Consider the following 71133-nt stretch of genomic DNA (forward strand, 5'->3'; position numbering starts at 1 on the left):
AGCGGGAGAGGGAGGAGGTGGATGGGCTCGGACTGGCGGCGCGGAGAGGGAAGGTGGATGGACTAGGGTTGCGAGACTCCGGCTGGGTTAAATAGGCGGATTTTCCCTCGGGCAGCGAGCCAGAGCGGCACCACACGGTGTTCACACCACATCGATAGTGGAGGCGTCCGTCGGACCGCCGGGTTTCCGGGCGAGTCCGCATGGGACCCCTTCACCAGTCCTAAGTGGCGGGCGTGCCCGGGCGCCCCTATATCCTCCCCATATTTGGGCTGGATATGAGGGGTGCCGGACAGCCCGGGCATTTTAGGCCCATTTGATCGGGGCCATCTGGGTCAGAAAATTATGACCGGTCAGTGACCGGGCGGCCCGCCCGGGCATATGAGACGGGTTTGGGGCGCCCGGCTGTAGATGCTCTAATACGAGGGTCCCTTTTTTCCAACAAAAGATGAATTTTATGAACTCAAAATAAAGCCATCACTAATCATGTCGTCCAAGAGTAAGTAAATGCTTCTGCCATGAAGAAACCTTTAAACGATATGTTCCCCATCAAACTTCACCAGTTGCATGTTTAGATATTCCACCGAAACCAATGCCTCTACGCCATAGTCGCCATGATAACAGAGCTCTATCGCTATTGAGGAGCTGGAGTTCGAGAAAAGGCTATGCCGTGATCTTCGGATCGCACGATTCGACTTTAACTTAGTCAATCTCAACATTGCAAATGGTCAGTAATAATGAGCAAAATTTGTCGGGAGAACTAGTCAAAAACTAAGGGGTACTAACCTATATGGCCCGCAGTCCATGGGCCGGGCTTATGGCCCGCCGATCACTAAATTAAGGACTACCGAAACTATGAACCTCTGCGTGATAAACATGGAAACCTCCGAAGACTTGTCGTATACTTCAAGAATTGCTCTGTAGCCGGTGCATGGACAACCAACCATGTGTGTAACCAAGGTTCCCCGGTGCATATATAAGCCGAGGGGTTAGGTCCTTAGAGGCACGATTACCAGCCTTAGGGTTTGGAACACAATCATATGATCTGGAGATAGATCATCTTGTACTCTGTACTTCATCCCATCAACATAATAAGAGCAAGACGTATGGTTTTACCTCTTCGAGAGGGCCCGAACCTGGGTAAACATTGTCTCCCAATCGTCCCATGTTACCATTGTTTCTAGACCTACAGTTAGGAACCCCCTACTCGAGATCCGCCAGTTGTAGCACCGCAATATGGATACTAATTTGGCACATTTATTCAGATTCATCAAGCACAGTACATGAACACAAACTTCATAAATATATGACTGCATACAAGCATCATAAGAGGCCTCACATTATAATAATTTTGATAGCAGACTACATCATTCCAGCACCAAAGAACATCGGAGTGTCACCATATTTATATCCACCAGTAAAATAAACTGCATATACTGTTCTGACTTCATATTTTTCGCATCTTATTATTATTTGCTTGGCCTTGCGGGAAAAGAATGCCGTGGTTCTCATAGTACTGAGTTGCAGTACACATCCTGGGAGAGAAAATAACTAGTCAAAACAAGATAACTAGAAAGCTAAACTTGATTGAAACTGAGAAAAAGATATTATGCATGATAGGTCAAACTTAATATGTCTGTTTGAGATTGCTTTTACCATGAAACTCCTCGCCATTTCATTTCCTCCCTGAGCTTGATTGGTTTCAGCTGCCTTCCATCTTCGGCCGGTTCCAAATTTCATGGATCGAGCTCCTTCAGACAGTCTTCAACGGTGTGCCGTGATCGAGCTCATTCTACGTGAACTTCCTTCACCGTCCAAGGTGGGGATAGCATTGAACGTTCCATAAGACCGTGTTGATTTGAACACATTTGTGGTCTCAGTTGAATTGTGACTTTCCTATAGTTCAACGACGCAGACGAGACATGGAGTGGCGCAACCTTGACGTATGTGATAACTATATTGTTCGCCGGATGTCTTGTAGAGGCTGGACAGTGTAAGCACATAGTCGTTATTGTATGCGTACTCTTGCCGCTTGTTTTGTGACACATATATACACATATGTATTTTAGTTGAAAACTAACAACACAAACACACATTGCATGCAAGGTCTCGAGGCCAGAAGAAGCCACCGAGATGATGGTGTAGAGTGTAGACACAAGTGCTAATGCTACTAGCATGGATCAAACTTAGATGGAAGTTAGGGCGTGTTCTGATCTCCTCCCGCTCCACACTTCACAATTTCCTGGAGCAGATAAGAGCCAAACGAAATAACCTCCAGAAGCTGGCTTCGCAAAGCTGTGGTCGATCCTAGTGAAAAAATCTGGAGCGAGGAAGGCCCAGCTCCACCGATTGGAAAAGCTGGAGTTCACCCTATTTATAACATCCCTCGCCTCGCTGTGCACCTAACGGCCCTAATTGGGCTGCTTCCAGCCGGCCCAGTCTGAACCGTACAAGGCCACAGCCCTCCTAGCCGGGCCGCAGCGCTTGAGAAGCTGCAGATGCAGCAGAACGCATCCCAGATCGCACTGATAGACTGGTCGAGCTCTATCATCGGGAAGAGATTCTTTGGAGGCAACGAGCTCGCCTAGAGTGGTTAGCTCACGGGGATAAAAATATGTATTTTTTTCACCTAAGAGCAAGCAGGAGACGAAGGAAGAATCAAATTAAATCCCTTCAGCTACCTCATGGCCGGGTCACAGAGGACAAATATGAGTTGGAGGAAGCTGCAACAACTTTTTATTCTGACTTATAAAGCTCGGAGGGTGTACAAAACATGGAGCAGGTTATTGATACAGTACCCCGTAGAGTGACTGATGATATGAACGCCATCTTGAATGCCCCATACACACAGGACGAGGTTAAAACTGCGTTGTTCCAAATGTTTCCTCTAAAGGCACCGGGCCCTGACGGCTTTCCAACACACTTTTTTCAGCGGCACTGGGAAGTATGTAGTGACGAGGTAACAAAAGCAGTACTCAGAATTGTGTCTGGAACAGAGTCTGCAGAAAGTATCAATGATATTGTGTTGGTCCTTATCCCAAAGGTAAAGAACCCAACGTTATTAACTCAGTTTCGCCCGATCAGCTTATGTAATGTGTTGTACAAGATTGCTTCCAAGGTTATCTCTAATCGTTTGAAGCTAGTCCTGCCGGATATAATCTCAGAGGAGCAGTCAGCCTTTGTACCTGGGAGATTAATCACAGACAACATTATCACGGCATATGAGTGCCTTCACTTCATGAAACGGAACAAAGCTAAGAAGAACCAACACTGCGCTTTGAAGCTAGATATGATGAAGGCCTATGATAGGGTGGAGTGGTCTTATCTTCAGGCTATTATGACAAAACTTGGCTTCACAGAAGGCTGGGTGAACATTGTGATGAACATGGTCATGTCGGTAAAATTTTCCGTTTTCACTACAACAAAAACTGCCAGTAGAGACGTCGAATTTCATACCTAGAGACGTGTTATTTCACCTCTAGGCAACTATAGAGTCGTTTTAGAAAAGCGTCTTTGGAGGTCTTCCCATGGACCGTCTCAAACCATATAGACACGCTTGTTGAGCGTCTTTACATGACATGGGACGTTATATAGGAACGTTCAACATCGTGTCTACACAGGTAGAGACGTTATGTTAGACACGCTCATATCACGTCTCTACTCACATAGACGCGTTTCATTTGCGTCTCAAGACCATTGAGGCGCGTCTCAAGACCATTGAGGCGCTTCTGTAAATTCATTCATCATAGGCCCAGTACTTTATACATGTCGTGTAGAGACGTTATATTTATCTTTAAATATACATAAGCGACTCGGTACAAATAGAATATTCTACTTTAAATATGGATTGATTTATTTTGAATTTGTATTTCATCATTTCAAATTCGATCATTTTCTCATGACATGGCCGCACATGCAGATTAATCCAATAATATCATTATATGAAGGCACCATTCCACGTCATAGATTGCATTTGCAAGCATCACATTATAAAAATTGGCAAGCTGAGTAGAATAATTAGCCCGAACAGATACTTACACCAAAGTTCACAACTGAATAATAAAAGACATTCATACAGAACATACAAATAAATAATGATGTTCTTTGATAAATTAGAAGTGTATCATACAAATGCTTCCTTGGGGTGGTCAGCTTAGTTTCCTTACCCTAAAACCACAAAGATTTTTTATAACTAAAATATATTAAATGTGGATATTGGAGCATACTCGATGCTTGTACGGAAACATACTTACATGTGAGCAAGGCCAAGCAATAACATAACCAGTGCTCCTACTATTTGAAACTTTTCATATGGTCTAACCAGTTCTCATCTCCTAGATTTAGCCACGGATTGCAACATATTGCTCTTCAAGCATGTTTCCTTCAACCACATATGTTCAATCTTTACTCCCTAAAATTCCATTGACCACCTAGCTTGACTGCATTGCTATTTTCAGTATGAGCATTCTGCAGTTAAATAGGAGAGGTATGAATGGAGAGACATAATCAGCTAAAGAATGATAATTTCCAAGAGTTCCAATATCATGTACTAGGAATGCACTAAGTAGCCCTATTCTACACATACCTTCGGTCTTCTTAGATTAAGGTTTTGTTACAACATAATTATTTATTTTGAAAGCTAAACATGCATGCATGATGCCAACAAATGAAGTACTCGTCATGTAAACTAGAAGTGTATGCGTGTTTTGCTGTGCTAGCCTATAGTGTTGACTGATCTTGCGATGTTGTTTCCATCATATATTCATTGTACTGTAACGTAAACCAATGCTAACATGCCAGGCCCGGAACAATTTAAGTTCATTTATGTGATTATAATTATCAAATGTAACCGTGTTCGTAAATCAATGGATTATGACATGTTTAATCATAGTATATCAATTGCTAGCCAACATTTGGAAGTTAAAAAAATAACCATTAATCATGAGCCAAATAAATATGGAAGTGGACTTCATGAATTTTGTCATCAAAATGCATCAGCAAAGTACCTTGCCATCTGACCTTACACCTCCAGTCCATGCTTCCTTTGAAATGTTCTCCCCTGAAATGGACAAAGAGATTGTAAATAATTTGCATGCTTTAGCAAAGGTAACACCTATTGGGCATGAAAAACATGACCATTTTTCACTGCCAGGAATGGCAACATTGTTAGACATTTATGTTTCTCCTTAGAGATAGCAAGGCCAGTAGGCCGTTGAAGTAGCTAAATAATGGACGGTGAATGAAATCAAATCCTTCGTTATAGGCAGAATTAAACTAAGAGATAATATCATCAATGGGAAATGATAGCCATTATCAGATAAGAACTGCCAGATAGCAGAAAAAAGAAAATCCTCTTTGAAAACAGGAGAAGCAGAGCCAAATCACCAGAGTAACACCTATATATCCACACAAAAAAGAGTAACACCTACATAACTCTATTATACTTCTGAATATATATATATATATAGCAAACATTTCACTGAGCAAATAATTACCATACTCGTATATTATCACTGAAATAGTTGGTTTCAAACAATCATATATTTTCTCTCGATCCATTTTTTTGCTGAACTAGATGTAATTCATGCTCATAACAAAAGATACGTTATTGTTCTATTCTCTAATCAACTAAGGTGATGAATAAAATTTAAGTAAAATATGTTTTGTGATCTTTTTTTTCCCGGGTGAAACATAACATGTTGTGTGATTGTTGAATTACACGGATGCAATCAAAACATGGATGCGCCATTTTTGTGTCCCCTGTCTATCGGATTTTACTTGGTTGTGTGATGTGACAATTTTCTACTAACTTCGAATCTTAATTCCATTTGTTTGACAATGCAAGGGGACAGGTGCGGCTGTGGGCTGTGGTAGACCAATTGGTACTACTTGCTAGAAAGCAGCAACTACAAACAGACACTGAGACAAGGGAGGAGGCTAGACAAACCTTGGGATCAAGTGGAGTGAGTCCAATAAATAGCACTCGGGCATAAAACAATCAGAGGTCAAATTGCGTGCTGGTAGCTCCAAGGCAACAACGTCGATGGTCACCAATCCCGGCGCAACGTCTAGAGTTTTGCCACGACAGCCGTGCGCAAGGACGGATGGCAAAACAACAAGAAGGAGCGGAGCCAAACAAAGGTGGTCTCCGGCGCCCGGCGCCAACACCGCCGTCCGCCGCCCCGCAAAGCCGTCAGTGCAATGCAACAGGTTGTACGCCAGACACGACGAGCATTGTCCAGGCTGGTAGCTTTTCACCTCTCCCCCTAGGATCTATAAACAACACGCAACCCAACTGAGAAGCAATCAAACCGAGCAAACTGTATGTACGCCCAATGTTCAGAAGACTTTTTCATTGATGTGAATATCTACTCTACTCCTACCACGGAGCAGAGCAGCTGCAGTTTGCAGAGTCGAACACCAAAAATTACAGCGATTAAGCAGGAAATCAATTTACTACATAAGTTTGAGAATCTAGAAGGATTTGAGGATTTTCCGTACCAGTTTGAGCGAACAGATCGCAATGGGCAGGGGCACGACGAATCTGGGGTGGCTACCCTAGGTGGCACGAATGTACTTCCGTGCTTGCTCTGCATATTCCACCTGTAGGTTGAAGATGAAGATGTTTGTCGCAGCAGATGCTTCCTCTGACCTGCCCGCCCAATCGCCACCGCCGCCACCGAGGCACCCGCCGGCCGGTCTCTGTCCCCCAATCTCCGCCGCATCCAATCGCTCGCCGCCCACCGAGTCTCCCTAAGTCTGCCACCAAACAAATCGATCGACGCTCCTCTGTGGAGGCGATGCACATCACCGGCCAGGCGGCCAGGGAGGGATCCCATTAGATGGATTAGGAGGTTGAAGGAGATAAGTGGGGAGATGGCGGCGTGGGTGAGAGAAACTATATACGAGGAGTTATTTTCTGGCGGCAAAAGAGAAATAGGAGCGCCAAGGGCCAAAAATAATTTCCTCCAAACAAAATTCAGGAAAATTTAATTTTTATCATTTAGGGAAATGATAATTTATTTCTGTTATTATAGATAAAACAACTAGAAAAGAGGCCAGCGATCCTACACTTGCTCTGTTACTATTACTTTTTGCATGTATGCCATTAAGAAGCACACATTAGGCCCATGTCGCTCCACACAAGTGACATGGGCGATGAACCTAGCCACCATCGACAGCTGCCTCCCCCCTCGCAGCCACCATGTGCGCTGCCGAGGGAAAGCCCATGTGGCAGCGGCAGCGTCAGGTCTTCTTCAGGGAGCGGGCGTCCTCGTGGCAGGCTCGTGTGGTGTTGGCGAGTGGACGTCGCGTGCTCTGTGTTGGCGGGCTGAAGGTCCTCTCCTCGGGCGAAGAGGCAGATCCGAGGCCCTCGCGCTCGAATCTGGTGTGCGGGCGGCAGTCAGCCAGCAGGGGTGGCCCTGGCGGCGTGGGGTGGTGGCCGGTGCTCTGGTCATGGCTAGGGCGCAGTGAGTCTGCACGTGAAGGTGCGGCACAAGCGGTTCTGCGATGAGGTTCTGCCACCGTAAGGTCACTCGACGGCGTGGTGAGGGGCCGTTGCCCGGGGGGCGTGGTGGAGCGCTCGCAATGATGGAGCAGCAGCGGACGGGCGGCTGTTGGATCTTCTGCGTTCTCCGACGGATGCGCATGGGAGCCTGGTCACGGCTAGGAACGAAGGTGCTTCGTGGTCTCGGACGACATATCTCTGGTACATGGCGGCGTGGTCATCGGTATATAAGGATTGGTTTGTGCTGCATCCGATGAACAACTGTCGATCGGTGGTTGGTGGATCTAGCGGTTGTTGTTGGTCGACGGCCTCCGCAAGGTGCGGTTGGCTGCTCCGATGATGAGTTTCTTCGATTGCGAGCTGGCTCCGTGGTGGTGCTAGGTGGTGCTGTTTGTGAGATGATGTGCAGATGAGGCGGTGTGGGGAGCTTGGGTGAAAACCTTGTCTCGGTTGTAGGCGTGACCAGCGATGGCGACGGTCGTGGTCATCGTTTACCTTCTTGGAGGCATCGATGTATTGTTGCCACACCGCTCCCGCTCTCGCATGGATCGCTGCAGCTCCGGGGGGGACACTTGATTTGGTTTGATCAAACGATGGCGGCGCCTTCGTGTCGTATCCCTCCTCCCATGGGAGCTTCGTCTTTGGAGTTGGGTATTGGCGAGCTGGATCAGTGGACGACTGTGGTGTTGGCGTCGAGGCTTTTGGGGCAACGATGATGAGGAGAGCAATATCGGAGAATTGGATATGGTTGAGGCGCAGTCGGCTCTTCTCCGATGCCTTGTTTGTTGATGTGAAGTTGAAGCTGTGGTGGTGGGGTCTCGATTGGCATACGATGACGGAAGCAGCTGGTTCGTTCAATGATCGTCTGCGACACCCGCCGTGCCTAGTTCTCCTTCGTGATTCTCCGCCAGAGTCGGAGTGGCATTGTCTGCTCGTAGGAGCTGAGTTCTGGTGCGGATCTTCATACATCTCCACACGCCGTGTATAGTGTGGGTTGGGTCGATGATCGCCTACGGTGAAGTCGAAGTCGTTGGCTCGTGTTTTAGGGATGGTGAGGACGCCTGTAGGGAGGAGTGATAAGGATGACACATGTGTGCTGGTTCGATGAGGCTCTCATTGGAGTAGTGTGAGGTATCTTATGTGTGCCGCTCAGTGGTTGTGTTGGTTTTTCTCCGACACTTCATAATTAATTGGACAATTTGGTTTTCGCTCGGCACTCGGCTTTTCCCAATTAACTAAGCAACTCTTTTTATTCTTAATGAATGCAGGAATCTTATAATTTTGAGAAAAATATTATTTATTGCACATATATTGTGAAGTGATTGTTTTTTAGAGAAAAATGATAATTATATCAAATTATTTATAATGTTTCGATGTACAATGTCGACCATAAGGAAGAAGGGCATGGTGGCATAATGAGCTCACTGAAATTGACGTCGACCCGGTGTGAACGCCGTGATGAACATGAGACAAGTGGCTACACGGAATAAAGTTTTGTTTCTTCTTTTAGTCTCATTTTCTCAATTTAATTTTTTCCACTTCTTTTTACAAGTTCAAAAACTTCAAATACTTTTTTTCAAGCCCTCCAAAGCTGTTCTGAAAGTCAATTTTTTTGTCATGATTTCCAACACAAAATCATTTAAAGGAATGCTAATTTTTTTTTTGAATTTCATTTTTTCCACAATATTTAATAAATGTGTGAAAATACAAAAAATGTTCGGAATTTTAATTTTTTTACATGTTTTCAAACGAATTTCCCTTTTGAAATAAATGTTCACGTTTAAATAAAATAGTCATTTTCAAAATTGCTCTTGCGTTTCAAGAAATGTTCGGAATTTTCAAAAATGTATTTGCACGTTAAAAAATGTTTGGGGGTTTCAGTATTTATTCATGGTTTAAAAAATTTATTCAGAATTCCAGAAATTTTTACATTTTATTTTTTTTTTGAATTTTAAATGTAGTTTGATTTTTTTTTAATTTGGCATTTCAATTTTGTTGGCAGTTTTCAGAAATAATCGGAAATGTTTCCGAATCTCGGCGCTGCAGTGGGTTAATAAATATTTTGCGCTTCGGAACGATCACATACAGTGATCTTTTCCATTGGCTTGCAACGTTAGTTAATCAGCGCCAGGTCCCGAGTTCAAGTTCCCAGGTTTCTCAGTTTTTGGGATTTTTATGTCGCATGTTAAAGAAACAGCTCGCATTGCGGTCCGGTGAGCCAGCCCAGTCGTCTGGACCACATGCGTCGCACTCCTATATGACACAAGGCCCGTGAGGTGGTGAGAATTCTGTTCCGTGTGTCACCCAAAAAAACTGAGTCTCGTCAAGAGATTTCTTTTTCGTTTGTGGGCAGATGGGCAGGTCTTTTCTGATCCGTGTTTTGTGCATTTTATTAGCTTGATTTTATTTACAACCTACGATTACAAAATTATATGATTTCTCTTAGAAAAGATTATAGATTATTGTTGAACTCTTTTCTAAGCCCTAGCGTCGTATTCTAAAACGTCTCAAAAATCGTCCCTACTTATTTACACATGAAAATAATAATGAATATGATGCACCTGTAAAAATAAAATTTGTGACGCTATGCATATCGTCCTAAAAAGCGTCTCTACATAATAGGTACTTCCTAATGTAGAGACGAATATAGAAGTGTCTTAGAAAAAGCGTACCTACTGACATATTTTGTTGTAGTGTTTGTTCAATGGTAAGAAACTTCACCAGTTTACACCTACACGTGGAATCCGACAGGGGGACCCAATCTCCCCTTATTTGTTTTTGATAGCAGCAGAGGGCCTTTCGTGCCTTATAAAATCCAGAGAAGAGTCATCTAACCACAATGGCATACAAGTGGCTCCAACAGCGCCACCAGTTAGCCATCTGTTATTTGCAGATGATAGCCTGCTGTTTTTCAAGGCAAATGGAGAGGGAGCATTGGGTGTGCTTCAGATGCTGGATACTTATTGCCACACCACACGTCAGAGGATCAACTATGACAAGTCATCAATTTTCTTCAGTAAGGGAGTTCCGAATAGTGTGAGGGCAGAAGTTAAGGGATTGCTCAATGTCCCTAATGAAACCCTCAGTGAAAAATACTTGGGTATGCCATCGGATGTAGGTTCTTCAAAAAATGGTGCTTTCAAATATCTCAAAGACCGCTTATGGAGTAAAGTGCAGGGATGGATAGAAAAGACTATGGCAACGGCAGGGAAGGAGGTTCTTGTCAAGGCGGTGGCTCAGGCAGTTCCGGTCTTTTCTATGTCATGTTTTAAGCTCCCTAGAGGCTTGTGTGAACATCTCAACATGCTGATTCGCAAATTTTGGTGGGTAAGTCGGGATGGTAAGAGGAAACCTGCATGGGTGGCCTGGGAGGACATGACCAAACCAAAGGACATGGGAGGTCTTGGGTTTAAGGATTTCGAGCTATTTAACCTTTCATTACTTGCAAGGCAGGCGTGGAGGATATTACAGTCGCCAGTCTCATTGAGTGCACGTGTTCTCAGGGCTGTTTATTTTCCAAATACATCTATCCTGGAGGCAGCACTCGGAAACCACCCAAGCCAAATTTGGAGAGCCATAGTAGAAGGGAGAGACATACTCAAGATTGGCCTAATTCGTAGAATTGGGGACGGCGCTACCACAAGCATTTGGGCCGACAATTGGCTCCCTAGGGAGGAGATGATGAGACCATATGGTTGCAAGGTACTAAATCCGCCCCAATATGTATCCGAGCTCATCGACCCAACTACAGCCAGCTGGAACATGGAACGCCTGCAGCAAGTTATGCTCCCTATTGACATACCAATCATAACTAGCATCCCGCTTTGCACCAGAATAACTGCAGATTTTTGGGCTTGGAATCATGAAAGGAATGGCCTGTTCTCGGTTAGATCGGCATACAAAATGCTTGTGTACACAAAAGAGCGCCGGGAAGCGTGGCTAGAGGGAGCTGCAGGACCGTCCAACACCGCACGTGAACGCAGTTCTTGGAGGTCATTATGGGGCACTAAGGTACCGGGGAAGATAAGGATGTTTCTTTGGAGGCTTGCTAGGCATTCGCTGCCAACGGAGGATGTCAGAGAACATCGACACATGTCTTCGACAAGCTCATGCGCACTATGTGGCGCTCCAGACTCGTGGCGGCATTCTCTGCTAGAGTGCACAATGTCACGATGCATTTGGGCGTTAGTTGATGGAGAGCTGGCGGAGCAAATGAGGTTAACATCTGAACCAGCCGCAAAATCTTGGTTGTTCTCTATGATCCAAGCACTCTCGCACGAAGCTTTTCTCAGGCTTGCAGTTACTCTTTGGGCGATCTAGGCCATGTTCGGCAGCTCTCCAGCTCCGTATAATACGGGGAGCGGACAGAGCGCCAGTTTTCCAACTCCAGGAAAATGCACTGCGGGCCGCTCCGCTCCGGCCGCTCCAGGAGCAGAGCCGCGGAGCGGAGGGCTGCCGAACACGGCCCTAGTCTGCAAGAAGGAAAGCCATCCACGAAGGAGATTTCCAGAGTCCAGGAGTCACACATGCATTCATAAACAGGTACATGATGGACTTGGAGATCATCAAGGAGAAGTCCCAAATGGCGCACATTGCAACCGGGAACCAGGGACGAGCTGCTGGAAGAACTCGCCCTAGGGCACCGCCACCGGGACATGCCAAAATACACGTTGATGCTGGCGTATCTATCCATCATAGGAGAGGTGCAGCAGCGGCAGTCTGTCGAGACGAGCATGGCAACTATCTGGGGAGCTCCTCCCTAGTGGTCACGGGAGCTCATGATGCGGCTACACTTAAAGCAATTGCCTGTCGCGAGGCGTATGCTTTGGCTGGGGATCTAGCGCTTCACAGCTTTATTGTGGCATCGGATGCAAAGCAAGTGGTTGCTGACATTCACAGCAATGCTAGAGGACCATATGGCTCCATCATCAATGAGATTAGAGCAAACGCGGTGAATTTCACCAGCAAGATTGTTTTTGAAGGTCGTAGATCAAATATAGATGCTCATAGGTTAGCTAAATTTTCGTTAACTCTAGTACATGGGCGCCATGTGTGGCTTATCAACCCCCATGATTCAAACGGTATCCCACAAACTGTGGTTTTTGATGAATAAAGTTATGTTCATCCCTTAAAAAAAAGATCGCTGCTTGGAGTTAGAAGCCACGAAAAGAAGTTGGATATGTGAAGTTTTGTGAAGCTAGAGGAGATCAGAACACGCCCTTAGTAAGCTTGCCCAAAAATTGATGCCATTACAAATTGCAACACCAAATGTGAGGCTAGAATTCGATGCTATGGCCCAAGAGGAGAATGGGGATTCTACCAAGTACATCTATTTCACTCGCTATTATGAGAACTGCATTGCATTTGATGCCTCGTGCTGTCGGGTGTTCCATGTTGGCATTTCGGTTGAGTGCCAGGCAAATGGCTGCCCCTGCAGCCTCAAGTTCCTGTCTCAATCGGCCAATGAGTTACATGTGTGAAATAACGTTTACTCGAATTTAACTACTGTTCGGTGCAATTTGAGTATAAAAAAATTGAGGCACACTTATTTTGTTCCACACACACACACACATACACACACACACACACACACAGAAGAGAGAGAGAGAGAGAGAGAGAGAGAGAGAGAGAGAGAGAGAGAGAGAGAGATACGCCACGACATGGTTTAGGATTTGATGCAAATGCAACTCATCATGTTCCTGGGTGATAGCCATGGCTCACGATTTAACTTGAACTGGGACTTGAGATTTAAGTTTAATTAGGGTACGCCTTTTTTCTTCTACTAAGACCGCTATTTCTCGCGTCTGCATTAGCATTAGCAGTAGCAAAGCCATCACCCATCATGACCTCCAAGAGTAAGTAAACACTTCTACCACGAAGAAACATTTACGTGATGTGTTCCGCATCAAACTTCACCAATTGCATGTTCAGATTTTCCACCGAGACCAATGCGTCAACGCCATAGTCGCCATGATAACGGAGCTCTATCGCTATTGAGGAGATGGAGTTCAAGAGAAGGGTATGCCGAGATCTTCAGATTGCACGATTCGACTTGAACTTAGCCAATCTCAACATCGCAAATGGTCAGTAAGAACCGGTCGAAAACCCAGGTCAGGAGAACTAGACAAAAATCTTGTGGTTAAATTACGTTAGGGGGTTAACTATACCTTAGAAAAATATTAGGAGAATTGTGTCCCAAATTCGATAGTTTGGGGTGTCTAACATACTTATCTGGTAGGTCCAAAATCTGATAGGCCCTCGGTAGCCCCAGCAGCAAACAGTTGGCTGAAGAGTCCCAAAGAACACCCCTAATGGGAGGCTGATCTAAACTAAAGTTAATGCCGAGCAGATTAGAGCATATTTAGAGAAGGGCCCTTTTCCCCGACTTACACTGCTTCCCCATCCACATGTATAGAGCCTCGTGGAACTTAACGAAACTGATGTCGACTGACTAGTACTAGCCCTAGTTAAAGCGGTCGCTAGGTCAACAGAAAATTTACATTGAGTAGGGTAGACATAACATCAAGAGCTCATCCCTTTGTGCTTTTGCCAACGCGAAGCAACAAATAGTTACTGAAAAGAGAAACTCGAGAGGCAAAGCAACAAATAGTTCTTGCAAAAGAGAAACTTGAGATGCATGGTGGCACTTGGTAGCAGAGATGCAATATTTCCAAACCATTATTGGGTAGCACAACATCAACCTCATAAGTTATTTTCCGGGTTTTTTATTTGACTCAAACTCATGGAATGCCCATCCATGATCACTATCTTCAACCTCTCTTTCTCTTGCTACCCCTTTTCCTGACGCTTCTCCTCATCGGTAACGCCAAAATATCCTTTCTCCCGTTGTTGCGCCATTGTTGTAGTCGCTCCCGAGCTCCTCTTCGAACTCAGTCGGAGTCGGAGTCCTCGTCATCCGTCGACATGCCCTTCAGGCCACCCACGCGCTGCAGAATAGCACAAAGCTCAACAAGGTGATCATCCATTTTGGCTACATGCCAAGTCTCTGTCGTGCGAACAGAGAGAAACTGAAAGCCAAAAACACTGAAAGAAAAACGTTCAATGGGTTTGGCTGCGATTCTGGCCCCAAGACGGTACTAGGAAAATTAACTGTCTCCAAGACAAAGTACTTCCTCCGTCCAAATTGTCAGCCCCGCTCGTATCTTAAAACAAATTTTCAATATAGATGTCACTTGCAAAATGTGTGATATACTATAATAATTGTATTTTCAGATTTGTATTTGAAAGAAGTTTCTAATAATATATTTTTTGTTAAACATATAACTCATATTTTGTAAGTTGAATTTATGATGGAAATTTAACTCAAACTCTAATGATAAATTTCTGGAACCAAAAACACTGAAGTCGCGTTATAAATCTCTAGAAATCTAATTACAATGCGAAATTTAGAAATAACATACGCAGTTGGATCTAAACAAATATAATTATAATCCTAACGAGGTGAATCACAATAAAAAATATAATCATCAAGAATAATAAAATCATGATGATGATGTGAAGTGCAAATAGCAGTGGAAAAGCTAGTCAGTACCTTCTCGGACTTCTTCTCCTTGACTTTGTACCTGGTCCTGTTGGCCTGCCAGAGCCACTCCCCTGGGCAGATGTTCTGCACGGACGAACAAATCGTGTCAGTGATACCAAAACGAACGCATGAAACAAAGGAAAAATTAATAATAATAAAAGCTTTGGGCATGCATGCATACGTTGACTTGCTTCTGGACTATCTCGGGGCGCCTGTGGGGGAACCGCGGCAGCTTGGTGCCCGTCATGGCCAGCCAGTCCTCCTCTTTCTCCTCGTGCGTTAGCTGCGTGACGATCCGCGGCACCACCGGCCTCGCCATGGCCGCCTTCTCCTCCTCCTCCTCCTCGACGGGCGGAGGCACCTCTACCATGGGCGCCTTCCCTTTCTGCTCCTCTGTCGCCTTGATCGACTCCTGACGCTGCGGCTGCTGCTGCTTCTTACGCTCCCCTTTGGGCGCTGGCTGCTGCTTCTCCTCCTTCGCCCCTGGCTGCTGCTTCTCCTCCTTCGCCCCTGGCTGCTTCTCGCTAGCGGCGGTGTGAGGTTCCTCCGAAGAACTGGTCAACAACATTTTTGGCATCAGTAGAACGATCGACGACACGACCAGAACTCAAAAAAGTGTATCTCTTACGGCACCGTATTGGCGTTGTTGGGTTGAAAGGGAGGGCCTCGGTGACACGATCAAAACGATCGACCACATGAAATAGAGCAACAGAACTAACGCATGAGGCAGGACTATGTATGTTGTGCGTAGTAGTATCAATCTATTTTGAGCCACATGAAACTATTAATGTGGCATTAGTGCCAGAGTGTTTGTGAACGGATATGCAAGCTCACTGGAAAGATACTCTATATATAATGCTGGAGATTGGCCAGATTATCTATCCTGGGGATAATCTGGTGATGCTTAATGTGACGTTAGTACTCTACAGGTAGTGAAAAAAAACATGATTAAAATAAACTTCCGTTTCTAAAGATGAAAATAGAAGACTACAAAAAGTGTTTACAAAAATTCGAAACAAACGCAAAAAATTTGCCTCATCTTGTCGATAAAGAAGAAGGTTACTAGAGAGGTTCAAAGGAGGAGACCATTACTCCTCCATAAATGGACACAAAAAGCATACTCTCGCGGCATAATGGAACCCAGGTGCCTTGCACTAGTGGGTGGTTACCCAAAGCTTGGCTTCGGCCTTATTGAGCGCGAAGACGATCATCAGCATGTTAGATGGTGAACATGAATCGTTGATTCAGGATCGCTAGGCCCTAACCTTGTCGTCTGCTGGTAATTCGTGTGACCCTTTTGAGGCATGGATTGCGCTTGCGGCCGAATGGGAACATAGATACGCCACCGAGAACAAGGTCCTCGCTATCCTTCACACGGAGGAAGAGTACTCGCGTCGTAGAGGTGGGGTCAAGTGGATTACCAAAGGGGATGCAAACACAGGCTACTTTCATGCATAAGCGAATGGTCGTAGGCGTAAGTGCTCCATCCAGCGTCCGCAATCGGAGCAGGGGCTCATGTTGGCCAGGAGGAAATCAAGAAGCGTATCTATAGTTTCTACATTAGCAGGATGCGCTCGGATGAGCCCAAACTGATTGTGCTGCACTCTAATCTATGGGTTCACTCGCAGTGCATTTCGCATGAGGAAATTGCTAAGCTTATGTGCTCCTTCCTAGCTCAAGAGATCGATGCTGAGCTTCTCTCCATGGAAGTGGATAAGGTGTCCGGTCTAGACGGTTAGTCGTTGTCTTCATCCACATGTTCTTGAATTTTTTGAAGGGACCTTTGCTTTCCATCTGCACTGATTTCACGGTCGATAGGTGGACATATCTAGGTTAAAGTTTGGCGTGCTTCTGTTAATTTTGAAAGTCAAGGGGCCTGATCATTTGCAAATTTCGCCCGATAGCATTGATCAACGTTCCTTTTAAAATCCGTTGTAAAAAGCCTATGCCTCATGTCCCTCTCTGGTGACCCATCGCGTCATAAATAGATGTCGATCCGTGTTTATTAAAGACTGATACATCCTTGAAGGATCAGTGGCGTTGCATGAGATAATGCACGGAGTTAAGAGATGTAGACAATAGGCTACCCTGCTTAAGTTAGATATCAAAAAAGCTTAAGATTGTGTCAGCTGGGTGTTTCTCCGCGAGGGTTTGCTTCGCAATGGTTTTGAGGCTAGGTGGGTTCAACAAGCATGGGTTGATACAAGGCAATCCTCTACTGCTTCCTCTTTAACTTCGTTGTTGAGGCACTCTCGGCAATGCTCGATAGGGATCGAGCTACTGGGCATATGAAGGGGGGTTGTGTCCCACCTTATTCTGACACAATGATGTTGTTCGAACCGAACCAGCTTAGTATTGCCTCGGTAAAACTAATCCTTCTCTATTTCGAGGTAATGTCGGGGATGAAGGTTAATTTCCATAAGTCCAAGGGGATGGATCACTGGGAGGAATATCATGCTCCAAGTTAGGAGACTTCCCAATCTCGTACTTAGAGTTCCCAATTAATAACAAGAACCTTACAATCTCTGATGGCGAGCCGTTGTGTTGTTCGGTAGCTAAGAGGGTTTACCCATGGGATGCAAAGTCATGTCTTCGGGCGCCAAGCTGATCTTAACAAATTTGAGAATCTCCTATCTTACCATATCCACGATGGACTTGTTCTGATGGGGCTCACGCCAAATTGGACACGCCGCGCTCCAAGTTCTTTTGGGAAGGAGCTGGAGCCAAGAGGAAATACCATGAGGTTAAGTGGGTGACAGTTTACCGTCCAAAAAAGTCAGGAGGCTTGGTCATAATAAATTTGAAACTTATGAACATTTCCCTTATATCCAAGTGGGTTTGGAAGCTCTCCCAAAATGCTAGTGTGCTTTGGGCTAAGCTTTTCGAGGCAAAGTATTTCCTGGACTGCTCTTTTGTTTCGAATCTAAGGTTTGTGGCTGCCCATTTTGGAATGGGATCCAAGCAGTTAAGCCGGCTTTCACTTTGGGGGCAAAGTTTTCAACTATGAATGGCAAGCTCATCCGTATTGTTTGACTCTTGGCTGGATTTGCAGCTGCTTTGGATGGAATTATGTGCTTTGTACTCCATAAAAGTGGAGCCAAATATCTCGGTAGCCGAGGTGTTTTTCTTCTCCCCCTAGTTGTAGCCTTTCATCGTCAGCTAACCACTATTGAGAATGCTAGTCGGAACTCTCTTTGGGATAGGCTCCAATACATGCTCATGTCCAGTGGCGAGGACGTGGTTACGAGGCACCTTACTAGCTCTAGCCAGTTCTCGGTAAAATCACTCTATTCACAACTACCAAAACTTCTTCACTTTTTGTCATGTGCCATATTTGGAAGGACACTACCGCTCAAAGTTTAAATATTCCTGTAGCAAATGTTTAGAAACCACCTGCCAATGTCTAACAATATAGTTAAGCGCAATGATCGTTTGGACGCCCGTTGTGCTTTGTGTGCGGTGTGGAAGGACGCCAACCACGTCTTCTTTAGATATCCTTTTTCACGCTTTTTGTGGACTGCAGTCCGTGAAGCTTCGGGGCTGCATTGGGATCTAGCCTCTGGTGCGGAGTTGATCATGCTATTGAACTCGTGACGTGGCATGTCCAAACGCGTATGTGGCCATGTGTAGAGCCACTGTTATGGGCCATTCGGCAAAATGACAACAAAATTACGATTGAGGTTGCCCTCCCTCACCCCGCTGACTGCTTTTTCCAATGCAATGTTATGCTGCTCGAGAACCGAAGCGACGTTGATAGCATAGTGTTGGCGATCAGCATGCTATGACGGGTCTACTCGATGGCTTGTTTGTCTCCGCCAGCGTGTTAGGTTCGTGGTGTCCTTTTGGATCCTCCCCGAGCCTGCGGGCTCTGGCTTGGTTTGATGCCCTAGTGATTTATCTCATACTCGGGAAACCAAGTTTCCTCTATGTGTTGGGACTTGTTTGTATATTGCCGGTGTGTAGGCTTTATTAAGTTTAAGACGAACACATTTTTTATCTTCACTCTAAAAAGAACCTCGCATTCCTCTTATTCCAAAGTTCCCACACAAGAAGCATGATGGTGGAGGCTACCTCTTTCCTACTTTGGCCACGACCGAGAGTACCATGGTAATCCACTCCATTGAGTGATGTTCAACTCCAGGGAGGCAAGCCATGCCTTTAAAACCTCGGAAAGATAGATGGAGGGTTTGCACTTGAACAAAATGTGTGTAGCGGACTCAAGCTTCCTCCTAAAAAGTTGACTGAAGCTAGGGTTTGGACATCCTCTCCTCTCTAGACTCGGTAGTCGAAAATCATATTCTTGATGACAAGTCATGAAAAAAACTTGCACTTGGGGGCACCCACTTATAAAACGTTGCATGCTTAATCACAATGGTGATGAACCCCTCAATTTGACCCTTATAAGCGGAAGCAGCGGAGTAGATGCCATTTGCCGCAAGCTTCCAAACGATGGCGGTCTCTTGCTGAAGATGAACATGATCAAGCATAGCCCAAAAGGTGCAAACTTGCTTGATGTGATAAACTATGAGTCTCGTGGACATGTCAATTCTCCTCAGCCAAGCATTATCGTGGAGAGTGTGATGAGGACCGAACCACAAGGCAAGATCCGATCTATCGTCACAACCCTATCTTTCACGGCCGTCCATCTTTAGTGCAGTAGCATCTTGCCCCCACACGTGGTGTACATGAAGTAGAGGTTTTGAACCTTGCGGTTGAACACAATATAACCAATCTAGAAGATGGAAACTCATGCGCAAGATAATTTCTATGCAAAAATCACAATATAGAGGTCTTCAAAGATTCCTCCAAAACATAGGATTTTCAGACAGCTTCCCTCAAAACTCGATATGGGTATTTTTCTGCAATATATGTCTATTTCCTAAAAATAACTTGTCGTTACATGGCACACAACATAGGCTTTAATACATGACCCAACTAACTTAGCTTGGAAAGCAAGCTGATTGCCCAACTAAATCTCCTGTACATGCTAAAAAAATTACCTAAAATCTACAAACTATTAGATTTCTTAGTTTATAGGTTAGCGAGAAATTCTTTACAAACCAAACCAAGCACCTTAGATTTCTAGCGTAAATATATACAACTTCTTTTAAATTGGTGCATCACTGTGGTATACTATGCATGGTAGACCCCAACTACAAGTCTTCCAACACAATATATTCCATGCATGTGAACCTCTCAGCCAAATCTCCCCTTGATTGGAATGAATAAAAATAGCAAGTTCATGCACCTTTCTCTTTATACCGCGGCCCTTAAATAATCCGGCCATCTCTTCTTCAAAGTAGGAAGCCAATCTCTTTGTTTTTGTCACACACACCTTTCTCTGTCTACCATGTCCCGTAAATAATTCGACCATCTCTTCTTCAATGTAGGAAACTAATCTCTCTGTTGTCATATCCAACTCTGAAATTATAACTAAGTTGTTGGTTTCCTTTTACTCATATGATTGATACGGTGGCTGTGAAATGACAAAATAGAAGCATGGACTTTCCTTCTCCTCGGCTCGCCCACATGCATCAATAGCTGGTTTCTTCTTGCTCCCGATTGAAGTTACTTTTGTCCAGTCCGGGATAAACACATTATTTCTCATGTTCAACCCATGCAAAGTAGATGTATGGCTACGACTTATGTACGATGTGCTTTGGCGCTTTATCATCACAGACCGGAATAACACTAAGAATATCATGAACATGTATGGTAGTATCAGCCTCTAGACCTTGAGACGAAACCGACCTCGGTTTTGAGCAAGTCCCTTCAGAGATATTTAATTTGTACATTGATCAGAGACCACCGAAATTTCAATAGCTTTGACCATCTTCTTTTCTGCTTCTTTGTGCTCTTTTATCTTCTCAAGGTGTTCTTTCCTCCAAGCAATAAAAGACTCATCATGCACGTGCACGAAGCCATATTTCCGACCCTCATTAATGTGATATGTGTTGGCGCGACTATTATATTTAGCACGGTGCTCCTAGTACTATGTATCTCCCAACAACAAGTGACATGAAACCATATATATAGGGAACACGTCACACATGACTTCTCAAAAGAATTTTTTCAACAAAATTGATACCTTTGTTCAACAAATATGGTTGAGACCCTCGGCCTCTGCATCACTGTGATGCACAAAACCATTTATATTAATTGTCAAGCGGAGTACTGAACAAATGCATCTCGGGCCGAAACATTACAGGTTGTGAAAAAACACCTAGGACTAATTCAACTTCTTCCGTGGCAATGCCTTCAATAAGGGATAAACGTCCTCGCTTGTCGTCGCCACATCCTGTCAAAGATGGACCAGACAGGATTTGCATCATGGTTGCCGAGACCAGCACCACAACAAGTAGACAACACCTTCAACAAGGTAACGACGCAAGTTCGTCACTGGTAAGCATGATTAATAAAGCCCAATATAAAAAATTCACCATGGATATGATGGAGTGTTTCAGTTAGCATCTTCATCATGTATGAGGCGATATTAGAATCCATTAGTACTCCATGCGAATAAGGTTAATCGTCCTAAAGTTAGCGATGCATTCATCACCATTCTTCTTTGGGAGGATCACAATGTTGGCCAAATTAAGCCGCTTAATGTGCTTAATAAAGAGTCTGGAAAAATTATTGATCATAGCCATGATGCCATGCTTAATCGTAGCACAACAAGCCTGGGAAAAAGCCCCGACAAAGCGATCCGGAGATGGAGACTTATCCTTAGGCATTTGTGCAATGACATCAATCATTTCCTTCTTTGTGAAAGGGTCTCCGACGCCAGAGAGGTCACAGTTGGAGAACTATAGAATTTCCAATTAAATTCTCTTTGACACCCCTTTGCTTTATGCAACATGGTGGAGAAATGGTCTTGCACCACCCTTGCTTTATCATTGTCGAAAGTAAGCTAGCCGGCTCCCCGCAGAATCTTGTCGATGAAGTTATTGTGCCTTCAAGAATTGATGGAGAGGTAAATTTTTTGTATTTGCATCACCCTCCTTATGGTTTGAAATGTTCTTTCCAGATTCGTTAGATCGACGACCCTCCACTTTAGCCTTTATCTCAAATCACTCTCCTCTAGTGAAATCGGTAGGGAATCTATTTCTGTATAGAATCTAAGGATGACCTCAAGCGCCATGTACAACTGAATCTTGGAGGTAGAGAAAACAGTATTGCTCCACCACCGAAGAAGGATGTTGGTGCAATTTAATTTGTCAAAGAGGACCCTACATGGCTCCTTGTGTGGCGAGGGCTTCCTCCAAGCCTCCACAACAAAATTCCAAAACCCTGAAGCTTCACCCAGAAGTTCTTGAACTTGAATGCGCGCACCTATTTCAGACCATGGTCACTAGCAAGAAACAAGGGACGATAATCTGATAGGGAGGACGAGGGGGCAGTGAGCACATGATTTTCAAAATGAAGATCCCAATCGGTGTTTCGGAAATAGCTATCTGGCTTGCATAGGCTCGGATACTGCCGCTCATTACGTGAAGTGAACTTCCTATTCTGCAGGTGGATCTCTTTAACCTCGCATGGATCAAGAGTACCACATAAGCGAGTGACGTGCAAAATATTAGTGTGCCTCCTGTTTTTGCATCGTGCTCTATAACTTTGGTTAAATTCATCACTTGTGACTAACCACATGACACCAAGACAAAGTTTGTGGGCGAGGAGCTCTGCAAAAGAACCATCTTTCCGAAGATAGGTCATGGGTCCATAGGCTGTAGTCAGCTTGATCTCGATCATAGTTGATAGATGGAACACCTCGCTGGTGATGCCAGAAGCGTCGAGCATGTTGTTGTTCCAGAAAAGCAAAATACCACCCCTAGTACCAAGGGCCGGTGTGACTGGAAAGTTCCTCAGCCTGACGTTGCCAAAGTAAATGATAGTAGCAGCGTCAGTCGTTCCCAACTTGGGTTCTTGAATGTGCACGAGTTTATCAGAGGAGGTCACAATCATCTCAAGGAAAATTGGTATTCTATCATGATAGTTTACCCCATGACATTACAACTAATGGTGCTAAGGGTGTGTTCTAACATTGGCAAGAAAGGGTAATCAAGGAGAGCACACAAAGGAACACTTGCACATTAAGAAATAATGGACTACAAACAAGTTCGGACCATCTGTAACCACAACATTATGCTACAAAGAGGAACAACAAGGTTCGGGAGAATGCCCTCCCCTAAAGACTGACAACAAAAGGCTTGCTAGCATCTGGGACTAAAAGAACTCAAGCAACAACTTGTACACAAAGTTAGACCAAAATCGTGGTTTTGATCAATTCATGTATTTACTAGTCGAGGCTCTGCTCGCCCCCATGCAGGATCAAAACATCCTCCATCGTGATAGCCAGGTCGCAGTCCTGCCTAAAGAGCGCATGGAGTGCGCTGACGCGACCGACGACAGCTTCTCCTGGAATAGTTTATCAAACTTGGAGATAGCAAGCTGAGTAACATCCTCGCCTCGACGATAATCTCCATATGCCAGTACGGGATCTTGGCAATCACGCAACTAGGGTGGACTTGATTTTGGATTGGAGGCAAGCGTTGTTGAAAAGAAGTGACACAATGTCGGGCTGCAAAGTCGAGCCTATAGCAATGAAGAGTGTGAAGTAGGGAAGGCTAGTGTCAGATGACGAACAAAGTGGCAGATAGGGTCTCAACATTATGGGGTCTAGGGGTTGCGTTCCCATGCTCGTGCGTGAGATTCGACATGGACTCAACCATCAGTGGCGATGCAAAGGCCACTAGTGGCGGCGGTGTTCCCAAGACCGGAGTAGGTGCAGTAGGGTCATGCATATGTGTGAGTGGTAAGCGCATAATAGCTTCCCATGCAGTGGCGTACCATGCGCCACATAAGAGCTCGTGGCATCAGAGACGCAAGCCCACCGTTGGTGAAGCATTGAGAGTGTCATGCAGTAGCTGAGTGAAACCAGCCCCCACCATGGCCTAGGATGCACCCTTTGACCATAGGGCGTGGGAGGCAGGGCCAAGACAGTCTTGCCCGCTAAGTTGTGCAGGCACGCGAGGGAGGGCTGTCAACTGTTGTCCTAGAAGCCGACGCATGGCCATCATGGGATGAGCGGATGTGCTAGACAAGCACTGCGTGGGGGACTGTCAAATAATGGTTTGAGGGGGTAGTAATAATTCGAGGTAAATGCACGGGCGGTGTTTGAACTTGCCATGCATGTTTTGCTTTAGTTGCTCTAGTTGCAAAATACCAAAACTGATGTAAAAGTTGGCTTTTGCGTGCAATGCAAAGGTCATCACAAGGCATTATTGCTCTCGTGTGGCACTATATTTATGTTTGGAGTTGTCTATTATTCTTACGCGGCACCGAGTGCCTCGTACCTGCCAGTCCATGATTATTTCACTAGGTTGGTCCCACTTGTCTTCTAAGACAATGTTTTTCCGATTGTGTGTCCATGAAATGTGGGTCCCACGTACCTCAACAGAAAAAAAAATGATGGCTGCTACCAATCAACAGACTGATTTCTCAGAAAATCAGTCGACTTCACAATCGTCTGATTGTGCCGTTGATCAGCCCCTCCTCTCATGCAAATCTCATTGGCAGCATCCTCACATTGTATCAGCCGTCACAACAAAAGCTTATCTCCACGCATAGCTTCCCTGCCGCCAGCGAGAACCATGGGTCACAGCACCATGACGCTACACTACACTGCAGCTCCCCGCCACCAGTGAGGTCCACCAGTCGCAGCACCACATGGTGCACTGCAGCTCCGCCGCACTGCCAATGAAGACAGTCCCAACACAATGAACGTTGCACTGGAGCAACCACACCCCTCGCCTGCGAGGTCCACCGGTCGTAGCGCCATTTGTTGCATTCCAGCTCCGTCGTGCTGCCGATGAGACGGCTACAACACCATGAACATTGTATTGCAACTCCTCCCCACCGGTCGCAACACGACAAGATCTGCCGTCCCCGACAAGATCTGCAAGGACGCGACACCATGCGCGCTGCACGGAAGCATCCCTGTACCCGGCGAGATCTGCGATGGTAGCTCCACCACTTGTGTTGTGCTGCAAGCCCCCCACACCCCTCCCCCCGACATGTGCTCCATGGAAGCATCCTCGGACACCGAGGAGAACCAATCGCTCCTCACCTGCAACGCCGGCGGCGTTGCACCAACGTGCTCGGCAACATCGACCATAGCAGCGGCCTACGGCGCCAATGATGCTCGGCAACACAGACGACAACAACAGGCAGCGCAGATGCTGCAAGACAGACGCAGGTGCAGCGGAACGATGGATGCTGGGCTGCCGCACGCCACCTGCGGTTACTCCGGCAAGATCCATAGTGAAAGGTCAGAGAGGCATGCGGAGAAGAAGTGGAAAAATGAGGATCTCGCTCGTGTGTGGAAGAATGAGTGGATCTGAACGCCATCATGATCCTGACTTTGACTTCTCGGGAGCTGTTACCATTGGCCACCATGGCTGGGCCGGAGAAACTCGCGGTTTGGCCTTTCTTAGCCAGGGGCTCAAGGCACGCATCAATATTTGGGAAAAGAGTCTGACCATGGATGCAAGCATCGGTGTGGCATAGTGGAATGGGCTCCTGGAGTTCTGCATGGATAGTGCGTCACATGGAGTACAGATGGAAAAGGTGTCCGGTGGTGAGGACTGAGAAGGAGACTCGCTTTGCCAAGCTTCTACCATGGCATGGTGGGACGTGAAAGAGGACACACGACAGAGAGCGGCTGCGGCGGTGGGAGCCGCGTCAGGTCACGATGTGGCTGAGCTCGCGAAACAGATGCGAAGGACCAAGCGGTGGCTAGCTTGATTCATCACTTCCTCCCATGTGAAAAGAAGGGGTAAGAGGGAGCATGTTGACTTGTTGAGAGAGAGAGAGAGAGAGAGAGAGAGAGAGAGAAATAGGTTCGTGGCTTTCTCTCCCGGGGAAACGATCCCATGCAACCAAACGAGTCCAATGCGGCATTAGTGCCAGTGGAGTGATGGATGGATATTTTTCTTGAGTTTTCATTTGTTGCCGGGTGTATTATATGATGCTTAATGTGACATTGGTACTGCTGGCATATTATGGAAAGGAAACATGTTGTAAATGGGAAGGCTAGGGAAGGTGTATAAATGAGAAAATAAATCCACCACAGTCCCTAAATATGGACCGAGCCTTGACCCCCTAACTCAAACAAACGAGACCACACCAGACGGGAACCCAGATAATAGTAAGAAAGAAAAAAAAGACAAGACCGGCCGTGACCCCCCATGGACCCGCGGCTCAAACCCGACCGAGACGACACCACACAAACAAATGTCAAGTACCATGGACGACCCATGGGCGCTGCATGCGTCTACAGAGAATGTCAAGTACAGTATGATATGTGGACGGGGAGTGCGTACCTGTGGTGCGAGAGGGTGGCAGCATGAGGAGAGATGGTCCAGAGGATGCGACCAAGGGCGCTCGGCGGCGGCATCACCTTCTCCTTCATCCTTGGTTCTTGCTTCTCCTCCTTGAACGTTGGCTGTTGCTCGCCAACGGAGTTGTGAAGCTCCTCCGCGGAGCTGCTCATCATTGTCATCATCTTAGCAACAAATAGTATGACACAACAAGGACGACACGACCAGCTAGAAAAGGTTCTTCTTCATTCAATCCATCAATTACGACGCGTTGGTTAGGTTGAAAGGGAGTATCAACTGATCATTGTCTATGTATATATGTATGTAGACGCCCAGCCAATACATAAATAAGATGGTTACGAGGATCATATTTGTATGTATGTATGTATCTCTCTTTCCTGAGTAGAGTAGTAATTTAGCAGTGATGTCACCGGTTCATCCGTCCAGCGCCGCGTACACACAAACAATGGTAACTATTAATGGCATTGGTGTGAATGGGTCACTAATGCTTTTTTTTCGTTGCGAGATACCTCTATGATGAGTTGATGCTTTAGTGTGATGGATTAAGTGCTACCAGCATGAAAACAAAACATGCTCAATGTGCTGGATGAGTCCAAAAAATTGTAACTGAGTGACACACACTCTCTCTCTCTCTCTCTCTCTCTCTCTCTCTCTCTCTCTCTCTCTCTCCACCTCTTACATGCGGGCCCCATTTAATGTGCTCGATGGGTCCAAAAAAGTTTATCTGACTGAAGTTGTAAAGAAAGATACAACTGCATGCAACACAAACCAGTAGGGAACTGCGACAAACATGCCAGTAATGATGATGAGTATGGACAATATCGCGAGGCGAAGGGATTTGCGTACCTGCGGAGAGAGAGGGTGACATCGGGAGCAGGGAGCGACAGGTCGGAGATGAGGTTGGGCTCGCGGGCGCCCGACGACAGCATCGGCTTCACCGCCTGTGCCTTGGCGGGGGTCAACTCCGGTTTAGGCGCGGGAGTGTGTGCAGGCGCCTCGCGGCGGCTACGCGAGCGCTTCCTTTGGCCCCACTGAAGCATTACATGGGCATTCGGTGAGGCGATGTCGTTGCCGCCACCGCCACTGACGTTGGATCCCTGGGAGGTGTGCATGACGTTGTTCAAGAGAGGGTGGCTCACAGGGGCAATTGGTGAGTACGCCGGTTGGGGCGGGTACGGAGCGTGACCCCACAATTTGTGTTGCTCAAGTGAGGTGTGGACGATGTCGCTGCTACCGCCGCCACCGACGTTGGGTCCCTGGTGTGTGTGCATGCCGACATTATAGATATGGTGGCTTGCGAGGGCAGCGGATGAGGATGTCGGGCACCCACGTGCCATGTGGTGCTCCAGCGAGGTGCGGGGAAAGTACGACACGAGGCATGAGGTGTCAGTGAAGACGACCGGGGTGCGCTCCTCCTTGCTCTGTGTGGGTCCCGGCGCCGGTGCCATTGGGTTACGGATCATGCTGCTACCGCCGCCATCAGCGAGAGGGAGGGAATCTGGGCTGATTCTCGGGTACCTGCACAGAAAACAAAATCAAACAAATGATCGTGACACGATGTTAACAAGCTATTGGATCGCAACAGAACCAAGTCGAACTTTTGGATACAACATGACATGAACATAAAAAACTACTTCCCCTCTTTGCGGGTTACTAGTAACCGAACAATATTTTTGTAAGTATCTACTCCCTCTGTTCCAAAATAGATGACCCAACTTTGTATTAAAGTTAATACAAAGTTGAGTCATCTATTTTGGAACAGAGGGAGTAGCATGCATGCTCCCAGTAGATAGTTGTGAAGATCATATATGTATGTGAACATGTATCTATCTGTTATCCAAAAACAAACATGTATCTATCTCTTTTTTTGCGGGTGAGTGTACATGTATCTGTCTATCCTGAGTAGACACAAACAAGGACAACGAAAACTATTAATGTCATTGTTTAATGTGATGCATGGATGATTAATGTGATGGATGGATGCCAGTGCTAGCATGGAAACAAAACATAGTGCCGGATGAGTCCAAAAAAAGGTGCAATAGAGTGATGCTGTAAAGAAAGATCGAACTGCATGTAACACGAACCAGAGAGAACGGCGACAAAACAGATAGTATAGCCAAGGGGAGAGGCGTGCGTCGTACCCGTGGAGCCAGAGGGTGCCGGCACGAGGAGGGAGCGCCAGGGCCGCGCTGAGGATGGGACCAGGGCTGCCCGGCGGCGGCATCGTCGCTCGCGCCTGCGCCTTCGCCGCCCTGCGGCTCCTGTACTTGAGGGATTTCCGACGGCGCACCTCGGCGGGCGTCAGCTCGGGTTCGGGCACCGGCGCCTCGCGACGGCTGCGCGAGCGCTTCCCGTGGCCCCACCACTGGAGCGGCAAGGGAGAGTCCGACAAGGCGATGCCGCTGCCGCCGCCGCCGCCGAGGTTGGGTCCCTGGGAGTGGGACGTGTGCATGGCGACGTCGTAGCGACGGTGGCTCACGAGGGCGGTGCGGGAGTAGTAGGGCGCAAGGCGTGAGGCGTCAGCGACGGCCGCCAGGGCGCGCTCGTCCTTGCTCGGTTGGCCGGCCGGCGGAGGCGCCTCGGGCTTCCGGCTCGCGCCGCTACCGCCACCATCAGCGAGTGAACCCGGGTTGATTCTCTGGGACCTGCACACATAACAAAATCAAAACAAACGATCCAACATTTGGATGCAGCACGAGACGAACAGCAAAAACTTGTTCCTCTCTTCGGATTCTAAACCAAAATCACTATAGAAGAAAAGAAAAAACACGTTTACACAAAGCAAAACTGAAGTGCGAACCCCGAGCATTCGAAGATCTGTTCGATGGAAATCCGCACAAATTAAAGAGCACACACAGAACTGAAGTGACTGCAGCAACGACATAGAAACAATCGGGCGAAAGAATGAATCCTCGGCAGGAACCAGATCCAATCGGCACTTCGGCAGGCACCAAAAGACACACGCACGCACACCGAAAAGAAAGAAAACATAAATCCGGAGCAGAATCGATCCCTCGGCAGGGAGGAACGAACAACCCACGGAACACGGCACGGGAAGAACACCGAGAGCGAAATCGCGGCGGCGAGAGGGCTACCTGATCATGTGGTTCACGTCCATTTCGGCGGGGCTGGGTTTGGAGGGGCGTCGGGAGCAGCGTCACAGCCTCCTCCTCGTCTCCCTGGCTGCCGATCACCACACACACTCTCCCCTTCCACTCTCTGCCTTGTCCTCGTGCTCTCTAGCCTCTACAGATATGCTGCTAGCTAGGGCCTCCGCTAATGCGCACCCACCATTGTCCCCGTGCGCAATGCTTCTCCTGAGGCGTGAGCGTGACGATCCCCGCGCTCACGTGACCCATCAACACTTGACGTCGCACTGAGTGGATAAGCGCCGTTGGTTTTAGACTAATTAATGCATGCTTATCTATCAGCAAAAAACAAATGCTTATCTATCTATACATGTGCTTCCAGCCAAAGAGGCAAACATGTAATAGCATCTCTAATGTTGGTAGCCATTGAGATTGATTTTTATGCTAAAAGTACCATCGTTCTTACTACATCTAAAATGGATATATATGCCTTTCACTTCTGTATAGGTTCGAATATAGATATGGCGTATCATGCCTAAATTAGAAAATTGATTTTCTTTTTGTGACATGAAATGGAAGGTGTTATGATCTAATGTACTATTGACACTCTTTTCATATGAAAGCAAAAAATGCCTTCCACTTCACTAAACGGTACCATATATTTGGGGCATCTCGCTTGCCCCGGTAAAAAGTTTATTTTTTTGTACTCAAGTGCATGAAAGCTTCGCTTTATAAGCTACAAAAGGATCACCCTTTTTGTTATGAATATGTCAAACAATTATGGTATGATACTACAAGCAAGGATTAATTTCATAACTTAGTAGAGAATATGACAAAAGCACAACAACCTCTTAACTGATTAGATCCATCCAAATGCCTACCAAAATGTTCATTTGTAAGCAAAGGCAAAACAATACAAGAAAACTAGCCAGCTTTAGGAGATACCCACAATGGCACCTCTAGTTTTTCCAGAAAGTAGTTTGCCATTTTGCTAACAGAATTTGGTTGCTCTGGAAAATACCGAATAAACAAGCATGTGGAATAGCTAGTTTCAAACAATTACGTAATCCAAACAATTTAATCTACAATGCACTAGCGCTTTCTCCATGAGGACTTAATGGGTCGTTGCTCTATTGAGCTGCAAACATAAATTCCTAGCACTGTCTGGTACGGTTGAACAATTTTATCTCTTGCAAAGTGGAAAGGCTGGCCTGGAAAATGATGTCCCATTTTTCTTGCTAAATTCTTCCTTGGATGGCCCAAGTTTCTATGCACCAAATAAAAAGAACTAATATATTAGATTATGCGACTCTGATTCGACGAAACATTTTCCAACTCCTATAGCACGAGCGACTCCTCGAGAGTCTAGGGATTTCCTGCCTCCTGTCGGCGCTGGTGCCAATCTGCTTTCACTCTTGTGGGCTTAGGGCCACGGAGGCATGGTGAATCATGGCCTTTGATGGTGGGACGACTCAAGCTTCAGTTTTAGGTATTTTTTAAGTTTGTATAGGGTTTGTGTCCAGCTCAGGAAGTCGAGGCAACAGTGGCTTCCTGAAGATGGAACAAGGTTCGCATTGCCTATACCCAGTCCCGTCAATGCTTCTAGCGTCGTCGAAAAGGCATGTGGAGGTGTGTCTATAGAGGATCTTGCAAGATTCGGTCGGTATTTGTCTTTGGTGGATCTGTTTGGATCCAGTCCTCGTTTAGGCGTGTTAGTGTATCCACAAGTTAGATCCTTCTGATCTACACTTCTCTTCATCGATGACAGGCCGACGGTTGTTGTTCTAGTGCGCTGGTTATTTGGAGCCTTAGCACGACGACTTCCCGACTGTCTACTACAACAAGGTTTGCCCGGCCACGGGGCAGGAGGGCTGATGATAGTGGCGCACCTTCGGCTCACTCCAATGCTTGTAGTCACCGCTAGGTGGTCTAAAGACATGGATGCAAGTTTAATTACTTTTTGTGTTCTTTGTACTTCCATGATGCTTGATGAATAGGTTCGAAGTTTTTCATTCAAAAAAATGTCTTTAGTAGAGAGATGTAACTAAACATGATAGACAACTCTTTACGCATTCGTTGTTTGGTAGGGAGATGTGCTTCAATTCTATAACTGGAGTACAAATGTGTAACTCAACTGAAAAGTAACAGAATAAATGCACAAAGGAAATTGAGGATAAATAAGTTAAAGCTAACATATCTGATGTCCCATTCTTTTTAGAGAAAAGGCCATAGCCCGACTTTATAAATAAAGCCACATGGCAGAGTCAGAAGCCCAAACAACAGCACGGGGACGAAGCCACCAATAGTTCACCAGTTATAATTCTTCCCTTTAGGATATCCCCATTATAATTCTTCTCCAAAATGTGACACCCAAAATAAAAAAACATGTCATTGGTTTTCTGCAATGCCTCCGTCTCACACATACAGAGGGCAAAAGTGTTTCAATATCTTTGATATGTCTGGCAAATTACGAAAAAAATGTCAGATAAAAAATTAGGATACAAGGAACATACGAACTTTAGTCTCAGTCGAGACATGAAGATAGTGTTCAATGATTTAAGGATGAATAACACTGCTATAAAATATATGAACTGTAGAATAGTAGCAAACCTTGTTAGATCGTGAAAAAAATCTAGTACAAAAATGAGAGAAATCGTTTGTCAGCATGATATGTAGATAGTGGAAGAAGTTCAGGCCAAACATGGTGGACCAAACAGAACAATTTTAAGAACTACTCTTGATAGATCATGAACAAAGAGTTTGGTTAAATAAGGAAATAGAAACAAGGTTGTCGTATAAATCTTGTATAAGAGCTCAAATGGATCTAGGAAACCAGAATGTCGGTTTTAATAAAGTTTTGATGTACCACTGTAAGAGACCATGACAAATGGAAGGAAGCCTATATGGGTTTGATCTAGTAGATATTAAAAGAGGTAACCTAATGATTCTTGGTGGACCAGGAAGAGGATTTTTTTTATGGCACCAACAAGAACATACATGGGACAGATCTCAATGTACTGAAAGAAGTTTGCCCTTAATTCTTTATTTCAAGAAGAATGGTTTAACAAAAAATAGTAAAGCAAGTTGAAAACTTTGAGAACTTTTACCAAGAGTGGCAATAAAAACCAGAAAAGATTTTTTTTTTGAAATATGATAACAAATCCAGATCTAAGAAAGTAATGAACTATGGTACCATGTAGAAATATTTCTATGAGGATATAAAGCATACGAATGATCTTGATATGCACGATAGCCATGGATCTTTAAGATCTTCAAGATCCACACATAGATCTTCAAGCAAATGGAAGGCATCGGGGAAAGTACAAATCTCACTAAAGGTGATGCTTTGAGGTTGATCATGGCTGATACAAAGTACTTCACAGTTTCAAATTAATGATGTCACCTATGGTGCTTGTACATGGATCATGAAGTAGAATTAAGTATAGATCTTATATCAACATTAGTAATGATCTTTCAAATGGGTCAGCTATAAAATCTCCTATTTTAGATCTCACTATAATTGGAGAATTTTCAAGGTTATGAAGTAGAACAAAAGAATAGATCCTACCAAAAGAATAGTATTTGTCGTGGAATTGTCACGGCAGATGCCCTAGCATGAGGACTTAGGTGTGGAGCCATCGCGATGTGGTTAGCTTGAAGGGGTTAAAACGGGACAAAGGGACACATAGAGTTTTTACCCAGGTTCGGGCCCCTCACAACGAGGTAAAGGCCTACTCCTGCTTTAGGTTGTATTGCTTGGGTTTCGATTACCAGGGAGCGAATACGCTTGACCTAGTTCTCAACTTGTTGTTTCTTGCCTTAACCCGCCGTCGGGTCACCCCTGTATATACACAGGCTGATGCCCAGTGGCTTACAGAGTCCCGGCCGGCTCATACACAACGTGCCCGGCTCGGTGACAGAACTATACTTTCCTTAACATTCAAGTTAAACATATGGCGGTTTATGCTCGTCGGCCTCAAGTCTCCTCCGGGTCTTGGGCCTTCGGTAAGCTTGCTTCATGAACCGCCATCTTCATCATCTTCTTCGGCCTTCTCATTATGAACCGCCAGTGGTATGACCCGGCCGCTCCTGGGCGGGTCATACCCAATAGTTATATCCCCAACATTAGGCCCCAGGTTGATATGAACTTGTTCATATCAATCTTCAACACTTAGAAAAAAGCCTTCCTCGTCAATCCTTACGAAATCTTATAACCCGCCGTGACGTCAGCTCACAGAATGGTGGTAACCCGCCATGACAACATCTCACATTAATATCACACGAGGCCCAAATCTCAATATGCCTTCACTTTTAATGAATCTCCGAAAATTGAGGCATCTGTGTTGTCACATAACCATTTTTCAGCCTCCTTGATTCCCACGCATGCCATCTATCCACTTCCTTATAAATAGGGATAGGGGTCCTTTTTATTTTATCCCCTTGCCTCCTCGGCTTCTTCCTCTTCCTCACGACGCCTCAAGCGCCCGAGCTCCGCCGCCACCGTCAACCTTCATCCACTACTTCAACCTCAGCCATTGCATCAACCTGAACGCACCAGAGCTCCTCCGCGCGCCTCCACTGTCCAATAGCCCCGGTAAGCTTTCCTCTTTCCTCACCATAGATCCCCATTAGGGTTTGCTCGAGTTATTCTTTGTTCCTCCTTGTTTTCTGTAGTTTTGATCTGAGTTTAGTGCTCATCTTGTGCGGTGTCAGTTTAGCACTCATTCTTGATATTTGAACGCCTCCCCTCCGTGAGAGATCTCATCTGAACACGTGAACTGTTCTGATGCCGCCACTTAGTTTTAGATTTTTCTTCATTATCTGAACTGCTGTAGATCCAAAATTATATCACCGATCTGTGAAAACTGTTTGTCCAACACTTAGCAATTCTTCACTCATATATTTGAAAACGGATAGCCGTGTGGGTGGCTAACTGATAAACCATAACCCGCCAAGTACCATTAGTCCCCTTTTAAACCACCAATAGATTGCTCTGCATACCTCCACACTAACCTCCGGCTTAACATACTGCATGTTTATAATCCTTCCCTTCGAACCAATGACCGGTTTAACCAATATAGTCTTAAGCCGGCAATATTTTCTTTTTAGACATTCATCAACAATGACTAAGACCTTCACCTCATGAAATTGTGTGCCATCCCGGGTTACCGAGGATGGTCTGAACAATTTTTTTCAAACCGACGTTTTAGCCCAGAAAAATGGCATCCATTGGAGGGTCCAGGCACTGAAAATCCTCCTCAACCCAAGGAAGGAGAAGTGATTGTTTTTACTGATCATATGATCCAGGGGTTTACCCCGCCCAGCTCAAAATTCTTTCGAGACGTGCTACAATTCTTCCAACTTCATCCACAAGATATTGGTCCCAATTCTGTCTCCAACATCTGCAACTTCCAAGTCTTTCGTGAAGCTTATCTTCAAGAAGAGCCCACTGTCAAACTGTTCAGGGAATTTTATTATTTTAACCGGCAGACTGAGTTCACCGACCGGCCCAGATTGGAGATGCATTGATGCTTAATGTGATGGATGGATGTCAGGCATGCAAAAAACATGCTTAGTATGTTGGATGAGTCCAAAAAAGTGTAACTGAGGCATAGAACTACATGTGACAAGAACTAGTAGAGAACTACGACAATACACACAGTAATGATCATTACAAATGGTATAGTGAGGAGGAGGGCCTTGCATACCAGTGGAGCAAGAGTGTGGCCATCCTGAGGCTAGGACCACCGGCGCCCGATGTTGACATCATCTTTGCCACCTTTGCCCTCACCACCTTGTGGTCATGTACCTTGGCGAGGGCCAACTTCGGTATGGGAGCGGGAGTGCGCACGGGTGGCTCGCGCTGGTTTTAAGAGTGCTTCCTATGGCCTCGTTGGAGCAGCATGGGTGCGTCCAGCCCCGTGATACCATTGTCGCAACTGCCGATGTTGGGTCCCTGAAAAGTGTGTGTGGCAACGTTGTAGAGCAAGTGACTCACGTGTGCAGAGGGTGAGCACAACTGGCCGGCGGGGGAGGAGTGCGACCCAACGGCTTGAGCTTCTCGAGTGAGGTGTGGGCGATGCCGTCAACTGAGGCATAGGTGGAGAGTGTGAGGGAGTGTGTGTTGACTCGCGTGCGTGATCAAAGTGAAATGGAAGCCAAGAAGGGGGCAAGGAGGAGGGTGCTACACGAAACATTGGTCCGATAAAAGGCTCCTCTCGGTCGGGGCACTCACGGTTGCTGCTCAGGACATCGCGTCTCCCAGCCTCTACAAACCCATCATGGCGGCAATGGACATGAACCGCATGATGAGGTGCCCCCCTCTCGCATGATTTTGCTCTGGGCTTTCTTACTTCTTCCCGTGTTGTGTTATATGCGATTGAGTCAGAATTTTCTTTCTTTCGGTGTGCGTGTTTATTTTGCTACGAGCCGAACGATTGGAGCAGGGCCTATCTGGTACCTAACAACGTCGTCTGATCTGTTCTTATTGTTGGATTTTTTCCAATCTTTGCCAGTTTGGTTGCCCGACCCAAATTGGCAACATTCAGTAAAGAGACCAGTTACTCTGTCAGGAACCTGATAGGCCCTGCCCCAATCGGCTGACTTGCTGCGAAAAATGAACGCACACCAAAGGAAAGAAAACGAAAAGGTAAATCTGGAGTAATCTCAGAGAACACTACACGGGAAGAACTAAGAACACTGAGAGCAAAACCACGCGAGGGAGGGATTTTGGCTACCTCATCATGTGATTCATGTCTATTGCCACCAGGCACGGTATGGAGTGGCTAGGTGACACGATGTCCCAAACAACAATGAAAGTGCATCGACCAAGGAGGAGCCTCGCATGGGATCAGCATCTCTCATGTAGCAGCCTCCTCTTTATCTCCTTCTTCACTGCTGTTTTACTCTGATCATGCAGGTAAGCCAACACACGCTCCCCTCCCACTCTCCCTCCAGGCCTCGCGCTACCAGCATCACCCGCACCTCGCTTGAGCAGCACAAGTCATTGGGTCATGCCCCACACCTGCTATTGGCGGTGTGCTCACCGTCCCCCTCGTGAGCCACCATCTCTACAATGTTGCCATGCACACCTTCCAGGCACCCAACGTCGGCAGTTGCGGCGGCAACAGCATCGCAGGGCTAGACGCACCCGTGCCACTCCAATGGGGCCATAGGAAGCGCTGGCGCGGTCACCGTGAGCCGCTCGCGCATGCACCTGCACCCGAAGCGGAGCTAAACCCTCATCGAGGTGCGCCACCGGTCATCCCTCAATTACTGGAACCGCAAGGCGGCGAGGGTGGAGGCAATAAAGTTGATGCCACCATGGGGCGCCGGTGGTCCCAGCCTTAGCGCAGCCACGCTCTCGCTCCACAGGTACGTATGCTAGTCCGCCTTGCTATACCGTCCATACTCATCATTACTACTATAGACACAACCCACTAGAAATATGTGGGTGTGCGTCTCATACAAGCAGCACGAAAAAATAAAAGGACAAAAACAAGTATGCGTGTTTTTAGGAAGAATAATGTACTACAGTCACCTCTCTAATAAGGTGCTCCAATGTGGAAGTGCCTAAGAGCAAACGTGAACCATAATTCTTGATTAAAGTCTTGAGTCACTATAACAAAGTAATCTTTATGATTGAAACCTTATTTTAAAGTATGTGCATGGTTCTAAACGCATGATATTATATGCCACTAAAATTGTTTACATATATAGGAAAATGCATTTCACTTCCCTAAAATAATGGTGTGTATTTGGGGTACCTCATGTACTCCGGCGAAAGGTAGTGATGTGAATGCGAGCTTGGCTTCATAAGCTAGAGAAGAACCACCCTTTTTGTTATGAATATGTCAAACAAGTATGGTATGATACTACAGGTAAGGACTAATTTCGTGACTTAGTGGAGAATAAGACAAAAGTACAACAAATTGATTAGATCCATCCAAATATCTACCAAAAAATATTAGTAAGCAAAGGCACAATAGTACAGGAAAAATTAGCCAGCTTTAGGAGATACCAACAATCACACCTCTAATTTTGCCAAACAAAATAGTTTGTCATTTTGCTAAGAGAATTTGATGGCCTCATAATGCATCGAATAGATAAGTGTGTTTGTGTGTGTGTGTGTGCGCGCGTGCGCACGTGTGTGTGTGCTTGTGCGTGTGCCCGTGTGCATAATGCATTAGAGCTTTTTTTGTGAGACTTTAATGGTTTATTGCACTGCTAGGGTGAAACATTCATTACTAATACAATCTGGTAGAACAATTTTATCTTTTCCAAAGTGGCCAAGCTAGCCTAGTATAATGGTGTTTCTTTTTTCTAGTTAAAGTCTCACTTGGATAGCCAAGGTTTCGTTGTATCAAATCAAAAAACTAACATGTTAGATTATGTGAGATAACTAAACATGATAAACACCACTTTACGCATTAATTTTTGTTAGAGATTATAAATGTGTAACTCAACTAAAAAGTAATTGAATAAATAAAAAAAGGAAAATGGTGATAAATAAGATAAAGCTAACATATCTGAGGTTCCATTCCTTTTGATGTTAGCCGCACTATATCTTCTTCTTCAACATGTATCACCCAAAATAAAAAATACATGTCATTGCTTTTCTCCAATGCCTCTCTCTCTCATAGAGGGCAAAAATGTTTCTGTTTCCTTCAATGTGTCTAGAAAAATAACAAAATTATTTGTTAGATAAAAAATTAGGATCGAAAAAAGAACAAGAGAACATACAGACTTTAGCCTCAATCGTACACAAAGAAAATATGCAATGATTTATATGGATGAATAAGAATTCCGGTTGGATCATGAAACATTCTTTTGCAAAAATGAGAGAAAATCATTTGTCAACATGACCTGTAGATAGTGGAAGAAGTTTGAGTCAAATATGGTAGACCAAATAGATAAATTGTGACAGCTACTCATGATAGTTCGCGAACAAATAGTTTGATAAAATAAGACAAGATAAACATGGGTTGTTTATAAATCTTGTATAAGAGCTTGACTGGATCTAGGTGGATTGGAAAGTGGGTTTTAAATAAAGTTGTGATGGATCATTGTAAGAGACCTTGACAAATTGAATGTAACATGTAGGGGGTTTTATATGGTAGATCATAAAAGAAGTGAGCTACTGAATTTTGGTGGATCAGGAAGATGATTTTTTATAGTGATAACAAGAATGGACATGGGATATATCTAGAGGTATTGAAAGAAGTATGTCATCGAAATCTTTATCGTAAGAGTAATGATTTTGACCCAAAAATAGTAATGGGAATTGAAATCTTCAAGATACTTCAAAACTTTTATCCATAGTAGCAATAAAAACTAGATAAGAATTTTCTGAAAATATGATAACAAATTCAGATATAAGGAAGTAATGAACTACATAGTATAGTTTAGAAAATTTTCTATGAGGACATAGAACATAAGAATGGATCTTGAGATGGAAAATAATGCATGATGGATCTTCAAGACCACACATAGATCTTCAAGCAAAGTGAAGGTATCATTGAAAGTACAATCTCATTAGAGGCAAAGCTTTGAGATCGATCATGCAAAGGAAAAGTGCATATCTCACTAGAAACAATGCTCTAAGAATTCACAGTTTCTAATTAAAGATGTCACTAATGATGCTTTGACATGGATCGGGAAGTAGAATTAAGTATATATCTTACATCAACACTAGTAGTGATCTTTCAAATGGGTCAATTGTAAAATCTCCTATTTACATCTCGCTATAACAAGTAGTTGGTGAAGGATCATGAAGTAGAACACAAAATTAGATCTCACCAAAGTACCAATATCAGTTCTCTAGACAAATAACTAGATAGGTCTCAAAGTAAAGATCTCTCTATGAGCGATGCTTCCAGCTGGATTATCGCACTCATAAGAGAAAATGGGTATCAACATGGATAGATCCCGAGATACTAAAAGAAGAATGATTTTGCAAAAACTAGTAAAGCAAGTTAGAACAAACCTCGAAATCTGGATAAATTTTATCTGCAATAGAGATAAATTAGAGATAAGCATTTTAAGAAAAATATCATAATAGATCTAGATATAAGGAAGTAAAGACCTACAATATGACCTATCAATATTTCAAGGAGTACATAAAACATAGAAGTAGATTTCAGGATGGAAAATAATGCACAATAACCATAAGTAAGGATCCATAGATCCCCAAGTAAGAGGGGAAGGTATCTCTCAAAGTATAGATATCATGGTAGTGATGCTTTCAGAAGATCATGGCAGAGAGTAAAGTACGGATCTCACCAAAAACAAAGCTATAGGACTTCCGGAGTCAGAGCAAATCTCTCATGGGTCATGCTTTGACATGGATCTTGAAGTAGGACGAAGCGTTGATCTTATGTGAACACCGGTAGCGGCTTCCAAATAGATCGAGAGGTCGAACTCAAATTTTATATCTTATTAGAAGCGTTGGTTTGAGATGGACCATGGAGTAGAACAAGAAATTGATCTTATGGAGAAACTAGCATCGATACTACAAATTGAATAAAGAGGTAGGTGTGGAAGTATAGATCTCGATGTGAGTGATGCTCTGACATGTGCTATCATGGCCAAATAAGAAACTGGGGAATGCTTGAAGATATACCCAAAGAACCAGTATTTTTTGGAATGAAGGCTCATGAAGATCCCGGCTTTGATTTAACAAAGCCATCAACCAGCCAGGAGTTACGTCATACGACCCAGAGAACGATGACCAAACTGATACAAAGGGGAACACTGGGAAGCAGACCAAAACTACAGCCTACAGCCTACACTGGGAAGCCAGTAGTTGTTGGGCCGCCGCGGCACCCTGACGAACAAGCCATTGCCCCTCACGACCGCAAGCCCGTCGATGTTGACAAAGAATGCGGGGTGGCGCTTGCCCACCGGATCGAGTAGCTCCAGCCCGCGCCTGCGTCCACCGCGGAGGCCGAGCCCCACCAGGGACACCCGCCGGCCCGCCCCCGCCTTTCCCAGGGCAGGAGTTGGCGAGTAGCGCGGCGGCAGCACGCAAATAGACTGGCGCGCGGCGGAGCTCGAACCTCAGAAGTAGCCACACGCGCGCCCGCCTCCTCCGCTTCAGCCATCCGGTCCCCCTGGACCTTCCCCTCACCGCCGGGAAGACCACGCAGCTCTCCCTCACCGCCACCCAAGCCGCCATGGGAGAAGGGGATCCACCCGGTGCTCACCACCAACCCGCCCCTCCCCGCCCCTCATGCCTGCCACCGCCCATCTCGCCGGTCACCTACCGGTCAGCACAAAGATACAGATGAGAGGGGATACGAGTAGAGGGGAAGAAGAGGAGGGGCACGGGGCGGTGGGAAGAAACCTGTCTGCGCTCGTCGGCGTTCGCTGGCCACCGGAGGTGTGGGAGAGGCGCCGGGGTCGCTCGGGATTGAGCTCCTGCTCGTGGGGGTGTGGCCGTGTGGGGACTGGGAAATGGATAAGGTGAAGAAGAGAGAGCGGTGGGCGAGCGAGAAAGAAAAGGACGTTCGGGCAACTTCGCGCTGACCGTTGAGAGAAAACCGGCGTGCGGACAAACTCCCTCACACGCCACACACACGAGTTGTTCTACGTGGGACATAAAATCAGCCTTTTCGTGCCAAGATTCGTGCAAAAGGCACTGGACGACGATCGAGGGGTGTGGGCGAGTTGACTAACGCCCACACGTGTGGGCGTTAGTGTTTCCGTATAAATAAGTAGCAGGGCGGTATCGGGTCTCTGGCGACACACAATTAGTTGTTGGCGGTAGAGGCGATCGAGCGTGTAGGAGGAGGAGCTGAGACGTCCGATCGAAGAAGAAGCGAAATCCGGCGATGGCGGCGGCCCTTGGACATGCGTCGAGGAGGCTCGGTGGCTGCGCTCTCCATCGGCTGCAGTCCATCTACACGGCGTCCGCCTCAACGCCGGCTATCGTGCAAGTGGTGGCCCAACGGCGACTTCTCCAAACGGTGGCCAAGCCGCCAACCGGAAACATCACTGTGGTATGCTAAGAAATTAACCTCCCGTGCCAATCAACTCAATCCAGGCCATGCATGCATGCTTTCTCGACATGTCCATATTTAGGGACAATCAACTCAAATTAAAAAAAAAAAAGCGGCACTACTTATCTTCTGGAAATATAGGAACAATGTGTAGTATGTCTGACTTGCTCTATGACTCGTCTCAACAGTTAAGAAAACTAGCCTTCTTCTTTGGTTTGCAAGTATACGGCCACGTGATCCGAGGATGAATGGATGATAGATTCATCAATTGTTTTTACCTAGTAAATACTCCCTCTGTAAAGAAAGAAATATACGAGTGTTTAGATTACTAAAATAGTGATCTAATCGCTCTTATATTTCTTTATGGAGGGAGTACTAAATAGCAACATCTCATGACACTGATGCTGTGAGGATACTGTACATCATCTCTGCTGCTTTTGCTTTGAAAATTGAAACATTCTATCCGCGTTCATAGATCTATCACTTGCTGCATCCATGGGTCATTTATACTTGCTTTTGATGTGTATGATAACAAACTCATCTTGTGTGGCCAGCTTCCTGGTGCAAAATGTGCGGCAGAGCCATCAAAGGAACACCTTGTGCGTTCCCGCCTCGCACAAATACAGACCAAGAAAGAAGAATTGTTCGGTCTGATTTCTGAGCTCGACCCGGCTCACTGTACCAGAGTGAACAGTCACCTCGCCATTGATCTTTCCGCGCAGGTCCAACCCAAACCTAGTGACCCCAAGTGGTATGATCAGATCTCAAACATACGCTCTACTACGTTTCTCTGCTTCCCCTTTTTACGTCAATTTTTCGTATCTTCATCTGATCTGATCTGCAGGCCATGGTATCGACGAATGAAAAGAATGAACAGTTACCTCTTCTATGGCGGCCTTACGTACCTCAGCTCAATGAGCGTGTACTATGGTTTCCAGGTCCCTTCACACTAATGCCCAGAAGCATTGGTGTTGGCGATTGATTATGAAGTCACTCTGAATGGTGTATTCCAAGCTTTGCTAGCCTTGTAAATTAAGACTGAACTGTTTGCCATGTGATGATGTTTCCTACATGTCCTCCGCTAGTAGAAGGGCGATGTGCATTCCGAATCCAAATATTGCGTCCACGTAAGGAAATGATGCATGCAGCTTCTAGCTGACCCGCAAAAGAAAAAAAAAATCTAGCTGGGCAATTTTGCTACGAGGTGAAATTGCATAAGTTTTCAGGGATATAGTGGCAAGCAACAAATGAGATATAATCTTGTTGTATGAGGTTTAGGTACACTTCACCATGGTATTTGGTAGATCTTGTTGACTAAACATGAACTTCTTGTTGAAATGAAATATAAACATATTTTTCAAATAGGTGTGCGTCGGTTTACGTACAACATGGTATCATTCTACAAAACATAAGAATTGGCCCTTTACTTGATGCATAAGTCCAATAAAAGAACGAAAACTATGGTTGAATGGTCAGGAGGATGGTTCTACCCCAGCCCACCAGAGATCAAACCTCATATTTGACATGTGTGTGTCTCATAGAAGCGGAATATTCTTTCAATGAAAGGCGACATTACCGTGTTTCTTGTAAAAAGAAATATATAAGTCCAATAAGAGTCCCCAAGCAAGCTATATATCTGGCCATGTACCTGATCACCCAAGAAAATCAATCAATCCACTCCGAGCACCAAAAGAATCAATTTACTATGCATGCATGAAGAAAATAAACCGCCATCCCCTCCGACCTCTACCTGCATTAAGATTCCTTCTAAAGTTGAGGTTCTTTACACCAACACTAACATTATGGCACATCATGGTCCGGTGACTTTTCAAAAAATATAAGACCAGCCAGGACTAGCCCTTGCCCGGATATGTTTATAGAAGAAGCAACTAAGCACACAGAGCGGAATCTTGGACTCAAACGCTGGTGGGCAGCATGCACACTCGCATAGAAACTACGCCAATGCTCCCTATCGATCACTCTCATTAGTGTATAATCGACCTTTTCTTAGCCACATGTAGGTACTACCCCTACTAAAATTGCTGGTACATATCCAGAGGCTCAAAACATGCTAGGAAAGTACACAATGCTCAGTAAAATAACTCGTTTTTTAAGCATCATTGCTTATTTCTGTAGGAGGGATGCATAGTAAATGTCCGCCCTCTACAACACCGGTCGATGCATAAGGAAATAGATTTAATTTTCTAAGTTATGAGTTCCTCTCTAAACACATTGCGTTTACATGAACAAAGTCAATCGGACAAGCGTTGATCCATTACGCTGTCCGATCATTGACTCGAACTTACTTTGCAAGTTCATGACCCGCAGGATTCTCAGAGCTACTACTGCTAGAAAAAAGAACTTCGCTAACTCCTTGAGTTGTCTAGACGCACTGTTTTCTATGTCTCTTCCGAAGTGTTCCCGCAAGAAAAGGTTTATTTAGAAGTGAGGAGCCTTACCTCTCATTTAAAAAAATCATGATGAACGTTTCTTTATTTCTGGGAAAAAGGAAAGAAAAATAATAATTGAATTTTGGTGTTTCTAAACTCTCATCTGGCCCATAGCCCAGTTGGGCTACACCTCGCTTTTTTTAGGAGTTACACCTAGCTTTATGGGCTAAAAGTAGGAATGATAAGCCTTAGCCCAGCCCACCGGCGCAGCAACGAGGCCCATCCGTGTTCACACACGTATAAGACCTACCACGCCGCCTCCATTCCGAGACCTCTCGCCCGCGCCGCCGCCTCCCTGCCCTCTTTGCCGCCGCCGCCGCCGCCCGTTGTTGCGGACGCCTCCTCCTCGCTGACGAGATGGTACGCTCTCCCCTCACTCCTATCTACGGCGGCTCTGATCCGTGCTCCTCTGGATGCCGAGTTTCAGCCTTCGTGCCTGCGTGTGTGGGGTGTGGGAATCATCTAGGTTTACGGTTGTGCGAGTAGCTTTTACACGGGGATCTAGAAACAAGGATTCGAAATTACTAGTTTTTTCGTGGTTTTGGTCTGTACCGCTGAGAAATCATCCTTGGAGCCGTAACATCTGTCAGATCTGGAGCGAATTTGCCGGCTGCCCTTTTCCTGTTCGATTTGCAGCTAGCTCGAATCATACTGTATTATTATTGCGTGGTCGAAGAGGATGTTAAGATGTTGCTGTAGTTAGTTTTTCCACTTATGGGACCGGTTTTACTAATATGTTATGATCAGTGGTGGAGTAATAATTGCCATAAAATGGAAGTATGAAACCTTGATGCTATCCTTGATTTGTTACAGTTATCTATGAGTATGTATGCAACTTCCACCGTTTGCTACAATATTTACCACTATAAATCTGAGCTTCAACCTTCATTTCTCCAAAGCTTGATTGGTTAGCATGAGGCCTTGGGCAGCACTAGTTCCTTACTCACTATTGGGTGCATTCTATGACATACATTGCTAATTTGCGATCATCTACATCATGCTTGTCATACTACTGATAATACTATCCTGATGTTTTATGTATGACTGGTCATACATTGCTGTTTTGCCTGTATCAATTCGATATGTGAAATTTCTGCTATACTTGTGGAAAAATGTTTTAATTTCTTATGTTTCTGATGTATGTGCAGACGAAGCGCACCAAGAAGGCTGGAATCGTTGGCAAATATGGTAAAAACATTGCAGCTGCCCAGATCATTGTTCAACGATCTCATGGATCTATCTAACTGTTGTGCTCATGTGTCCTAGTTATGTCAATGTTGTGTAGGTACAAGGTACGGTGCCAGTCTGCGTAAGCAGATCAAGAAGATGGAGGTCTCCCAGCACTCCAAGTACTTCTGTGAGTTCTGTGGCAAGGTAAATCTGTCAATGGTTTTATCGATTACAGTACTTGCGTTGATTATAGAATGCTAAACTGTCAGCTGGTGGTTGAACTGTGCATCTATGTTGTATGACAAGTGTTTTTGGCATTTGGCTAGATTGAAATTCGCATCTTATCTTTCTGTGAGTAAAAAAAGCAGCATAATGGTATAGGTTATTTGCTGCATGGTGATGGTTTAAAGGATAACTAAGTTTTTAAGCTGGATTGCTGATTGGCAAAACATAAAGTTAGAGGATAACTACTTAGTTTTAATATACTGAATTACTGATTGGCAAAACATAAAGAATTTATATTGTAGGCTGTTGCAACCCTTTTTCACGAGTTGTTTGGGTTTACTTCCTGTTGTGTCTTTTAACCACTGTAGCCTTCTAGATAGGGAACAAAGAACGACAGCTTTTGATTGTTTTGTATGATGAACATTTATAACTCTCAAATGATTTAGTTTAATATTACCAAATTGCTGATTGGCAGAATATAAAGAATTATTATTTCAGGCTGTTGCAGTCCTTTGCATTGTCATTGGACATGCATATGGATTTTGTAACCCCATAAATTTAATGCTTATTGCTTCTTTTAACAATTGTAGCCTTCTAGATATGGAACAGTGCCCACCAGCTCTTTATTCTAGTCACTTTACACAATTCCAGCCCTATGGAAATGATGATAGCATTGATAACTCAATAGATAGGTCAATAGTGATAACTTGTTAGTCTCCCCGCTTGATTCAATGTTTATTTTATCTCATCACGTTCTTGATTCACAGTTTGCCGTGAAGAGGAAAGCAGTCGGAATCTGGGGATGCAAGGACTGTGGGAAGGTTAAGGCCGGTGGTGCCTATACCATGAAGTACGTGCTGATGCCAATTACACACTGTATATTTTCCAAATAGCTCATTGTCCTGCTCCACCATATGTGCTCATTTTGTTGTTCTGCATTTCCAGCACCGCCAGTGCGGTCACTGTCAGGAGCACGATCCGTCGCCTGAGGGAGCAGACTGAAGCTTGATCGCGGTCAATCTGACAAAGGAGCCTCTGGATTTTGTAGTTCAGACGAGACTCATTCGACGCAATATAGCCTAAATTGACAACATACAATGTTATTTATCGGCTTGTTGGGGTTCTGAATGTATCCAGCTACGTTACAATGTGTGTCTCGTTTATCGTGCTTAGTTGATTGTCTAAGGGTATTCGTTGTGTGTGTCGTTGGTTCTTGAATCTTAATGCTATTGTCATCTGTTCTTAGAAGAACTAGCGGGGCCGCCTGTGCATTTGTGCTTCTATTTGCATTGACTTTAGCTGTTGTTCATATAAATTGAACATGTTTCGAACAGAAAATTTACTTGACTTGACCGTCAGGATTGCCCTCACATAGTTCCTGGCTCTTGAGTTAAAGTTAGTGCTTGTCCAATGCTGCCTAACTGTACAAATTTGCTTTGTCATTTAGTACCATGACTGAGCCATTACTCTCGTAAACTCCCAGATTTCACATTCACATTGCTTCTGGGACAAGTATTAACCTTCTGATACAATTACCCAGTACGTATCACCAAGTTATAGCTGATCTGAATCTTTGATGAAAACATACTTTGCTGATGTGGATAAACTTTGGAGAAAGATCATTGATTTTTAAGTACAAGACCCATGGTCGTGACTTGTTTATCTGCTGGTGCTTCGCCCTTTTGGAAAGGAGTGTCATGGGCTTACGAAAGCAGCTAAATTAGCTCACGAAGGAAGCAAATTAAGTTTTAGGAGGACTAGTGACCATTCAGTTATGTGGCATATATTTGCGAATGAACACAATGTTACTCATGTTCATGTTCCTTTTTGATTGCAAATTAACTATAGTAGATCATGTTTGATTTCATATGTATATCCACATATTTTTAGTTCTAGTTCTCATGTTTAAATTTCAATATTAGTATAATGACATCAATATACTGCAACCAATTCCTGCAGCAAACGTGGCCGTAGGTATCGTGTTGTTTGATAACCCCATAAGCTTGAACTAAAACCACAGAAGTATTTTGGAAGCTAATACCTCTGTCTGGGTTTATTGGTCCCCTTTGTATTTTATGCCCAACTTTGACCGTAGATTTTGTATATCACAAATTTATATTGTTGGATTCATATTTTTTGCGAGAAAACTTTCGGTCTATTCATCAACTATCAAGGTAGTACATAGAACATGAGAAGCAAAATTTACATCCAGGTCCGTAGACCACCTAGCGACGACTATAATCACTGGAGTGAACAGAAGGCGTGCCGCCATCATCGCCTCTCCCTTGTCGGAGTTAGGTAAACATTGTTGTAGTAGACAGTTGAAAAGTCATCGTGCTAAGCCCTCATAGAATCAGCGCACCAGAATAGTAACCGCCACCGATGAAGAGACGCGTAGATCGGAAGGAACTAACCTGCAGTCAAAAAGACATAGATGAACGAAGACCGAATTCAGTCGGATCCACCGAAACAAACGCCGACCGGATCCCATGAGATCCGTCGAAGACAAACCTCCACACGCCTTCCGACAATGCTTGAAACATCACCAGGACGGGGGCTAGACGGGGAGGACCTTATTCCATCTTCAAGAAGCTGCCCCCATCTTGTCTTCTTGAGCATGACACAAACCCTATAAAACCTCAGAAATGCACCTAAAAACGGAGCCCTCCTGCCGGTAAAGACCGGGATCCGCACCTCCATGGTCCAAGAATCATAGAAGAAGAGGCGTACCGGCGGCGGCGCCGGCGAGAGGCAGGGAAACCCTAGATGAGTACGCGGAGAGCAGGAGCGCATCCCTCCCCCACCACCGCCTCCACCTCGCCACCCCGCACAGACACCTCACCAGAACTACTCCCTCCTCTCTTCCCTGAGGTACTCTTCAATCTTTATGTGTGTGTCGTTGGTTATTTAATCTTATTAGTACTAGTTTCGCCGAGATTGCTGATCGAGCTCGGGCTCCATGGAGCCTGGAATTTTGAGAGGTTAAAAAACTAACCTTTTAAGCATATGCTGAAAATAATACACACATGCATAGAGATGTATGTTTCATGTCTGCAATTTTTCATGATGAAATATGTTTTGGCTGAACAAAAGAACAAAAACACGATTTTTTTAGCACATGTTGATCACTAAAAAAGTTGATGATTTTTCCCTAAGAAAACCATGATTTTGATTTTGAGTAAGAAAGTTGCTGACTTTGTCTTTTTATATAGCCCCATGTGCTGTAATAGAGTAGCGCCAGGGAAAAAAAACAACTCAACGGCTCCACTTCCCAACTCCCATCCTCCTGATTCAGTCATCGTCCTGGTCAGACTACACTACTCGCCGGAGCCATCGCCCCACTCCACTCCACTCGGCCACCATGGCTCTCCTCCGGCGGCCACCACTCGCTCGCACCGCCGCCGCCGCATCCCTCCCCCACCACCGCCTCCGCCTCGCCACCCCGCACACACACCTCACCAGACCCCCTCCCTCCACTCCCCGCCTCCGCATCAGCGCGGCCCCCTCGCTCCGCCCCCTCCGCGGCATTCTGTCGAGCAGGTGCCATGCGGCGGCGAGAGATCCGGCGTCGGCGCCCTCTCAGGTACCCGGCGGCGCGCGGGCCGCGCTGGTGCGCGTCGGGGAGGCGCTGTCGCTCGGGTTCCCGCTGTGGGTCGCGTCGGCCTGCGCGCTCGCGCTGTGGCGGCCGGCGAGCTTCCTCTGGGTCACCCCCACCGCCCAGATGGTCGGCCTGTCCTTCACCATGCTCGGTCCGTGCCCTCCGTCCATGGCTCCGTCCCCTGCTTCTCCGTTCCTTCCTTGTCTTTTGCCCGTACATGTTAGTTGAGATGCAGTGATTCAGACTTTCAGAGGCGTCTCGATGGCTGAATTTTTATGATCGAAACATGGTTGTGATCCCTTTATACAGGAATGGGAATGACATTGACGCTTGATGACCTGAGAACCGCGCTGCTGATGCCCAAGGAGTTGGCTGCTGGGTTTCTACTTCAATACACTGTTAGTGCTCCAACTTCTTTGGTGTTTCTTTTGATGATGCAATAATCCTTGTAGCCATACTTTCACTTTTCCATGTCTGTTCTGCTGCAAATCGCTTAGGAATATTTTTTTATCCGGGTGAAATGTTGTCCATTAGGTGAACCATAAAAGTTTCTTAACTGAAATGTTGGACTGGATGGTGCATTGCATGTATACTTCACCATCTCTCAGGCAGAAAAAGAAAAGAAAGCCCCATGATCTCCATAATTTTACCTATGGATTGTTATTTAAGCATTCGCGGTTTACGGCTATTCTATTTGCTCCAAAAATTCAAAGTGGGTGATTTATGTACAGGTGATGCCACTGTCCGGATATCTCATCAGCAAGTTATTGAACCTGCCATCCCATTATGCTGCTGGACTGATTTTGGTTTCCTGTTGCCCTGGAGGTATGCTTGCATTTTCCCTTTCTTTATTTTTATTATAGATTCTCAACTGGTTAAACTGAAAGGAAGCTACTCTCTGCAGGCACAGCGAGCAACATTGTTACCTACTTAGCAAGGTAAGGACAAGAGAATGTAACAACCTGCATACAGTCACGATCGTACTGGAACAAAGTTCTGGGCCTCTAATTGAAACTAATTTGTTCTGAGTCTGTTCATATAGTTTTATATATAGGGATTCCTGAGAGTTATTTCTTCTCAAGATTGTTGAATAACCAAATTTTCAAGCTGGCCTGTCTAGTGTTGACTGCTGGCAGAAGTTGGTTACATGTGACTAAAATCATTAATCCCTTTTTGTGAAGGAATTGTCTGAAGTCTACTAGTAATGTTTTAGTCGGCTTCGACTACAAAACTGTTACTGAAGAAGTGTAGTCTGTGAAGAGTTGAGGATTAGACAGCACTAAAGGGTAGAAGTGAAGCACAGGTAGGGAACGTATGAGGTCACACACTGTTCATTTTATAGAGCCTGAGTCAACCTACTTCTACTTGAGAACCAGCCAACATAAGCCTTACTAGGTCTCCTCTAACTTGTGTGATATAACCTACTTACTCCTCCTTGATCTGCTGGCTGAGCTGGCTTCCTTCTGGACTGCTAAACAAAATACAATTCAAGCTTTGAAATCAGTATCCCATCTCCAACTCAGACTGATACTAGACTGGTACTCCCTCCGTTCCAAAATAGATGACTCAACTTTGTACTACTAACTTTAAAAAAGTTAGTACAAAGTTGAGTCATCTATTTTGGAACGGAGGGAGTACTTGACAAGTAACCGACTCAGCCACCAGATCTCTGTTCATCCGCCAAATCAGCATGTCTTTGTCTCTGCACTCTTATAGTGCTTTCGCCAATAGGAGTCCGCACCACTTAACAAGCCTTTCCCACCTATAGTGGTCCAACCGACTAGGACCATTAAACAGTTTGCTGAAATGAAAACGAAACCACCTGATCCTGACATCCTGTTCATATTTAGTCATGTGAGAGTGGGCATTATGCAAGATTACTGATTAAGTTTACATATCAATTTACACTGTAGTTTTTTTTTGTTAAAACTGCACATTAAGGTGGAAACAGGGTCAGGTTCCATATGGCCATATGCTTGTGCCTGGTTTTATCTTTGATTTCTTTAGAACTTAAAAGCTACTTTTACTGGTCAGTAATGAATGGTCAAGTGACACATTTAGTGCATCACAATATACCGTTATTATTAATTTATCCCAAGCATCCTAATAACATGGTTGAACTGAATACTTACTGATGCAGAAGTATCAACAGAACAAATTGTTTTCTCATTGACTATTATTTTTTTATCTTAGCAAATATCTCTAATTCTTCAGTGGAGATCCCTGTCTGTTATGAAAGTGGATCTGAAACTATATGCATTGCTAACTACATGTATAAATATTAAAGAGAATCCAATTTTATATCTTATTTTTATTAGCATCAGAATGTAGACTAATTTGCATCCTTGTGTTGCAGGGCAAATGTTGCTCTTTCAGTGCTGATGACAGCAGCAAGCACTTTTGCTGCAGCGGTAATGACTCACTTACACCAATTACTATATTCCAGCGGAGCCAAATAACCTTTTTTTTCTTCTCATAATGCAGTTCATGACTCCTCTCTTGACATCAAAACTGGCCGGGCAATACGTCGCAGTAGACCCTATGGGACTGTTTGTGTCGACATCTCAGGTGCTGACAGTTTCTGTATAATAACTGTTCAAGTTCCTTTAGGTCTGGCTAAGGTTGATATTATCTGAATGCAGGTTGTCCTAGCGCCCGTTCTCTTGGGTGCTCTGCTTAATCAGTACATGGGCCGTTTGGTTGAGCTGGTTTCTCCCTTGATGCCGTTCATTGCTGTGGCAACAGTGGCTGTTCTATGCGGCAACGCGATTGCACAGAATGCTTCGGCCATCCTAGCATCTGGCCTACAAGTGGTGCTATCGGTTATCTGCCTGCATGGATGTGGCTTCTTCTTTGGCTATGTGCTTTCAAGGATGCTCGGCATCGATATCGCTTCATCACGAACAATCTCGATCGAGGTTGGCATGCAGGTAATTTTCTGCTGCGCGTTTTGTAAACAGGTTTTTACCATAGGGTGTGGCCCAGATACCCCACATTGCATTTATTTTATTATCAATGCAACCAAGGAAGCATGCAATCGATGCTTCACTCTTTCTCCTGTGCAGTTTCATTCTGTGTAGTAAGTAGTTATTATCTTTTCCTTGTAGAAGTTTCAGTGTTTGTATAATACTGATTTTGTTGTGGATGCAGAACTCGGTGCTGGGTGTGGTTCTCGCGGGCAAGCACTTTGGCAGCCCTCTCGCGGCGGTTCCGTGCGCGGTTTCGAGCATCTGCCACTCGGTCTATGGTAGCCTCATGGCCGGGGTGTGGAGGTCCATGCCCCCGAATGACAAGCAGGGGGCATGATGGGTCAGACAGATAGATACTTTAGTGGTTGCGGGGACTCGAGTTGTTGGGAACTATTTGTGCTTGCGAGAGAAATATTTGACCATGAAAACAAGTCAGGAGCGTGCCTGAGCCTTCTTCATTTCTCTGCCAGCTTTCACTTCCCAAACGGCCAAACACACACGCCCGCCGCGGAGTTACATTAGGAAAGATAGATGATCCACACGAGCGGGCTAAAATATGCGTTGCGACATTATTTTTTTCTTTTTGAAAAACTCCACCATGTATTAATTGACTTAAAACGTTCGTGCAATTCATTACAAAATTTGCCATAGAATTACAAAAATTCAATAGACCTATTATCAAAACAAAACATTGCAATCTCGTGAGCCACTATATTAGCCCTCCTTTTGATCTTGGATATCTGTAACTTCACCGGTAGCTTTGAGACTACCATGGCCTTGATCTTGGGAATCACCGTACCGACTGGAGAACGATTAACCGTCGGAGGGTTAACTCTCTGAATAATGGTTTTCGTTCCACATATGGCTCTCATGGGAAAGTTGGTCTGTCTGAAGGTGTTACGCTCAGTATATTTGGTAAGATAATAAATCAAGACATGTGAAGGAAAAAAGTTGAGTTGCCAAGGACCTTTTTTGTGCAACGTATCTAATCTAAAAGTAACAAAAAAAAACAGAAGAAAAAGTTGAATGTCTAAGCCCAGGTTCGAACTGGGGACCTTTAGTGTGTGAGACTAACGTGATAACCAACTACACCACCCAGACATCATGCTACTGAATGTCGAGCTCGCCTACATATCTGGTGCAAGCACTCGCACGATCTGTACAGGCAAATTTTGGCAAGGTGACCATGTTACAGGACATTTGCAAAAAAAAAAGGACCATGGTATAGGAAATTGACTTCGGTGTCATTAGGTCGGTTGGCCTCACGAACGAGGATTATAATATGGAGTAGGGGTACTAACTATCTGGCCACAACTGAGGCATTCTCCCCGCCCCGGATACACCGCGGAGTAGGTGTGCACTGCCCCTGTACACTAGGGAAGATAGATAACTCGGGCGAACGAGTTATAATATGAGCCACCACATTCGACATACGATAAACATGACTAAAGCTCCTAGAAGAGAAACCGTATGCCATGGCATGGATGTTGGCAATCATCGTAAGAGTGGAGTGGAGAACGATCGACTGCAAAGCCCAAGAGTTAACTTTCTGAATAATTTACAAGCAATTTGAGAGAAAGATGGCCTTCTGAAATGGATAAGAATGTGAGAGGACCTTGTGGCAGAGCGCAAGCGAATGCCTCGGCTAGATCTGGCGTGGTAACCTCACTCATGCGCCCTTGGCAAGCCTGGATGTAACTTTTACTTTTAGTGTTATTCACACTGTCTTGACAGATGATGAATAAATTAGAAGTTTTTTTCTCGCAAAAAAACCTAGGATAGGTAAAAGGTAAGGTAAGGCGCCATGATCGATTTACTGGCCGATCGACAGTTAGACGTTCGAATCCTGGCGCCTGGCCCGACATCGACGCAAAGTAGGGAACCGGGCGCTTGAGTGTTTTTCTCTTCTGCAGTGTGAGATAAAGCGTCAAGGGCGGAGGCAGGTCTTTTTAGAGGCCATCGTTAGCATCTGCGGTTGGAGCAGGAGAAGCTAAGGTGTTTTTTCTTAATTCTACAACATTTATTGTAATCTTTTTGCGAGAAACTTTCAATTTATTTATCTTGAATCATGACAGTGCAAGAATAATAAAGATAATAAAAAGATACAACCATGTCCTTGGACCAACTAGCGACGACTACAAGTACTGCAGCGAGCCGAAGGCATGTCGAAGGCACGCTGCCGTCATCGCCCCTCCCTCACTGTAGCTGACAAACCTTGTCGTAGTAGATCGTCGTGCTAAGTCCTCATAGAACCAGCGCACCAGAGCAGCAATCATCGTTGATGAAGAAAATCGTAGATCAAAAGGATCAAAACTGTAAACACTCAAACGAAGATGAGCGAAGACCAGATGAAACAGATCCACCGAAGGCCAACATCAACCGAATCTCGTAAGATTTGATGGAGACACACCTTCACACGTCCTCCGACGATGCTAGACGCACCGTCGGTATGACAATAGAACGTGGAAGACATTATTTCTACCAAGGAACATCGCCGCCATCACACAACCTCAACCAAAGACGCGGAATCTAACAAGAACGGGAATTAGGTCCCTCTCGCAGGTGGGAGACCGAGATCCTCTGTGCCCCCGTGGCCCAAAGGCTATCGGAGATGGGGCGGACCGGTGGCTTGGCTAAGCGCGTGTAGAAGCGTCCCGTTGAAGAGTTCAAGGTTCAATTCCAGTGAGCCATATGAGTTTGGGTTTATTTTAGACTTTTCTCTCGGTACCGATTTATGATAGTAGTACCCCACCGTGAGGGGTTTAAACACACCATTGATCATGCAGTCCAACTGTTCAGACGGTCCTTGGATGCTGGCGCGCGTGCGTGAATTGGGACGGGAGAGGAAAGGAGTCGGGTGCAGTGGTTCAATGCACGGCAGGAACCGCGCGACGAGGAATCCAGAAGCAGACAGGAGGACCAAGTCATCTCCCTCCCGGTGGGCCCATCGAAGCTCATTCCTTTCCCCCGGTCCAATTCGGCAGCCGGCGACCCCTCCCTCTCCCGAAGATTCCTCCCACTAACACTATTCACGAATTTATTTATTTATTTACATTCATACACCCCGGTGAATGGCGACCGCCCGGCCCCAGATGCCGCCCCCGCCGGCTCGCCTTTACATGCTATGCCGTGAACCCGCAGCGATCCGTCGCCCCTTCGTCTCCCGCACGACACAGAGCTAGCCACTAGGCAGGCGGGCGGGCGGCCATGAGCGCAAAGGACAACCATAAGCAGCAGCAGCAGCGTGCCGTGGCGCGGATGGTGGCGGCGGCCATGTCGACTCCGTGCTCCATCAAGCCCCTGCTCGTCGCCATCCCCCTCGCCCTCGGCTTCGCGCTCGGCATCGTGGCGACCCTGTCCCTGATGGGCTCCACGGCGTCGTCGGCTCTACCAGGTGCCGCCCTCGAGCTCTTCTTCCCGTCGCCCCCCGTCAACGTGTCCACCGAGGTGCGCCGCCGGCAGCCACCGCGGCCGGCGCAAGTGCACCCACAGGCGGCACCGGCCGTCTCGCCGCCGGTGGCTCATGCAGGCATTAGAAGGCATGCGGGTCCGCCGCCAGTACAACGACGACAGGCGGCACCAGCAACCGGTGTCTCGTCTCCGCCGTCGCCGCCGGTGGTTGATGCCGGCAGTGCCAACAAGCGTGCGGCTATGCCTGTGAATGTGACCACTACTAATGAGGGTGGCGAGCGGGCGGTGGTCGACGACGACGACCGGCTGATGGCGCTGGCGGCGGCGGCGCCGAGGACGGTGCGCGCGGCGGCGGGGTGCGCGCCCAAGGTGGCGTTCCTGTTCCTGGCCAAGTGGGACCTGCCGATGGCGCCGCTGTGGGAGCGCTTCTTCGAGGGCCACCGCGGGCTATACTCCGTCTACGTCCACACCGGCCCGGCCTTCAACGCCTCCGCCGCCGCCGCCCCGGACAGCAGCTCCGCCTTCCACCGCCGACACATTCCCAGCAAGGTACGTTACGCATTGTATTAATTGCTTGCTTGTGCATACGTGCACACAATCATGACGATCACACGCCCACTGGATGGCATTTGGCATAGCTAGCTAGCTTATTTTCCAAAGCATTGACGCGACTCTCACATGGCGGGCTTTCAAAAAGCATATGCATGCATGCATGCACAGCTTGACCTTTCAATCGGCAGTCCTGATTTCACACGGAAAGTGGAGCGAGACGTTCGATCGATCGAGTGTCGTCGTTTTCCTTGGAGAAGGATAGGAAAAATGGAAAATCCATCTGAGGCAGCTAGTAGGTGTCAGGGGGCCATGGTTAACTTAAACTGGTCGTACTAGTACTAGTACCACTGTGGATGCTCCGTCCTGTCTTGGCTCCATCGACGCCATCACATGGGAGGCTCGGAGTCCCACACGCGGCGCGGGATCGCGCGGTTCATCCGAAGAAACTGGAAAACAACCAAGAAACTGGAAAACGACGTTTTTTTTTTTAGATCAGAAAACGACGCTTTGGTTTCTGTCCACTCTATGATTTCAAGTTACACGCTGCTTGCCTCCTTGACCTTTTTTTTTCTACTAGAAAACCGGGGTTTTTTTTTTCTATTTTTTTTGAGGGAAAGTTTTTTTTCTACTTGAGGATGGAAAATGCACCTCTTTTTTTTTTGACATGATTGTGTGCACCTCTTGCTTGTGCATACGTGCATACGTGCATACGTGCATACGTGCACACAATCATGATGGTTAATATTCCTAGTATATCTTTCGACAAGTTTCTTTCGCTTGTTCTCTGATGAGAACAATTTTTCTTACGTTTTCAATGTGCACATGTCGCAATGCTACATTGGTTCCACAGTGGCCCATGCAGTACGACTCGATCATTTATGTAAACGAAGCCAACATTTTAGGGAAGTGAGTGGTCGTTGTCCCGGTGCTCTCCATGGAAGTCGAAGCCATACCTTTCTTGCATGGCATGCCTCGTGATCATCGATCAACCCTCCCTATTGCCAACCTCCCCCACCCTCACCCCACTCGGCATGCATCTCCACCACACAGCGCACCGGCTTCCTCACGGCAGTTCACGCTGGCCTTCCGAGTTGTCATCAGGCAAGAGCTCATCAAAGGTGAAACTGGAAGGCGATTGGTCGATCGACAATCTATTTTTTTTGCGGGGAATTAAGGAGCTTTTTATTCATACGATGATCCACCGGCCACATCGGCCATAAGGCTGGTGACCAGGAACCCGGGGGGAGTCCATCCAACACTCTGTCACCTCCAATGTGCATGTAAGTTTTGCACAAAGGTGGGCAGGGACATTGGCATGTCTCCTTACATGAAGAATGTCAAGATAAGTAAACTGAGCAACAAGCTCCTCAATATCTAAAAATAACGGCGCTATTACAGAGCGCGAATTCCGGCGCGATTTCCAAAGGTTGACCACTTTTAAACAATTTGTTTTAATTTCAACCCGCGTAAAACCACGAAGCATTACCACCACCACACCCTCACGCACCGCAGTTGCCTTTGATCGATCGACAATCTAGCTATGTGTGACATACAAACCAGCGCGCGCTATTGCACGCACACACGATAGATTGCGGCCGACGCATGCACGAATCACAATCACAGCGCCAATAGTGAGGCTGCACACATGAGGCAATTGTTTTTTCTTTTCTTAGCTGATGCTATCGTTTGCAGCTAGGTCGTGCGCAAAAGTGTCGTGTGTGAAGCAATTTCGCATACAAAACTTGTAGTTAACATGCAAACCTAGACGCATAGCATGGATCTCGAGAGGAAACATCTTGGGCACTTTACGTATGGGGACAGTGACCATGCATACGTACTACCCTTTTTCGAGTAAATCTTTCCTGAAAGAAAAGAATATCTTGTGCACTTTGCGTATGCATGCATGTCTTGGGCCTTGAGGATCGTCCTAATTAATTACTCTCATCCCCTGTCGCTCACGTATGCATGTGTACACGGCACACGGGGCCTAGAGAATCACCTGAATTTTGTACGATAAATGTTCAAAGGGGTTACAACATAGAACTATGTTGGACCTATACACCGTCCACACTATGAAAAAATTACTTTGTTTTTCACGTGAATGTGCCAGTAAAATCTTTTTAAAATATTACTACAAATATTTTGGTATTGATCTCACATGTTGAAACATGGCAACAAAGTTTGATTGCGTGTATTCTCAGACATCATATAGTAGATACAAATGGTATTTTTTAAAAAGAGCTTCCTCTTCTATTTCTTTTAACTGAAACCACTGCCTTTTTTGTGTGTGACTAACCTGAAACCAATGCCCCCTCCCCCCCGCAAAAAAAGTACATTGCCACACAAAAAACTGTTTGCGTACAGAACCAGAAAAATAGAACCACTAAATTAGCTAAAAATTACAAGAGTCATACATCATACCTTTAAAAAAAGAGTCACACATCATTGAGTGTATGAAGTTATTTTGACTACAGATCATCATCGTATCATGATATATTGTTAAAGAGAGCTTATAGTATTTATAATCATACAATTTCATTAAACATGCTGCCATTGTTACACAAACAGGAGGTAAAATGGGGCCACATAAGCATGGTGGAAGCCGAACGACGTCTCTTGGCGCACGCACTGTTGGACCACTCCAACGCCCGCTTCATCCTCCTATCAGAGTCACACGTCCCACTCTTCGACTTCCCCACCGTCTACTCCTACCTCATCAACTCCACCAAGGTGTACATGGAGTCCTATGATGAGCTGGGCGGGACGGGCCGGGGCCGATACAAGCGTGGCATGGCACCCACTATCATCCCTTGGCAGTGGCGCAAGGGCTCACAGTGGTTCGAGATGGACCGTGCCCTTGCCGTCGACGTCGTTGCTGACGACGTCTACTTCCCGGTCTTCAAAAAGTTTTGCAAGCGCAATTGCTACGCCGACGAGCACTACCTTCCGACGTTCCTCCACATCCGGCACCCTGAGGCGGCCGCCGGACGAACCGTGACGTGGGTTGACTGGTCCCATGGCGGCCCCCACCCGTCGAGGTTCACGAGGATGGAGGTCACGATGGATTTCCTGCAGTGGCTTAGGGGCGGGACGACATGTGAGTACAATGGGAGGACCACCACCGTCTGCTTCTTGTTCGCGAGGAAGTTCCTGCCCAACTCGCTCACCCGCTTCTTGAGATTCGCACCGAAGGTGATGGGCTTTGGCTGAAGGATCGATGCATATACGGGATTAGACAAAGAACAATTCAACTTTTAAATTCTTAGTAGGATACATTATCACACAATTCTTTGACTAATGTTCACGTTTCTGTAAAGCAGCTCTCTATACTATGTATACTTAAGGATATACATTCATTTTCTCTAATCCGTCCTTTTAGAATTCATTTTGTAATAGCCAATGTACATAACCGTCTCCATGAATTTGGGCCCTCGGGCAAAATGTAAAGTGGGCTCTGAAATTTGAAAAAATTCATATGACTATAAATCATACCCTCTTAATAACATAACTTCAAAATGTGTTACTTCATACAATATTTAGCAATATATCAAATATTCATGCTAAATTAGTAAAGGTCAGTACTAAACCAATAAATTGACCTCCTGTTTTACCGGAAAACACAATCCGTCTAGTATTTCTGGAAATGAAATCTTCAATTATAAGTTTATAACTCTGTAATTAATCTTCTCCCACACATCATTTTCACGTGCTATTGTCACCAATCCATTGAGTATTTCTTATAGGTGATTTGTCCCACATACAAACGCGAGACTCAATTGAACAACATATAAATCGTAGTTTTGAAAACATCAAAGGTGTGTCTGCGCTAATAACATGACAGTATTTTTCTCTCGAAATCTTGAGCTTACGCACCTCTGTCCAGTTCGAGGTCTTGGCATGTTTCTTGTGGAGCTATGTTCAGTGTATATTTGCGATTTCAGCAAGAACTAGCAAGAGATCCACTTAAAGGAAAATCTGTTTTGCTTGATGGCCCACTTCCAAAGAAAAGTCAGGCTGGTCATTGACGACTTCGTCAGGTCTCATGACCTGACAAAGTAGTGAATCTTTGTACTTCTGGTGTGATTAATACTCCCTTCGTCCCAAAATAAGTCACTCAACTTTGTACTAACTTTAATACAAAGTTAGTAGAAAGTTGAGTCACTTATTTTCGGACGGAGGGAGTACATTCCAGTCAAAAAAAACAAGACAGTGTTTTTCATTATCTAACAAGAATTACATAATGCAATTTCGTAACAAAACCGACACAAAACCGAAATTGGCAGAGGGTGGACGACAACTAAAACTAACATGAAACAAAAGTTATGGTTCCTTTTGCTGCTCTATCTACAGATTGCTAGGAAGCACCCAGAATGCTCTATCTGACACCGCCGGAGCTTCATCAAGTTTCTGCAACTCTGTGCTTCCATCCTTCACGTTAAAGACCTGCAATGTTTTCCGGTGACGGTCCGGGAAGTAGACGCAATCCTGTCGCAAACCACACCTGCCGTCGCCGGAGAACGAGGCACCAAATTCATAGATGGACAGGAGGAACGTGCAGCCGCCGAGGTCGTCCACTGCGCACCATTGTCGCTTCGAGAAATCCATCCTGTGCACGGTGGCGCCATGGTACGGCTCCGAGGCATTGACGCCCAACAGGCGTACCATATAGAGCTGGTCGCGAGATTCCACCAAGAAAACTTTCGCGTGACACTCACCAATGGTATCCTCGACGGCGATCGAGCCGAATACCGGAGCAGCAAGGCCGCCGCAGAAGTCGATCACGTCGAGACTGGTCGTGTTGCTGTTGAAGTAGAACTTGCCCCGGCACGCCGTGATCGGGCATATCACCACCTTCTCCTCCGGCGGATCCCAGTCCGGAAGAGCCATGGTTCCTATGTCATACTCATACTTCTCCCACTGGCTATCCCCGACGTGACAGAACCATATGAGGGGGGCGTCGGGCTGGGCCAGGAGCACGACGCAGCCGGGAGCCGTGGGCTTGTCGGAGAGCAGGCAGTTGCACTGGATTAGCAGGTCGTCGTCGACGTCGAGTCCCAGGGGCGGGAGCTCGATCTTGAGGCGGGTCTGGGAGCTCCAGAGGAAAGTGGACAGGGAGATGGGGTCCCGGGCCAGCATGAAGCCACGGGCAGTCGGGCAGATGATCATGTTCTCCAGCGCGCCGATGTCGCCGCCGGCGACCATGGGCTTCTTGTCCGACAAGCTGAAGAGCAATCCACGCTGTGGAAGGCGAGGCACGGCAGCGGCATCGGACTGATCGTCGACATCGGCGCGATTCAAAGATGTGTATCGCCCGGTGGGTTAAATAGATCGAGTTTGGAAAATCCCGTACGTGAGAGAGAGGAGGCTGGATACGAATCATGATCGAGATGGAAATAGGAATTCAAGTCGGTCACGCCAATCTCCCTAGCCTCCCAAGCGTGATGATGTGTTTCAGCCGGTACACAATGCATGGCCGGGTCAATTTTGGCCCATGGGCCTAAGCAGGAGCAAGCACACCGTGGACTAAACCACAATAAACGGGCCAATGGCCCACTTCAGCGCTCTCTCTCTCTCTCTCTCTCTCTCGGGAAACTCTTGCTTTCAACCGGCTGATCTCTCTCTCTCCCACAAATCGTTTCCTACGTTTGACACGTGCCACCTAACGACCGAGACGGCACCCCGTTTGCCTTGCTATTGCGGTGGTGGAGGCGGCGAGGCAAGGACACGGTGATGCCAGTTGACGGTCGCTGGCGCGGAGACGCCAGCCGTGGATGCGGAGACTCAGGGCAGGACGCCGGCCATGGGTACAGGAACTCGGAGAGGATGGTGCGGAAGCAGGGGATAGCCGAGGAAGGTGATGTGCAAGGGGAGGATAAGGGATATTTTCGTCAAGAGTGGGGCAAAGAAGCAAACACGCACTACGATTTGGAATTTTGCCAAAAAATTATGCGCATTACATTTCGGAATGGAGGGAATATTACAGTTTCAACCAAAGAACTAACAATAATCTATTACAATTACCATTTCATGGTGTGATGCGATCATGTTAGGCATTGTTGCTTCTTAACATTATTGCACTGTGGTTCCAGGTGTTTGAGATCAATGGATCCCTTTATGTTATTCAAGTAAAAGGGGTCATCTGGAGATTGGTCCCTATACAGATGAGGTTGTTGTGCATCTTCCCTTGTTGAGTCTTTCAAATTAAAATTTTAACATCCCTTTCTTTTCACTCAGAATAGTGAATATATAATATATAATGTATGACATTCTTGCTGCAGGCGTGTCCTGTGTTAAATGATCTTACACTATTTGGGAATATGCAAGAGCGAGCAAGTTTACATGACACCAAACTATTCTAAGAAAAGTCACAAAAAATGGAGAAAAAGAGCAAGCTTAGCAAGAAGAGGCGGTGAGAGGAGACACGTGAGAATGAGAGGAGGAACAAGAGGTTCAAAGCATATAACCATGTTAGAGCTGATGGTAGCAGAGGACGACATAGAGGGGGATTTGTCTCCGTACTATAATTCAATCAAACCATGGTACAAGCATGAGATTTTTTTTCCAGCATGGAAAGCATTAGATATGAGCTCACTTCAATTACTTTTATAATTTGTTCATGCACAAACACTTCCCTTACGAATAGTTTTTTCGTTCGATAACAATGCACATGTAGCTTCAGTGCCTACATATTTTTTCGGTATTCCATGGCAACGTACGGGCATTATAGTAATGGATATAGAATGCAAATCTTCATTTCCTGTTATGTTAGGAAGACCATTCTTAATAACGATTGGTGCTATAATTGACATGAAATAAGGAAATATTGAGTTACAATTCCCAATGAGGAAAGGGGTAGGATTTTCCAATGAGAGAATCAAATTACCTTATGAAACTATTATGAAAGCCACTTACTCCTTGATTGTTTTAGACGAGAAAACTTAAAACTATCCTAAAACCATTCTGCCTAGCTAAAAGGCATTAAATAAAAGCGCTTATGGGAAGCAACACATATTTAGTGAATGGTTATAAAGTCGTAATCATTTAGAAGTCTTTTTTAGTACAAATTTAGCTATGCATATTTTGTGCAACACAGATACCATATTATTTGACTAACTGAGTCCTACACCTTCTTTTTTGAGTTGGAAGGAGTATTATTTTTGCCAAGAAGGCGACACCCATTTTTTCAGCCATGTAGAGATTCCAACATCCAACATAGTAGAAATAGTAGAACACAACAAACATACCTCTAAAAGAAGAGCTGTAACTCATGACATTCTGCAGTGTTTAGTGTTGGCAAATCATGGCTACAACCGTACTACTTAGAAACCCGGAATCGGAGCTTCAACATCCTTTCTATGTGTAGTTAACCTAAAATATATCGGTACCTAATATGCTTTATCGGACACCGGAGCTCCACCATGTCTTCCATGCTTTACATTGAAGACATGCAAGATTTTTTGGGGGGCAGGCGGGGGGGGGGGGGGGGGGGGGGGGGGTTGGGAAATAGAAGTAATTATGTCGCAAACCACACCTGTCGCCGAAAAATCGAGGGGCCAAATCCATACAATAATAAGGGGGGCGTGTAGCTGCCAAGGTCGTCCACTGCACCATGTCACTTTGAGAAATTCATCATGCGAATGGTGGCACCGTGGTACGTTTCCCTCATATATACATCACCTCCATGTCACCACCCTCGTTGACCCCTTCTTTGTTCCCACATACTCTTTCTGAGATAAAAAAACTATCATTTTATCTGTTTCTCAAAGGCAGACAAGGTTATTCGTCCTACATTTTCATCCACATCATGAGTGTTCAAGTGCTCCGAAAGGAGATGCCAAGTCGTAGTGTGTGACGTCTCATGGTTGTGCGACACCTTGGCAACAAGGTACTCTCTAGCACATCCGGATACTACCTATCTGATAGATTCACTTGGACATTATCAAGGGAAGCACATCATGCTCTCCAATTTGTATATTTTTGGGTAACTACCAATATATGATGACAATACATGAAAATGATAGGATATGACAAACCTACATTAATAAAACGCCAACGGAGGTATGTGCATACCAGGGGGCATATCCCCCCCCCCCCCACGGGGCCTTTGTGCATGGTGTGGTAGAAGAGGAGCATAGATCAATTGCTTCATGTAGTTATATGTTCACTGACCTTTGTGTTGTCATGGTTGAACATGAACTCAAAACTATATGGATTGCGTCCGTCACGGTGCTCTTGCTCTGTGTGGGTGCCAGGCAACCTCACAGAGCTAAACATTGATGGAGCACTCATGCTTGAGCCGAGTGCAATAGAATAAAACCGGACAGTAAAATAAACCGCAACATGGCACCCAGTCAACACCAAAATTGGGGAAATACTAAATGGGTAAAATATGGCATACGTTTCCTTAGATGGGGTATAAATTGAGAATGTTCGCTGAATGGGGTAATATCTGTCACAAACGTGGAAATTGAGGGTAAAAATTGGAATGAACTCCAAAAAAGTACATTTATTTTATAATGTTTTTTTTGCATGAATTGACAAATGTACTTGTATATAAAATAAATGTCTACTTAACTCCTGAAAATCATTTCAAACAAAAAAACATTATGTCAGGAGGAAATCATTTTTATATGTTTCACCTCGTTTTGGAATTATTTTTTTATGGAGAAGTATATTATTTATCCATAGAATATGTTCACATTAATCATTAAAAACGTTTTGTACCAAAAAAAACTTCTGCACTGACAAAGATGCTGAATAACTTATTTTATTTCTCATCATTCAAGAGAAATTGGTATAAAAAGAGTTGCATGGACAGGTAAAGAAAAAGAACATCTCTTAATTACATGGATATATCCTTTTCAAAAAATTACATGGATATATTCTTGTAAGATGACAGCAACATAAAACCCGCAAAAGCTAGAAAAGGACAGCAACAAATTATATATTAGAACTAAAAAAGAAATATAAGACGAAAATGGTAGTAAAAAGGAACGGAGAATGTGCACCATTACTTACGCTTTGGGCAAACGTGGCCAGATTAATTAGCGACGCTGGTACTTGCAAGGTACTGTATGTGTGGCAGTATACCCGCTGGCGTGCACATTCGGCACAGGTTCATCATGCACCAGTTCGTTTTCAAAATCGGACATGTCTCCTGCCAGCTCGTTCCACCAGTTCATTCGGTACTGTATGTGTGGCTGATTCGTGGCACCACCCGCCTCGGCTGCGACAACCGCTGGCCTGCCACGCGCGGCGGCGCATTTTCAGGTGTTGGGCCAGCGGAGATCGTTATGGTAGGAAGATGGAATCAATGGATACATTACTCAGACTAGTTTGTGATGGACTGCTTCCATTCATTCAGATGAAGTGGAGATAGTGAAGGATGCCGCCGAGACCGCGGCGGAGGTCGGGGAGGAGGTGGCCGCGGCGGCCGAGAAGGTGTCGTCCAGATGACCGGGCATCTGCCGGAGGATGGCAGGCTGAGACATACCTCCAAGGAAGTCGCGGAGGAGGCTCATCTTGCACGAGACATCACAAGGGAAGGTGGTCGCCTCCAAGGTAGTCCGATTACTTTTGGAGTTCTCTTGCAATCTTAAGCAACTGCACTTTTTTGGTCGATTGGAAGTGAAGTGATAGTTCTGCGTGACTTCAAGCAACAATCCAATGCTGCATTTGTGTTTCTTGCTGCCAGGGTGCTGAACTTAATTCGAATTTTGTGAACTGTTTTTGAAATTTATGAACTTTTTCCAAAAATCAATGATCAAAGGTTAATGTTGTTGGTTTTGATCTGACGGCTTAAACATGCTAGTTAGATCTATTAATTTAACAGAAAAAACAAGAATGATAACATTAATGAAAAGGCCCCACGCACCAACGTACGTGAGGTTTTTATCCCAACTAAGGCGCCCTGATCGGGGGCACCCAAACCAACTTATGGTTTAGGTCCCCTGTCGCCAGCGCTAGATAAAAGGGGGTACGGGAGAGGGTTGGCAGCATGCGCGATCACAATTCTCGTATGGTTTCACTCCCCTCCCGATATTCTCTCACCCCATCCGATCAGGGGGAGCGCTGCAGCGACGGGAAGACCTACTCCAGCCGCCGCTGCTGTGCCAGGCTAGTCCCTGGTGATCTATCTGCATCGACTACTTCATCAAGCCTGCATCAAGCAGGCGACCGATCTGCATCGACCACTTCATCAAGCCTGCATCAAGCCTGCATCAAGCAGGCAACGATGTCGACATCATCCATCTGTAATTGTCTCCTAAACCTTCTCTGTTCATGTTAATTAGATGTTCTAGATGCAATCAGTTCCTGCTTATTGCATCCGAGAGATGCAATTTATCCAACAAATGTCCGGTGTCCTGTGGGCCGCAGGCCATCTAACACGCCCATGAGCAGGCGTTACAAGGGCCGTATAGGAGCTCTCGGGGATTTGGTCTCATGCTATCTTCCAGATCGGCCTAAGAGGCAGCAGGCATTCCCAAACACAAGCTAGAAAGCGAAGTCCACGTGAGATTTAGCCCGGATTTAGGCAGAAAGTGGGGCGACTTATCGCCTCCAGATCCCTGGTTTTCGCCTTCGTTCCTAGAATCAGGGGAGATTGAGGCTGGTTTTATTTGTTTTTCAGGCTCGGCTAATATGATTTATCTGGTATTTAGAAAATGTGTTGTGGTAATATGAAGAGACAATTTGTTATCAAATATGAATTGTATTTATCATGGAAAGAGTATCATGTTCTGAATGGAAACGTAGAACAATTTGTGAGATTTTGTATTCTTATGGAAATAACAGTGTCTTTCAAACAGAAGGACAACAATAATTTGCCAAATTTAGGAATAGTTAAATATTTCACGTGAATGGTCTCCATCATACGGAAATGTAAATGTAGGAATAGTACTCTAAACTAGGTGTATGAAGTTGTGAATCAATCGTTAAATATTCATCTTCACATCAATTGCATTGCATAAGAAAAATGAGTGGACAGCTTTTATAAAAACCCTAACCATATGGACGAGAGGACGGGTATTGTACAAAGATACCATGCGATATACGAAGTTCTGTGGTAGGGTAAGATTGAAGGCGTCTCTGGACGAGGCCGCACAGGCGTTTTGAGTCCTTGCACATTGGGCATTACGAATGAGAACCCTAACATCATAAAAAGAAAAAAAATGCATGCCCCACTATTCCGTGGATCGATCACGAATATGAATACCGCACTGAGCACAAAAGAAGCAGACCACCCTGATTTGATGGAGATTAAGTCAGATACATGCAAATTTACCTGGATCTCATGCCCTGCATTCACCGCATTGGGGGTTTCTTGCCTACAGAGAGTGCAGACGGCAACAACAGACGAACGGCGACAGTAGCTATCATTGATGCCTACTTCCTCGACGGCCTCCTGAAATGGTGAAGGACCATAATCAAGGAGATGAAGGAGTAGAAGAGGCAGAGGAGCATCTATGATTAATAGCAGGACCTAAAAACGCCCACCTTCTCCACCATGGCCGCTTGACGTCCTAACTACGACAACGTTGCCGCGTCGTCCCTCGTGCTCCCCGCTATGATGTCGCCTGCTCATGGTCGCACGCCATGCTCATTTCCTTGACCCATCCCCCGCATGCGCTACTTCACTACTGCAGGGTACGCTGATGGCCTCACGAGAATGCTAGGTTCATCGGCAAGGCGCACACACGGTGATTGTGTTAATGCGTCGGATGAGGCTCACATTTAGTTTGTGCTTCTTTCTTGGACCTGAGACCATACTAAAAATTGTTTGGCCAAATGCCAACAATTATGTCTGATAAATATTGCATATTATGCTGGTCACAATGAGAAGTATCATATACTAGTATCATGCGTACGATACTAGTGTACGATACTATTTTCATAGTGCATAATATTATAGATTTGTATCATAGCGACCTCATTTATTGTCATGCATGACACATGCTAGTATATTATTTAATATGAGACGGAATCATATCATAATACTCAATCCTCACTTTTCTCATTTTATTGTGTGCCACCTTAACAAAAATGTCTAGTTTTTTTTTTTTTGACGAAAAAAAACAAAAATGTCTAGTTAGCATGTATGATACTACCATTGTGACCAACCTTATGATTTTGTTCAAATGTCTGAACACAAATAATTCCATGCAATTTTATGCATATCATTCCCAAATCATAATTACTCTTGCATGTTTAATTTATTTCGGCAATTACAAAGCCGAAACAACATATGTACTCCACTGCCGGGAATTATTTCTAAGCATGGTATTCTTGCAAATTTCAGATAGTTTACATAGTACGTAAATCATCAAGTGGCTGGAGGGAATGGTGTGTGCTCGCAAGGTGCGTGATCCTTTGATCAAATTCTGATTATATGTATGCTGCAAGGAAAATAACCTCTCAAAGGTAGTCTCTTTCTAAGAAAAAGTTCCTAAAAATCTGTGGCAAAAACCCCATTTCCTAGTTCGCTATTTTTTCAACATACTTTAAGGGAAGTAGAAGATTCCCCTGACCGCCACCATGAACATTTCCTAATACATACGAGACTAATCCCTGCGCCCCCCCTAGGCCCTAGCAAAAACTTTGCTTTTCAGGAAATGAATCACCTCATGAAAAATCAAAATACCCCATGTCGTATTTTTCACAAAGGCAGTCCGTTCTATCAATCATTATTTTCTGCCACTTCAGCAGATCTAGTATTAACATTGTTTTTCAAGCTACTATTCACCGGACAAATAGGCCTAAACTAAATTTCTGAATGATAATACAATGCTTATCCAATGTATATACAATATATAGATATAGGAGGTAAATACACTAGGAGTCATAGAACTTGCAGGCGAGGATCAATTTAGTACATAATAAACTTATAAAATACGTGTTTCTGGTCATATAACTTGTCCTTCCGTTCATATACGGTGCTTTCTGTCGTATCCGGCCGCATCTCACGCTCACGTAGCATGCCAAAGTTATGGAGGCCCACTGTCAGTGGCTGAGGTTGTGAGTTATCCGTGAGCACTGTTTTTTTCAGAACCCTTGCAGTTTATTTATTTACGCAGAAAATTCTCAATTAAAAATGATGGTTACTTCTTGGAGATTGACTCCTGCCGGTAAGTGCACACCCTCAGTAGTATCTCTATGGAATGGGATACGAACCACGACCTGCTGCGATTAGCAGCGTTTGCATAACCCATCGACCAATTGATGTTTGATTATTAGTAGGCACAGTTAGCTCTATATAATATGTACAGTACAAATAAAGTCCATATTAAAACGGAAAAGGTGTGCAAAAAAGGATAGCCCCGGTTCAAACCTATGACCTCCTCACAAGCTCGCCACATGCGCAATTAAAGAGATATACACAATTTATCTTCTATATTATCTTTCTTTTTTTCTATGTAATAAAATAATTTATATTCAAGATAAAGTTTTCAGAAAAATCAACTAAATTTTTATTTCAATTAAAATAATTTTAAATTTGGAAATCTAGATCAAAGGAAATATAGTGCAGAATCAATGTACATATTTTTTTTTCGACAAATCAACTAATTTTTTTAAATTTGAATAATTTGAACTTAGAAAAATCTAACAAAGAATGAATGCACATAACTTTTTTCGGACAAATCAACAAAAAATTCTTTGAATTTGAATCATTTTAAATTTTAAAATCTAGATAAAAGGAAATATAGTGCATAATGAATGTACGTAAGTTGGATAAATCAATTAAATTTTCGTTTGAGTTCTAATAATCTTAACTTAAAAAATCACGAACCAGTAAATTTTTCGTTTGAATTCAAATAATTTTAAACTTGAGAATCTACATAAAATAAAATATAGGACACAGTGACTGTATGTAATTTTTTTGGTTAAATCTACAGAAATTGTGTTTGAAATCAAAATATTTTTTAAGTCCAGATAAAGAAAAATATAGGTTAGAATGCATGTACGAGTTTTTTTTGGATAAATCAACTAATTCTTTTGTATTCAAATAATTATAAATTTTAAAATCTAGATAAAAGAAGATAATGTGCAGAATAAATTTACGTATTTTTTGGAAAGTCAACTAATTCTTTTGAATTCAAATAATCTTAAATTTGAAAATCCAGATAAATGAAAATATAGTTCAGCTCATTTGTTCAACATAATTTAAATTTGATTAATTATAAATTTGAAAAAACAATATCACTCAATCAGAATGATCCCACTCTCCCCATGATAATATGCATATGTCATGGCGAACATTGTATTATTGAACATTTTGTTTGGTAGTTTTACATCAATTGTTTCTTGGTCGAGTGGCTAGTGCAATTATTTTATTGTGTGGCGGATGTCGGTTCGAATCCCCCAGGCACTTTTTTTTGTTCCTGTTTGTCGTAAGACACTAGCGTGTTTGGCTGGGGGTAATTAGAGTCAGGGAATGGGAATTAAAGGGGTACGAGATTTTAAATCTACAACCTGTTTGGTAAACAATCGGGCAGGGGAATGGGAGTTTGCACAAGGGTGTTTATTAAGGGATTAGGCATGAGAAGTAGATTTTTACTCCCATTCCCTTGTTTGGCATATAATGGGAATTTTCATGGGATAAAACTCTGCTCACGAATTAACAGAATACCCCCGGAAAGAAATCGGTGGGAATTGGCTTCCTCAACTCCCAGTCCCCTTAGGTTGTGCGTGCGTGCGTTCATAGGGGTGAGTGTGTGCGCGTGTATATGAGCGCTTGTGTCTGTACTGATGCTAAAAAAAAACTCCCAGTCCCCTTCCCACTTAAACTCCCATTCCCTCTAATCAAACAGTGGACTTTTAATCTCCTTACCCCTCAACTCCCATTCCCCATCTCTAATTCCCCCGAACCAAACACGCTGCTATTGTTTGGTTCTAGGGATTGGGAATTTATAGAGGTTTAGGCATGGGACTTCAGACTCCAACTTCCACCGTTTAATTAACAAGGGAGGGGGTGGGAGTTCAGAAGGAATTGTTTTAGTGAGTCAATCTTAACCCTTCACTATAACTTATGTTCACTTCCCTGGTCTAGTCCCTCGTCAGTTCCCATGAACCAAACAAGGGAATACAAATTCTCCTTAAATTCTCACACATAATTTATATCATGCGCCAAACAGGAGAATGGGAATAAAACGACTCATCCCATGTCTAATCTCAATACAACTCCCTACATTAAACTTCCATTCCCCTTCCCAAATATTGCCAAACGC

General features: G+C 45.0%; 4 protein-coding genes and 1 non-coding gene across 8 annotated transcripts; 3 read left to right on the forward strand and 2 right to left on the reverse strand.

Annotated features, from left to right (window-relative positions):
* Positions 1-14151: 14151 nt before the first annotated feature.
* Positions 14152-29736, reverse strand: LOC123145028 (uncharacterized). 3 transcript variants are annotated; one of them, XM_044564327.1, is made up of 7 exons: positions 29542-29734; positions 28588-29091; positions 27293-27964; positions 26429-26590; positions 15229-15601; positions 15057-15131; positions 14152-14451 (listed from the first exon to the last, which is right to left on the reverse strand). In XM_044564327.1, the coding sequence occupies exons 1-7, from the start codon at positions 29562-29564 to the stop codon at positions 14395-14397; spliced, it is 1866 nt and encodes a 621-aa protein (XP_044420262.1). In that variant the 5' UTR covers positions 29565-29734; the 3' UTR covers positions 14152-14394. The 3 variants fall into 3 exon arrangements, with proteins under 3 accessions (XP_044420262.1, XP_044420266.1, XP_044420272.1); XM_044564331.1 differs by lacking the exon at positions 26429-26590; XM_044564337.1 differs by lacking the exons at positions 14152-14451; positions 15057-15131; positions 15229-15601 and adding an exon at positions 21103-21416 and having other exon boundaries at positions 29542-29736.
* A 14455-nt stretch (positions 29737-44191) lies between these two features.
* LOC123145049 (60S ribosomal protein L37a-1) lies at positions 44192-46749 on the forward strand. Of its 2 annotated transcripts, XM_044564366.1 has the most exons (5): positions 44192-44344; positions 45133-45172; positions 45270-45358; positions 46147-46229; positions 46325-46749. In XM_044564366.1, the coding sequence occupies exons 1-5, from the start codon at positions 44342-44344 to the stop codon at positions 46386-46388; spliced, it is 279 nt and encodes a 92-aa protein (XP_044420301.1). In that variant the 5' UTR covers positions 44192-44341; the 3' UTR covers positions 46389-46749. The 2 variants fall into 2 exon arrangements, with proteins under 2 accessions (XP_044420301.1, XP_044420293.1); XM_044564358.1 differs by lacking the exon at positions 44192-44344 and having other exon boundaries at positions 45106-45172.
* Positions 46750-48625: 1876 nt separating this feature from the next.
* LOC123145040 (probable sodium/metabolite cotransporter BASS1, chloroplastic) lies at positions 48626-52404 on the forward strand. The gene is made up of 8 exons (XM_044564349.1): positions 48626-49128; positions 49287-49375; positions 49709-49802; positions 49882-49915; positions 51334-51388; positions 51462-51545; positions 51620-51907; positions 52128-52404. The coding sequence occupies exons 1-8, from the start codon at positions 48741-48743 to the stop codon at positions 52281-52283; spliced, it is 1188 nt and encodes a 395-aa protein (XP_044420284.1). The 5' UTR covers positions 48626-48740; the 3' UTR covers positions 52284-52404.
* Positions 52405-52973: 569 nt separating this feature from the next.
* Positions 52974-53047, reverse strand: TRNAV-CAC (transfer RNA valine (anticodon CAC)). The gene has a single exon. It is a non-coding gene; the product is annotated as a tRNA-Val (tRNA).
* A 1967-nt stretch (positions 53048-55014) lies between these two features.
* LOC123098399 (glycosyltransferase BC10) lies at positions 55015-59412 on the forward strand. The gene is made up of 2 exons (XM_044520377.1): positions 55015-55906; positions 58478-59412. Exons 1-2 carry the CDS (start codon positions 55154-55156, stop codon positions 59117-59119), a joined length of 1395 nt encoding a protein of 464 aa, XP_044376312.1. The 5' UTR covers positions 55015-55153; the 3' UTR covers positions 59120-59412.
* Positions 59413-71133: the final 11721 nt, after the last annotated feature.

The sequence above is a fragment of the Triticum aestivum genome, chromosome 1B (genome assembly GCF_018294505.1).
Source record: "Triticum aestivum cultivar Chinese Spring chromosome 1B, IWGSC CS RefSeq v2.1, whole genome shotgun sequence".
Taxonomy (NCBI): domain Eukaryota; kingdom Viridiplantae; phylum Streptophyta; class Magnoliopsida; order Poales; family Poaceae; genus Triticum; species Triticum aestivum.

Excerpts from the sequence above, each read along its gene's own strand:
- LOC123145028 (XM_044564327.1), bottom strand. The coding sequence starts at position 29,564 with ATGGACGTGAACCACATGATCAG. Across the intron at positions 27,965-28,587 it reads GGCACCCTCTGGCTCCACGG|GTACCCGAGAATCAGCCCAG; the intron begins GTACGACGCACG and ends TTTTCTGTGCAG. Across the intron at positions 14,452-15,056 it reads AGGAGAAGAAGTCCGAGAAG|CGCGTGGGTGGCCTGAAGGG; the intron begins GTACTGACTAGC and ends GCTATTCTGCAG.
- LOC123098399 (XM_044520377.1), top strand. The coding sequence starts at position 55,154 with ATGAGCGCAAAGGACAACCATAAGCAGCAGCAGCAGCGTGCCGTGGCG. Across the intron at positions 55,907-58,477 it reads GCCGACACATTCCCAGCAAG|GAGGTAAAATGGGGCCACAT; the intron begins GTACGTTACGCA and ends TTACACAAACAG.
- LOC123145040 (XM_044564349.1), top strand. The coding sequence starts at position 48,741 with ATGGCTCTCCTCCGGCGGCCACCACTCGCTCGCACCGCCGCCGCCGCA. Across the intron at positions 49,129-49,286 it reads CCTGTCCTTCACCATGCTCG|GAATGGGAATGACATTGACG; the intron begins GTCCGTGCCCTC and ends CCCTTTATACAG. Across the intron at positions 51,908-52,127 it reads CGATCGAGGTTGGCATGCAG|AACTCGGTGCTGGGTGTGGT; the intron begins GTAATTTTCTGC and ends TTGTGGATGCAG.
- LOC123145049 (XM_044564358.1), top strand. The coding sequence starts at position 45,112 with ATGTTTCTGATGTATGTGCAGACGAAGCGCACCAAGAAGGCTGGAATC. Across the intron at positions 45,359-46,146 it reads TCTGTGAGTTCTGTGGCAAG|TTTGCCGTGAAGAGGAAAGC; the intron begins GTAAATCTGTCA and ends CTTGATTCACAG. Across the intron at positions 46,230-46,324 it reads GGTGGTGCCTATACCATGAA|CACCGCCAGTGCGGTCACTG; the intron begins GTACGTGCTGAT and ends CTGCATTTCCAG.